General features: G+C 28.7%; 1 long non-coding RNA gene across 1 annotated transcript; it reads left to right on the top strand.

Annotated features, from left to right (window-relative positions):
* The first annotated feature begins 11,629 nt into the window (after nucleotides 1-11,629).
* LOC129959123 (uncharacterized) lies at nucleotides 11,630-38,266 on the top strand. Its single transcript, XR_008783404.1, has 3 exons — nucleotides 11,630-11,709; nucleotides 16,168-16,205; nucleotides 38,154-38,266. It is a non-coding gene; the product is annotated as an uncharacterized LOC129959123 (long non-coding RNA).
* Nucleotides 38,267-60,948: the final 22,682 nt, after the last annotated feature.

Here is a 60,948-nt window from a genome sequence, read left to right as displayed (position 1 = left end):
AAGTTCACTGGAAACAGAACAGATTAAACATAGATCAAAACCTGCTCATTTGATACTATTAGACAGCAGAAAATTTTAAATTCTGCAAAACATTTGGGTTAAAAAAGTAAAAGAATCTTTGAAGCTTATTTTCCTGCATGTTCGTTTTTATGCTGATGGGCCGGTACTAGTTGGTTGTCAAATACTAAAAGGTTCTGAACTATTGATATAAGTATCCCATTTTGAAACCATAAATTCGCTTTTTATCCCTGAAACTATAGCACTGGTCTTATGTTTTCGCTTCTAAAATCTTCATCTATTATTTTTCCTCTTCACCAATTTTTTTATTTTGGAACCACTGCAGCGCCTTCTATTTAAAATCGCAAACACTGCAATCCGCGAAATCCCAGAACAATTATGCACCCCTTACAACTTTAAAGCCAACTCGGATCGAATTCCAAGGAAGATCCCTCCACATCTTTCAGAAAAACATATATTCTGAAGCCCTGGCTGGCACACATGTGAATCCTCCCCACTTACCACCATATGAGCCCAAATAAAAATATCTGCAGCCCCAATCCCGACTCGCTGGGGGAAACAGGCCAATAGAAAACAAAGAAGAAGCACTTTTGGAGATGAAATTTTATCTGTGACATATGTTGCGATGGCTGGGTAATGGTATCGAGACCCTAGACGGCTGTCCCCCTATGTGATGATTCTGTCACAAGACAAAGGGGATGCTTAAGATAAAAATATTTCATGCCGCAGGGATCATTACTCTACATGACAAAAGAATGTCATGCTCGCAGACGATTACTAGCAGCCATTTAATGCGAAATGATATTGGGGAGATCAGGCGATTCTTTTTCTATGTCTTCTCTTCGGGCTCTGTGGGACGATTGAAAACATATTTCAGGGAATAGAATAGCGCAAAGTGAAATGCCCCCTTCTGTCCAATTGAATGATACGACAAGGTTGCGACCTTTAAATGCGGAACCTTATCAGGAATTGGGAGATTTATTGGATTGAAAAGACGAAGGGATATTATTGAGATGTCTGGAAAAATTTACTTTGGGTATCTTTCTGTCATTTATCTCGGACGTGATTTTCCATTTTTATTATGGCTGGATCACGATGCATACAGTAATTGACAGCGATAACATTATCTGGGATTAAAATGTATAACATAGAGTTTTGCACGATTTTTTTTTAATAAAAGGAAAATATGTCATTTCTTTGCTATCCTTTAGTTATAAGAGACAAGGTATGTTAGTGTCACATCAATCAAAATGAGTTAATAATTTTTTTTAAAAAAACAGATCATTTAAGAAAATTTATGTAATGTTTGAGTGGCTTTATTCACTTGCTTTTGCTTTTTCCCTTTCAGATCTATTGCATTCAATTTAGTATATGAGCGCATTTCATTAATCAATTGTCTAAAGAATCGAACTAAAAAATAAAAAAATAAAACATTTTCTATCAAAAGTTATTTACATAAATTATTTGCATATTTTCAGAAGACTACTTTATCATTCATGCTCATCTTATTTCAATCATATTTTAGTTATTTCTGAATGATTATGTTAACCATATAATTATTATCTACAAAACTAATCAAATCAATATCTACAAATTATTTATCTAAAAACTAATCAAATCAAAACTTTACTGCAGTGATCTAATGTAACTAAGTTTTGATTGTATACGATTTGGATCAACCGCAGAACGATCTGTCATCCATTTTTGTAGAGCAAAAACAAAATTAAAGCTGAAAAGCGTATTTTTAAAAAATTTATCATTTTCTTCCGTCTTAAAATTACATACTTTTGTGAATAAAAATCATTAAAATCCTCAAATGGTGAATATATTGTTGAAACCTCAGAATTGAAGTAGAAAGTATCATAGAAATATTCTCCCAAAATAAAAATTATTTCCCCTTTTATATTTTAACATTTCAAACGAAGAGTTTTGATGTATAAAATATTTAAAAAGAAAACAATAAGACATTTAATTGAGACAATTTTTTTAACAATTCAAAGCATACAGTAGAGAGTTAAGACGCATTCGAAGCTGATGAAATAAAATATTTTAACAGATTATTTAGCCTCAATCACAAACATAGAAACACTTTGAATTCTGAGTAAAAAAGAAAAATAAAACTAGTGTTAAGAATTTTTTTTATAAGAAAAAGTAACAAACATAATTTTTCAGAATTCCCATTTCTCTTATTAACCCCTTCGCGAAACTAGTCTGACTTGCACAACGAATTACTGAATTTTTAATTTTAAATGTTCAATAAAGTGAAAGTATTAAGTAATTTGAAATACAAAAATGAATTAAGAAAACTTAAATATCTCAAATACCCTTATATTTTTCTAGAAATTAAAATTACATTAAATACCCAAACAGGATGCATCATCAAATTAGGAAGTCAAATAAATTCGTAAGTCAAGAGGTTAAAAAGATAAAAGCGTCAAGTTCACACAGTAATTTTATAAAAGAATGAAATAGTTCTAGTGATAAATTTCCTGAATATAATAAAAATAGCTGTGTGATGCTTTTTTGATGCCATAGTTTTGAAAAAAATAAAACTAATGTGCATAATTTTTGCAAATGATTCCAAGCATGTTTTTCTTTCTAAAAATTTTCCCACTAAATAACGAGGATCAAATTTACGTAAAAAAATTTGACAAAAATATCTTTGGTAATACAATAACCTAACAGACATTCGCTTCGTAAAAATTAAAATATACCTCTTAAATGCAAATCAGTGAGTCATGATTCCTTTCATGCAAGGAAATCTAACTCAAAATATTAGTCACTTAACGTTTTGAAAACCATATATGGATATATTATTTGTTCCAAGAACGTTTCTTTTTCAGCAGTTGTTTTATGATTCTTTATCACTTGCGTCTTTCAAGGATATACGAGTCCTACAAATTGCACCGAAACACACAAAGAACCAGAAAATACATCACTTCTTCCAAGAAAACCATTCAAGAAAAGAAAAAAAAATTCTTGGAAAAATGTTGTGTTGTTATCCTCCCTCAGCACAGACCATAAGTACCGAAATACTTAAATTATTATCACAATACATTTACTTACCGAACACCTGCTTATATTTCTTTTTTGACACCTGGAATTTTCATTGTTTTTTTCTCCTGCTTTTTTATCGTAATGTATATCCTTTGTTGTTGTTTTTTTAAGGCATTATGTATGCTGCTCATAAATGAACATAAAATTTCATCCTGTGCATAAAAAACATGACAAAGAAAGCGGAGGTGGCATTTTCGAAGTATTTTTTAAAGTAATTAAAATGAGAAATTTGGAAGAAAAAATTCAAAAATGGTACTTGTACAAGCGTGACTACAACCAAAACGCCGGCACGTTTAGATCCTTTCTACATCATATAAGTCTATGAAGATTCTCTCTGCATTTATCCTGTTGAGGAGTTTTGCTGAACGCCCCCGCTTGATAGAATCTTCAATGATAAGTCGAAGAATTTATGACATGACTTTTTTTTCAGACTTTGTTGCTTATCATGACTCCTAGACAGTTCAAAAATGGGTGGGGGGATGTTTGAATTTTAACAATAAAGTTTCGAAAAAAGTTTTCGAGACATCCAGCTGCTTTCGGTTGTATATAACATAACATTTTCATAAACGAATATTCTCTGCCGAAACGCTTCAAAAAATTTTCATTTGCCCCTTTTTGGATTGAATAACGCTCCGTAAATCCATTTTTGGCTCGGAAATATTTCAAAACATCAAATATGAGCTTATACAATATAATTAAATATACAAATAATGTATAATTTAATAATTATTTGAAAAATTCCTTAAAAATCTTTTATAATTAATTAAATAAAATTAAATATAATTAAATATACAAATAATGTATAATTTAATAATTAATTGAAAAATTCCTTAAAATCTTTTATAAAATGTCTACATTAATCCGAGGAAGTAACGGAGAGGTAATGGCTTTGAGATAATTTTTGTTTCGAAATTGGAAGACACCAGGTTCCAAGTTTGATAATATCTAGGCTATTCATTTACAGACCCTTGACATCCCGAAGTCCTCTCACTTGTATGCCATGGACGTTTGAGGAGAAGGATGCTGGCTCAGATGCCCTCCTTGCCATCTGATTAGATTCTGTATCAAGTCTGTTCCAAAATAGCTTTCATGATGCTTTTAAAAGAAATGCAAACTTAATTTAACAGAGAAAAACTATGGCAATATGTTTCGCTTAATTATTTTTAGTTATTAATAATTCATAATCACACATGCTGTCAAAGTTTTCGAAACAATATTATTATAATATAAATTCCTATTTATGATTATTATCTAAAAAAACACTGACTTTGAAAGAAAGTTAAAACAACGAAGAATTAAATTTTTATCTTTTAAAAAGGTAACATTATGATCTGACAAAGAAACTCAATTATGATTAAAATAGAAGAGAAAAGAATTTCTCAGAAACTTAACATTTTGATGAAAAATAACTTAAGAGTAAGCTCTATGTATAATAATAAACTGTAGATTTTGAAGAGTTTTAAATATACATACAAAAACACATCAAAAGTTTTCACTCAGATTTTCATTGTAGTTACATTTTATTATTCATAGTTTTGTTTCTTATTAATAGAATTCCTTTACACAGAAACTCGAAATGGTTAAGGATTAATCCATAATCCGATTTTATTTGTGACAATAATAATTTGGAGAAATAAAATTAATTTCCTCACTATTAAATTGAAGAAAAAAAAATGTTCTAGGAATATGAATTCAATCACAAATAATAAAATAAATAGATCTAGAAAGAAATCTAACCACGAATAGCAGGAGGAAAATTTCACTTTTTCAGGAAAATCTGAATGAGCGAAAAATTAATTGAAATTTTAACAATCTATGTTGTTTGTTTAGTAACGTTACCTTTTCACTTTTTCACAATTAAACCATAAATATTTTTCATTCGAGAGATTTGTAAAGAATAGAAGAGAGAGATTATTCTTTACAAAAAGGAAATCTATTTTGTAAAGAATAGAAGCATGTGATTAAAATGAGGGAGAAAAATGTATGTGGAAATTACAGTTTTTGTTGGAAGGCGATAAAAAGTCCTAACCATAAATGATAACAATTTTTAAAAACATATGAATGCGTAGATGAATAAAAATTCCTTTCGTTGCAAAGTTAAATGCTTGAAACATTGGTTTCAAATAGCTAAGTTTTTTCTATTTTTTCGGAAAAAGCTGTAATCGTTTTGGTTGATAATTTGCTTTCGGATTAAAATCTTTGTTAAATAATTATAAATATGCTTAATCCTTAATTAAATATTTTAAATAATTTTTATGCTTAGTGAAACATAAAAATGGAACATACTTTTGAGTGAATTGGTTTGAAACGCTGCCCAATAAATAAGGAAAATATCAATTTATTATCGTAGATATTTATTTATTTATTTTTTATGAACAAAAACTTATCATCTACTTTTTTGTATGTCTATTTGAATTATGTCTTTGTAATAATTCTGTTTATTCTAAAAAAGTCTATTCTCATAAGTTATAACTCACCCATTCTTTATAAGCAGAAATCCATCTGCTTATTCTTTGCGATCGATTATTATTATGGATTTTAAACATTTTTCAGTAGAAATTCTGTTTATACTTTTAAAGTCTATTTATTCTTATCAATTTTAACTATTTTTAGCATAAATTCTTCTTTTAATATTAAAGACTATTTAATTTCATAGGCAATGACTTAATCATTCCTCATAAACAGAAATTTATTTGTTTATTGTTCTCATATCGATTTTAAATATTACTTTGTAGAAAGTTGATAGTTTTAACCTTTTAAAGCTACAAGTAGATGTTCTTCAGATTGTTCACAAAATTATCTGTACTTTAAAAGGAGAAAAAAAAAGATGTGAGCAGAATTCAATTATCTCTATTCTGGCTACAACAAAGCCATGGAGTTCATCATTTTTATTCAGTCTTTAAGCGATCGATTTAATAGTAAAAATTCCTTTCCTACTATTAAAGTCTATTTAATCTCATAGGCGATAATTTACTCTTTCTCATTGACAAATCATCTGTTTATTGTTCTCATATCGATTTTAAATATTACTCTGAAGAAATTTGTTATTGTTTTAATCTTTTAAAGCTACAAGTAGATATCCTTCAGATTGTTGACAAAATTATCTGTGCTCTAAAAATGAGAAAAAAAGAAGATGTGAGCAAAATTCAATTAGTTCTATTCTAGCTGCAACAAAACTATGGAGTTTATCATTTTCATTCAGTCTTTAAGCGATAGATTTATAGCTTTATAATTTTTTTCAATATATACGCTGCTGCAATCATGAAGGTTTTTTTATAATTAAAACTATTATTATTAAAAATAATTGAAAATTTTAAGTTACTTTATTGAAAGTATTACTAAGCTTCATTCTAGAGCTATTTAATCGTTTGGAATCAAGCATAGAACAGAGAGCAGCTGTTGATCTATTGCACAGATAAGCAGGTGATTTTTCCAACAAGCTTCCTACAGAAGCATTGCTTTTGTGAACACAAACAGTCGTCATTTATTAATTGCGTAAAATGTCAAAATATTTTTCTTTGTTTTCAACGTTTCTATAATAATTATTATACATGTATTTGTTTGCAATTAAAAACTAATGAATGCAGATAAACTTCCTGAAAACTTAAGAACTAAAAAAGCTATTCGAATTTGTTTTTCAAGACAAGAATAACTACATGTAGATATCCTTCAGACTGCTTACAAAATTATATGTACTCTAAAAAGGGAAAAAAAGAAAATGTGAACAAAATTCAATTAGCTCTATTCTAGCTGTAACAAAGCCATTGAGTTTATCATTTTCATTCAGCCTTTAAGCGATCGATTTAAAGCTTTATGATTGTTTTCAATATATATGCTGCTGCATTTATGATGGATTTCGATGAAGAATTGGGTCTTTTGTCACTTTCGTGAAAAGCGTTTTGAAAAGAATTCGTAATTGATTTTAGATTTTTACCTCCACGTTTACAAAGAAAAAGTATAATATCATTAATAATTTCAACCAATTTTTGATGAATCTCCTCATTTTAAATCTCCTAGGCTCGGAAAAACAATTTCTTAGAATGGATTCTGTGTGTTTTTCAGTGCAGCAACTTAATATAACCAGCTAAATAAATAAAATGTGATAAAGTCTTGAAGGTCTTAGCACTTATTATTTAAATGTGTATCAAATGCCGGATCAATTCAACCGTAGGTAAGAAATCGAAAACACATATTATGTTTTCATCAGTAAACTACGAAACTAAGAACTAAAGGTGTTTTTATCGTGTTACTGAGGAAGTTAAAAATAATCTACTCCTGCTGCCTTGTTTTTCATAAAAGATTCAGAAATGAGAGTTTTTATTCGGGTCATTATATTATAAAACAAAAATAACAAGCGGAGGCATGAGTTGAAAAATCTATTTCGGGATGAGACATGGTGTATTAGTAGTAAACATTCAGGATGTTTACTCATTAAAATATTAAAGTGCAATAGCACTGAAAAAATAACCTTCTAACATCGAAATTATTCTTACACTAGTAAGTTATCCTAATTCACAAGGAAATGATTGTAACATGGATGATAGCTTAGCAACCTGCCAACCAGGAGACAAGATTGGATCTTGCATATTTTGCATTCGATCTTGTTTATTTTTTTAATTAATTATCTCAAATTAAATTAAATGCTTATTAACATTTTTATTAAAACATTAATCAGTTATATTCCTAATATAATCGTTCATTGACATAATGAATGAATTATTGTTAATATTTAATTTTTAAATGATTAAATGAATATAAAAAGAACTTTAATGATGATAAATAATAATTATTAGTAGTAAAAATGATTAAACATTTTAAATTACTGTATTGAAAGAGTTACAAAATTTCATTCTAACTCTATTTAATTGTTTGGAATCACACATGGAACAGAGAGCAGCCGTTGATCTATTGCACGTATAAGCAGGTGATTTTTTCCAACGAATTTGTTACAGAAGTGAAGTGGGAACACGAACACACGCCTTATATTAATTGCTCGAAACGTCAAAATATTTTTTTTTCCAATATTTTTTATGATAATTGTAATAAATGCTCCAGTTTGCAATTAAAAACTAATACATGCAGAAAAAAAATTCTAAAAATTTAAGAATTAAAAAATTATTCGAATTTGTTTTCCATGATGAGACTAATTATAGGTATCATCTATGCCATTATAGTTGTATTTAAAATTATTATCTTAGTTAAAAACTAAATTTTAACGATGTTTCATATATTACATTAATGAGAGGCCATTTTATAGTTAAGAATAAGTAATATCTTAGTAAAAAAAAAGTTTGTAAATTGTTAGCTAAATTTGAAACCATCAATAAGAAAATTGCATGCAAGATTGAACTCTAACAACCAAATTACCAGCTTGTTACACCATCGAACATACTACTAACCTCTGACGAACGGAGACATTAAAATAAAAGCTATGCCGAAAGTGCGAAGATTATTTTCTCAGAATATAACAGTTGTTTCGATTAACATTTTGAATAAACAATGAATGAACATCCTAATTATATATTTCTTGCATACTAAATCTCATCCAGAACTGAATATCTCGGTTTCTCTTTTGTAAGAACAATGCAAGATCAATCGTGTAGGCGTGAAAAGGGACTATTTCTTTTGTGAATAAAAGATACTCAAGTGACAAAATGAAAATTAATTTTAATGCTTCATCCAGCAATTCGTAGATGGAATGCAAAATCAAAAAGCTTCGAACTTAAATAAAATTTCTACAATGAGTACGCCATACAAAAAAAGGTGATTCTAAATTAAAGCAACAAATGAGAATAAAGCTATTCTAAATTATATTTATTATAAAATTTCAGCTTAAAGAGAAATCTCATCAAACATCATCTTAACACTACAAAAGAGAAATATATTCAATTAATTCATCTTATTCCCCTTAAGAATTTCACAATAAATTAAATTCGTTCAATAGAATTTTGTATATAAAATTATAAGAGCTATTAAAAAACAAAAATTCAAACTTATATTTTTCTCTTTATGGATTTCAACACATATTTTACGCTTCAAAAACGTCTGTAACCCATCTTTATTCAGTTTATATAAATGAATAAATTTTGGTCAAAATTTTAACATTTTTATAAATATTGAAACACATCAATTGTAAAATATTCTTGAAATATTATGAACCTTGAATCGTATCAGAGGCAATTAGTATTTCCTATTGTGAAGAATTTTAATAACTTTCTTTTTATCATCCACATCACTTATTGAAGTGTCTTCATTGTATTTCGCTACAATTTTTTATATGTCATGCTTCTAGCATAGTCAACATTCTTCATGAATATGAAGAAAATTAGACAGCTCGTAAGTTCTTCAGCTATACCCATGTCATTCGCTGCCATTTTTCAAAGCAGCCAACTCTGCTAATTTCATTGAAATTTCAACAAACGAGAAGTTATGAAACTTTTCAAAAAAATAATTAGTCAGGGAAATTTCATAACAAATAAATTATCTTTCATAATCCAGAATGAAAATAACTCATAAATTCATCTCAAATTATACACTCTGCAGTTAATTTCGTTAAAAAAAGTTTTGTTGCATGAAGATTCTAATTTATTAATATTTTTAGTTAAAATATATATGTTTAAATCATGCATTTGCTTAAATGTTTATCTAGCAACTGATTTGAAGCCTTAAAAAGTAGTTAGAAAATCGGAAATTGGATCGGTTTCTTCTACTTCCAGCTTAAACAACTTTATTTAAAAATACCTCAATTGAAGGACATTCGATTTCCGTTAGATACCCACGTCCGTTATTTGGAAGGCTTCCCTAGACAGTCGCCAAACTGCACTTTCTAATTCACTTCAAGGAAACTTTTATTTTTTTATATCCTTTCTCTTAGTAAATGTCTTGTTCTAATTTTAAAAATCTAAGAGAAGGCTTCATAATACTAGACATTAGCTAACATCTGTCACGAACGCATTATCTGAAAGAAGAAAAAACTGAGGCTTGATTGTCTCCATTTTTATCAGAAAAATATTAGAAGAATCTAGCTAAATATAAATGTCATTTATCTTCTGGCAAATCAGGATCTGAAAAGGAAGTGTTGAAACATTTTTCGGTAAAAAAGCTAAAATTCATAGGTTTTCTACATATATTTATTTTTGCAGATTTAAATGAAAAAGGGGGTAAACAAAGCATAATTCTTATTACATAGAATATGATAAAGCCAAATTGCATAACAAAAGACATTTTTGTGGATTTCAAACTATTAGATTTATTGCTAGAAGGAATTGTTTCCAATAATATCCAACCTGTTTTCTTTTCCTCATTAAAAAAACGGGATAAAACTTTTTCAAATTTGCTTTCTTCTTAAAACTTTTCATTATGGCTTTATTTGATTTACCTTTTTTATGAAATTTTTCACTAGGCAGCAACAAACCCGTTCATTCCGTGGAAACAGAAGAATATTCTGAAGCCCTGAGCAGAGTTTTTCTTAAGTAACTATAAATGGACCACCTCTGTCCTAAGTTTACGCCTGTGTTTATAGAACGATAGGGTCGTAACGAATAACGAGTATGGATACTGTGTCAGTTACGAAATGGTTATCAGCACCCTATTCACCTACACCCTGAAGGATGTACATCTCATCATCAGACACAAGCATATCACTATTGTTATGCATTCCAAATAAACGAGAACTCGCTGATATATCAATGAACTTCCCATCCCCTTATTTGAGGTGGCTACAGGAGGAATTTCCTAAAGTATCATTTAAGCTGTTTAAGCATTTAATACTTTGGATTTTCGAGCTCTTGAAATGATTACAAGAGCTCGAAAATTACAATATGAACAGGGACAGAACATTAAACCAACCAGAAATTCTGGAACTCTTTCAACCGTGTACTTACGTTTCTTTTGAAGCAAACATTTATTTGATTTTTATAAAAAAATTAGCAAATTCTGAGTAAGCAAATGCAACAGAAACTGCTAAGGTAAAAAGCTCCTCGTACTTAAGCTGCATTTGCACCTTTTTCTACAATTTGGTGAAATTTCCATTTATAATGTGAAACGACAGCACTACATAAAAAAAATCAGTTACACTATCTTACAGTATACTCTCTCTCTCTCTTCAGTTATACTGTCGAATTCATCTATTCACTTTTTTTAATTCAAAGAATTTTGCTCTGTTATTTAATACATAACATCCTGGCTAAAAATAATATAAGGAGTAAAGTTATTTATAGTAATAACAATTTAACATGATTTTGGAATAACTAACCACGGAAAACACAAAAACAAATAATATTCACAAACTTTTAATACATTTTTTTCTGTTTTTTAACAGACAGACTTTATTTTATTCCAGCCATTTCCGAATTTAATTGCAAGATTGAAACATTATATCAATATGCGTTTGTCAATCATAGTCAAAACGCTAGCTGATCATAATAAGTATCAAACCAACTAATATAAATTTAGACGCAATCAAGTGGTAAAACTGAGTATTTGTACAGATTTATTTGAAGAACTTTTCTAATGTAAAGTGAAATATTAAATCAATTATTTTTCTTTTTACAGTGGTGCAAAAAGGAGTCACAGTGGTACAGTTATCCCGGGACCAAGTGAAGTGACGCAAAGTAAAGTGCAAGTAAAATAAAAGTAACTTGGAGTTTATTTTACATTTTTAAGATTGACATTGAAAATGGGAGACAAAAGGGGGAGAAAATATATACTATACCCTTGGTAACATTTAATTTCATTACGACACTGCTTTTCAGTTCTGTTTTGTCTGAAATTTGATATTCTGATATCAATTGTAAGACCATAATAATAATATCTCGTCACTACTAGTTCAAATGGAACTAAATACACTTTTGAATATTTCCTTTAAAAAATTGTTTTGATATAAAAATTGTTTAGTTTGGAAAAAAATCATGTTTTTAGGTGAAAGATATTTTATTAAATCGAAGTTTGTCTTCTAATGTTAATTCACTGAACTTTCATTCGAAAAAATGATATTGTTCCTTGTATAAGAAAAACGGACAACAAATGTCTTGCAGTCAAATCAAATTCAAAGAAAAACGCTTTTTGAAAATTTACAAAAGAAAATGTTCTGACAATTTTTTCTTATATCAATGTAAATATTTCGATGTTAAATCAGAAAAGTGTTACCATTTTCCCTAATTAATATTACCATAATTACTGCATAAATCGGCGAAAGTTTTTTTTTTTTCATTTTGGTTTTCATTTTAAAATAACGAAGTAAAGATAAAGAGCCAAGTTCAAAAAGAATTAGGTATTTAAAAATTAGAAAAAAATCTTAAAGTGATGCACTTAACAACGCACTTCAAATGGTTTTATTTTTCGGAAAGAATTATTGTTTTTATAATAGAAATTCATTTTTCCTACAGAACTGCTGTTTTTAAATTTTGTTTTGATAAAGTTAATCTCAAAATGGCACGTTTAGAAAGCCTTTCAGTTTATAAAAAACAGCTTTGTTATGTTTTTAAGAAGAAAATAAGACGTCATATTTTAGCTTTCCATCCAATTTTTTTAATACAAAATGTATTAAGATTTTTTATTTATCTAAAGGTTCTTCTTAAATATATATAAATGATTGCTTCAAACTTGTGGAACATAACTCTGCGCTTATCTAATTATAAAATTATTAGCATACGACGCAACAGTATTTTTAGCAATCAATGAAAATATAAAGATAATACAATTTGCATTTTGTAAAGAACAAGCTAATAGATACGTAATAACTAGATATTTTCAACGTAGATTTCTTTCGTTCAGTGTATGTTATGTCATTTATGGTTTTGTAAAAAATCTCAACCACATCTCATCATCTCAATGCATTCTTCTCGTAGAACACATTTTTGGCACTATATCTGTTTGTCTGTTTGGCAGTGAACATGATAACTCAATATCTCTTTGAGCTAGGTGGATGAAATTTGGTATATGGATTTACGACCAAATTTGAAGACTTCTATCATATTTTGAACGAACTTCTTCATAGGAAATGTAGATGGCTGGCTTTTGGATTACAAATAAACTCGATAACTCCAAAACGCAAGGAGCTAGATAGATAAGATTTGATATACAAATTTAGCATTTGAAATATAGATTCTTATCAAATTTTGAACGAATTCTGTCAACGGGTTGTTCATGTGTCAGTCTGTACTTTCGCATATATGTAAGCGCAATAACTCATAAACAGGATTACAGGATAAACAGGATTTTTAAACTTCACATGACTGTTCGAAAGGGCAACAATGAGTGTTTGTAATCCTTTTTAAACACTTTTTGATAAACTTTAGTAGAATAGTGGTACTGAAATTAAATTTAAATTGGGAACATGAACAAAATATTAAGACGAATGTTCTATGAATAGTTCTACTATTAGAAATACTATCAATTTTCTTGATTTTAAAAAAATATAATGTTAAAAAGGAACTTTTATTTTTATTGCAGCAGTGTTATGATGTGATTTGTGTCACTGGGATATTATTTAATTCATAAGGCAGCTATTTTGCACATTTAATTTTTTTTTTTTAATTTCACGAAAAGAATAATTTAGAATTTTGTTAATAATTTTCCTAAATTACATGCAGCCATTCAAAATACATATATTTTTTGTAAAAAAAATTAAAATTCATGCATTCTACAGTTAGATTAATGAAATTCAGTATGTTATATTGTGATTAAAAGTGCAGTTTTGTGCCAAATTTTAGTTTCATTTGATCGGCAAAATGGCGTTTTCAATATGCATTCGCACTATAGATATGGTACAAATGCTGCTGTATTAAATCTATATGTCGTAATTATTGTTCGTTAACACCATACAAGGCATTTCCCAAGGTCTATAATTTTATGCTAGGAGGATGAGCGGAAATAGGCCTTCGATTGGAGAATATATGAGAAAATTTAGGCATACCACTCCCGCTGATTTACTTTTTTTTTTTGGTGTTTGCGTAGGCTTTAGGGAATATTTTTCGATTTCATTATTATTGCTTTGTAATATTGATAAATATCAAAATAGTGTTTGTATATTTCTGATATCAAATTTATTTTGGATGAAGTTGCTCAATTGTGTTGATTAAATGTGTGGATATGCTTTTACGTCGACATAATTTGACGCAACGACAAATCAATTAAACAGACAAAAGAAATTATTATTAACAGTTCATTTTTTCCTTTAAAATGAATAAATAATCTTGCTAGATAAATAAAAATCACTAATACCAGCTTGGTAATATTTGAAATTTTTCATAATCGAATTTTTGGGTCCAAAAAAATACTTTCGAACTTTACTATTTATTCAATGACAAAAGAGCGTGTGTTCTTATTGCTCCACAAATTCAAAAGTGCACTTCATCACTCAAATGAAAATTCAATCAGAAAATCATGCTATTTATAAGTATGATGAAAATAATATACAGGATTATACTTCGTTTTGTTATTTTATTCCTTGTGAATGTATAAATTCATTGTAAGTAGTAAAATATTTTTGTATCATTTCTTTAAAAATGATAACATAATATCTTATACTTGAACATTATATAGGAACATAATATCTTATACTTGAACTGATTTTAATATATTCCTCTGATTTACATTTGATTATGTCAGAAATTTTTATTGCATATTTCAGAGTCTAAGCAATACAATTTATTGCACAGCTCCGAATATCGGAACATAGTATCTTGCAGCGGATTGATTTTAACATATTCCTCTGACTTAAATTTGATTATGTCAGAATTTTTTATTCATACTTCAGAGCATAATATCTTGAAGCGAATTGATTTTAATATATTCATCTGATTTAGGTTTGATTATGCTTGATATTTCTATATTTTGTCCCCAGTTTCTAACGCTTTACAACTTTTAAAAATCAGATGTTGGAATTAAAAAATTTTAAAAACAACTATAACACGAAGTGAAGCATTAAATCACAATTTTTTTATTATATTCTTTTGGTGGTAAGCAGAAAATATCGAAACGCTTTTTTTAAAATTCGAATATTATTGGACTCTATTTATGTTTGTTTAATAGATTTAAATCTTAATTCTTTTCCAAATAAAAAAAAACTATGAAATTAACAGAATTTTGAAAAGCTCCCATTCATGTGATATTCAAGATTTCAAAGTAGTTACCTCGACAAGGCATCTTGGAAGAATTGCATGGCTTGACCCTAACGACAAGAAATCGGACTCTGAGATGAACGCAAAATAACCCTCATTACGATGAAGCTCATAGGTCTACATTTACGTAGGGGTACGACTCGATATCGGCATGAAAGCCACTCAACCTCGCACCGTTGTTCGACCCATCAGGCAGACGATAAGCTGCTTAGATAAAAGAGAGCTTCTCATCCCCATATTCGAGGTGTCCCCCATTGGGACTGTGATACCAAAAAAACGTGCAAAATTTAAAATTAGTCCTAGTATTTTAATCCTAAAATACATATTTGCATTCCATATATTAAGTCAATACTTCACATGCAATTACTTGTTAATTAATTAACTTGTTAACTTAATTATTTTTGATAAGCGTATTCCTTTTCATAGAAAGTAGTGAATCTTGGCATTTTAATATGTTTTTATTTCTCAGACATCTTGGATTTGGAAATTTAATAAAGCATTAGTCTTAGTTCTATCGATAAATGTATTTAAGACAAGACATTTTTTATTTATGTATTAAGAATGTCTTATGTTTTATTTTATGTTTAAGTTTATATTTTAATTTAAAAAGCTAAAACTTTTTAATCTGAAATATATCATTTATCGTTATAAGCTTTCTAAAATCTTGTAACCAGTTTTTCCGAAATTCACTACCAGATGACGCCTCTTGTATGGAGATAAAATTTAATTGAAGCTATTCCATAAACAAATAATTAAGATCTAAAAACAATATAATAATGTATTGCCATAGAAATCAGGCGGATGTCCATGATTTCAAAATTTTATTACATCTGGAAGCCAATGAAAAATCCATCACAAAATTCTAACATGAAATAAGTTAAATAGAATAAAAGTGTATAACTATTTTAAATCTAATTTTTGTGAAAATCTTTTCCAATAATTCATACTTTATTTCCTTTTGTATTTTCAGAAACTTATTGTGTCTTTCCAGAACACGTTTGGCCAAAGGTAAGTGTTATAACGAAAAAATAAACAAATCAATAACGAAGCCTATTATACTACTAACTCACACTAAAAGACCCACAATAAAAAAATAAAAATGTTGGATGCATCGACTGGAATTACGTTCTCCAATGAGAAATTCTATCGTCTGGCTAAGATCAATCAATATAACACTACTCTAGATCAACTGGATGAACCAACAAAGCAAGGCGAAGATAACGGTGGTAGAAAAATAACTTTTTTCCAATAACAAACACAATGCAGAAAAATACTTCTTTGCATGGATCAGTCAATAATGTTTGCACGTAATATAGCAATTTATCATATATTACTCACTATAAAAGCCTATTGCAATAATAGGAAATTCGGTTTTTACCTTTTACTTGAATTACTTGGTAAGAAGCTTCTGTAATTATACCAGCTGTAGCTAAGAATCTGTGCCCAAACATTTATCATTCCTTTTATCACAGCCGATTTCAAATACTTTTGCTTGATTTGTTCTGACATTAAGCAAAGAGTTTGTTTCCGAGTCCAGTAGCTTTTGTTCTTCATTTGTACTATAAGAAAAGTTTTGTTTTTATAGAACATGGTGACGCTATGTTTTTATATAACATATAGACACTATGTTTTTATAGAATATAGTGACGCTATGTTTTTATATAACATATAGATACTATGTTTTTATAGAACGTATAGACACTATGTTTTTATAGAATATGGTGACGCTATGTTTTTATAGAATATGGTGACGCTATGTTTTTATAGAATATGGTGACGCTATGTTTTTATAGAATATGGTGACGCTATGTTTTTATATAACATATAGACACTATGTTTTTATAGAACATATAGACACTATGTTTTTATAGAACATATAGACACTATGTTTTTATAGAACATATAGACACTATGTTTTTATAGATCATATAGACACTATGTTTTTATAGAACATATAGACACTATGTTTTTATAGAACATGTCCTTTTTCAAGCTACTACAGAGTTATTGTGGACAACGTTGGTAATTTAAAACTGCAGTCGAACGTTGAGGGTGAGACCTGAGCCGATTACCAGTTTTTCGATCCTCTTTGTCACATCAACAAACGGGCTTTTGACACTTGACCCAAGATGTACCACTAGGTAAAAATACATAGAAATTCTTAGATAAAATAGTATTTCGAAGCCACTATTTTGCCGCAAGGCCACCGTCAGTGATATATCTTGTTATGGTGGGCTTATTTAAGGTAGCTTTCTTAGCTGAACTTTTATTTAGCGAAGATTATTATTAGTAAATAATTCAAATAGGGTAGATTAACACCCCCCTCCAAATTTATTTGAGTTTCAGCACTGAAAGATATTTTTGGTGAATATTCTCAATAAAATTCTTGGGACTAAAGGCAACTAATCATACACTGGATTTTGCTTTAATGATTAAAAAAATTGATTAAGGTACCTTAAAAAAAGATAACATACGAAAAAGGACATGAATTTCGCCACTTTGGAATATGTTTAATATGAGATAGTTTTGAAAAAATCTTAGTAAAAAAATAATAAAATTCAAAATAATGAAGCATTTTGGGGAAATTTTAGGATTTTCTTATATTATTTGTTCAAATGGCAAATTGATATATTATTAGTTGAGGATAGGTATTTGGTTTCATCTCCTTGTTATCATTAAGTAGAATAAATCAAAAATTTATTGCTACTTCAAGCAGAAAGAATTTCGTAATATTTATTTTTGGCAATTTCTGATGTAAGATATTTAGATATGATGAGTCTCTGGCCAATCAATTCTTCTAAAGGTTCACTATAAATAATAACTATCGATACCGGGTACTTTAAAAGTATCTGACAAAATTGGAAGTTATGTTCGAAAGAATTTTACTGAGCTTAACTTTACGACATTTACTGATATATTTTCGGTATTTTGGTTTCGAAACTATTTTAGTATTTGCCAACATTTTTGTGGAAAACACCGAAGTATAAGTAATTATATAGAAAAATTCCACTGGAGAAGCGTTTAATCCAAATAGATTTTAGTATCTTATGCTTGTTTTCGTCCTTTTAAAAATTTCAAATATATATATATGTTATGATATCTCTTAATCTAAATTAAATCCTAATTAATTTCCTATTTTTTTATCTTAATTTAGCCCATATTAACTTCATTCTAAAATGCTCTCTTATTTCCTGATCCAATTCCACTTTTTTATTTAATTAATTATACACGCTCTCTATAAAACTACAAACTTTAGTATTTTCTCACGCTCCGCTTGAAGGGATAAAAAACCTTAATGATTTCAACATTCTTTTAAAGATACCTACATTTTCCTGTCCTAAATCTACACGTGTCAAAGAAATCCCTTTAAAAATCTCATTATAAAATCCCTGTGGGAGGAGGTATTTCGGTCTATATCACTCTTTTTTACTCTTCTGTTCTTATGTCGCGATGTAGACTGACGTATTTCTGATCACTTATTCTTTGTACATAATATGCCTCCCAGGATGGAATAAATTGAAGTTCAAAAATTTCTTCTATTCGATAACTGCTAATGTTTACATATATATGCATTTTATTAAATATATGTATTCTATTATGCATGTTATTTTAACTTAATACTTAACTTAAAAAGCCTTCGTAGTTTTTGAGAATATTTCATGAAATACATTCGTATAGATAACAAATTATCGCAAATAAAATTGATTTTTCTTTATTACTAGAAAATAATTACTTAATTCATGTTAGTTTTATTATTATTTCATTATTCTTACTATTATTGAAAAGTTTTTGACGAAATGGATACGGATAAGACCCTAAGGTTACATGAAAGTGCAATATCTTGACATGAAAGGTCTTGTTTTACTTAAGTTATTCATCAAAAATGGAGGCGGCTCTTATTTAATTAGTAAAGAATATAACACCATCAGCCATCTTTCCATGCTGTAATCCGAAAGAAAGTCTCATTTGCACCAGCAAAGGTTCTGAAACAAATTAGATAAAACCTACATGGAACTGTTCATTTCATGGTTAAATTGCCCTTTAAAGTTCTGCCTTGGAGTCTTTAGAATACGCTCCTATTCTTCTCTTTAGCAGCGAAACTCCCTTACTATGCAAAAATAAACAGAAGATCAGAAAAGCTTGAGGCGAAAATCTTGACTCAGCTGTTCCCAAGCGGCTTCCCGTTTTAATTTCCATGTATTTCCTTCCTTTTTCTTTCCGAGAGCACTACACTAATCGTTAATGATGATGAGTAATTTTATACTCCAATTTGTTTCTCTCGATATTTAAAATTCAAAAATATTAATTTTACTATATTTCCATTTTAACAATTATATTTTAATCATATTTTCGCCGTGAGATCCCGAAACAAAATCAGCTCTAAGTAATTTAATTCCACATCACGACTCCTTGCCACTGCTTTTGGTTTTCTCTAATCGGTACTGTGAAGCATTATACAACTGAGACTCGATTTCAAACAATTTAAATTTAAATTTGAAAGTTTTCTATAATTTTGTAAAATAAAGAACACTTATTACTTTTGGACTGAAATTATTCCAGTTTTAAAGAAATTCAATCAACTTTTCATCTTACGAAAAGTTGATTGAATCCATTACAATTTTTAAAAATTATTTATTAATAAGCAAAAATGGTTACAGCAAATGGATCCATTACAGCTTATTAAAATTATTTGTTAATAAAGCAATAGATAAACAAAAACAGTTACAGCAAATGAATCCATTAGAGTGTATTAAAATTATTAGTTAATAAAAATAGATAAACAAAAACGCTTGTCATATTAATAATTAAATGAATAATTAATATTAACTATTTATTACCGAATTTCAACACTTTCAGGGAAAAAGAATGAAAAATAAAAATGCACTAAACATTTTTATTTCTTATAATCTATACCCAATAAAAAAGGTAATTTTTTTATTCTTTTATAAAAAATGTGTCATAAATAAAGAGCTTTATATGTGAAATAATAATAACAGTTTATAAAGAGTTCGGTTTCCGTATTTGAAAAAGTAATTTTTGTTGTTCAATTTTTTTCTCAATTAAACAGCAAGTCAGAAATTATTGTGGAATAATAACTGAAAAAAATTCTATTGTCTTATTCTATTGCACATTTTAATAGGAATAACGATGGAAAATATTCAGAAGTTTATTATAGTCGACAGTTCATAATAATTCTGGAAAATATGAATAAACAAAGTTCTCTTTATTAGAATTGCATAAATAAAAGAAATCCTTTGCATTTACTGTGAAAACATGTTATTAAAGTATAAATTTTAAACTAAGGCTTCAATTTCATATAATTTGTATCAGAAGTGTTTCATTAAAAATGAAATTGGGAAGTTTGTAATTCATTGCAAATATAATACTTAGCACTAGACATAAATATGTAATAAGAAAACAACTCCTAAGCAACAGTCTGAAAACCATTAAAAAAATGAGTTTTCGCTATGCAAATGAAAAAAAAAATTCTAAAGCTGCATTTGTCTAAAACTGATTATTATTTTTTATTGTCTGCTGCAAAATGAATTGCAATTTGTTTGATTTTGGAAAGCAAACATACACATTTAAGAATTATTTTTCATTATGAATTCGAGCCCATTAAATAATAGTTTGTTCCTAATGTTATAGTTTCTGATATTATCCTAGGGATGCCATTTATTAGATCAAATATATATAAAGCAAAAATGCATTGTCAAATTTCATCTTTTATAGTGAAATAACGTTAAAACAATCGATAATTTAGATCAGAGTGAACATAATACGAATCGCTTTTTATAGGACATTTTTAAGTCTTCATATTCAAAAATAATGACATTATTTTTCAGTTTGAAAGATTAAGATCTCGTTTTGATGCTACGCATTGTCTATTTTGGAACGAAACTTTTCCTTTTTAATAAAAGAGATGACGGGAAAGACACACGGGCCATCAGCCCATTCTCAGAATTTCCACACCATTCTAATTTTTATCGGCTGGCTTAATATGCACTGAATTTGCGATTAAATCAGGTCTCGAATCAACGATTACCTCTTGAAAATTTACCACCGATCTAGATTGACACTGTTAAATAATTCTTGAAAAGAAACTACTGAATAATTATAATTTAACTATTTATTACTTGCATAAATAATTTTTATTTCGTAATATACCGCATTATGATAATGAATAACTTCTATAGGTCACATATTCAGCACATTTCAGTATGACTACCTTATCTGTTCATAATTCTCCAGTTTTATATAGATCGCAATTCTCTCTCCAACAGGCTGGATGTAATATCAGATTCTGCAGTTGTAATTCAGTTTTATAATGCTCAGTAATATGAATCTTTACAAAATACACTATACATTTTAAAAAATATCTTGATGCGCTAAGATATAGAATCTAGTTTCGTTGTCAAACAGTATATACTGCATTAAAGCCGGATTTTCCATAATTTCTAGTAAATCATAAAATAAAACTTTGCCAATCTGAATAGTCCTCAATTTTCAAATAATGATAATCTGGATGTAATAAACTGCTTTTTAGATCTTTGAGCTTCTGAGACTGTGTATTATGGAAATTATCATCCGTGTCGGAGCGTATGAGCCGTGAATAATTACTTCCTGTTTTTTTTTTGTTTTTTTTTTTTGCACAATCTCTTGCATTACAGATTATCTCCCAAAACATTCATCGTCTTAGACGCTATCAGTATGCTTGAAGTTGCTCGCCTGTTTCTTGGTAATTAATCTAATAGCGCTTGATTTTCTGAATTTGCAGATGAAATCTTCTGTGGTTTCTAATTCTATCCAAAAGATTAAAAATATCAGTTCGTCTGCCTATTACTTTCTTTTTTTCCAATGTTATATACAAAGAAGTCAGTAATTACCCTCGCTAAAATGTATAAAGTATTATATACTTTACTTTATACGTTTTGGTATTGAAAAAAAATCAAAATGTATAAAGACTTCATAATCACCTTGCAATTTATTGATAAATTTGTAATTTAATGATTGACTTTAATTACCTTGACCTTGACTTAATGACCTTGTCATTTAATGATGCTAAATAGTAATTGGTAGGCCCAAATACATTTTATTAGGCTTTAAAATTCTTAAATTATGATCAGAGACTGCAATATTTAGGCAGCTGGTATATGCTGACGTATTTCCGTCAGTCATTTCACAGCAATCATTTCAATTTATAAAATAATTAATATTCCTAACATTATATTTTTATTTCAATGCATTGATTTCATCCAGAAAAACCACAAATCCTATTTTCATCCTTTTATCGCAATGTTTGAATCCATAAATATTAAGTAAATGCTAACGCATCTTAGGCAAATTTCGCGAAATTTATTTACATCACTTAAAGACTTTTTCCATTAGAGCCAATATCCATTATTATTTGACAAAAAAATTATGTTTGAACTTTAAACACAGTCTTATATCTGATACCGCTTTTCTAATGGCAAAATTAATTTTAAACAATCTTTTTCAGTCGAAATAGATTTGAAGTAAGTGGCTGGAAAAGCAAAATAGTGAAGTAAAATATCGAATATAAGTTGAGGCACTCCAGTTTCAAAACCTTTTGAATAGATAACATCTCAATTGAAAAATAATCACTAAAGGAATAAATCGCAATTTATAGCTTATCACGGGAGCACTCCAGTTTAATGAAATGGTCAAAAAGAAAGCGGAAATAAAGTGAAGGGAGGCTAAGAGGGAGCTTTCTTTTTCCTTTTATAACTCCAGACTCTCCCGCTTCGAGCAGGAAAAATGATCGCCAAACAAAAATAAATCTAACGCTTACCAAATAACAATAAAGAACTTTAAAAGAATGGAGGCGAAACGAAATTGATTATATTTCCAAATTCCGAAAATTAAAATAATTCAAGCTGAAGTAATCAAAAGCGTTAAATAAATAAGGACTGTGAAAAGAGTGGGGAAAAAATTAATGAAAATGTGTTATTGCAAAGTTAGTGGAGCGAATTTTACGTGATTCCATTAATTTTCACGTTCCTTGTCCCTACGTGAAAGGAAGGGAAGCTGCTCACGCGCAACAAATTCGCTGAAGAAATAAAAACAAAAGGCAACAAACAACGCGGCGTAAATACGAAAGAAAATTTAAGCATTCTTGTTGATGATGTTTTTGTTTTGTGACATGAATTACTTACGATTATTATTCTCTTTTTTTTTTTTTACTTCTATTTAAGACGGCATTCGAGCTGTTACTAGATACTTTGTAAATGATTTAATGATTTTGCTAAGCTGCATGCAAAGCTCTGTTGCTTTATGTGGCAAACACCAACTTGCTGAGTGTATTTTTATCCTCTGCACGTTGATTAAATTAATGTCATTTTCAGTCTTATGGTAGTCAACAAATAATATGGATTTTTCTAATCTGTATAGGAAATGCTGTGCATGTTTTAGAATCGATCCAAAATTCTGCTGTAAACATCCAATCAAAAATATTGTCCTCCTTTGTTGTTGTTTTTCTTCAAAAATCCTAACATGGCTCATATTCTTATTTACAAAAGCCTATTAGTAATTACTTTTAAAGTATAGTGCAAGATTGTTTATATGACTAAATCTGATTTTTAAGGGAAATATTTACTTTTTCTTCAACGGCATGCGCAAGAATCAATTTTCATTCTATTTCACAATAACAATCAACGAAATAGCGTAAGAAGATGCAGGAAATTTAATATTTTTAGCGAAATCTATGTATAGGCAATGTATCATGATTCCTGCATCAATAAACTTCTGAAGATTAGGCAAGATTTTGTATTTGAATATTTTTATTAAGGTTTTAGACTTCATTTTGAATTTTGAAAATAATAAACCGAAATTTGAGATTTGGATAATTCATATGCTGTTAACTGCGTTTCTCTGAATCGAAGATTTTCGATAGAATTTTTCATTTAGAGATTATTATTTTTCAATAATTCCTCTAAATAATACGCAATCAAACTCTAAAATTGGTAGTTTGAACTTATTTTATTCAGATTTTTTCGAGCTGAAAAAAATATTTTTTTCTTATCGAACTCTTTATATCAATCATGTTAGAAATCCTTTTTACTTGATTCAACTAACTAAACTGCAAATATTGATTTTTTTTTTCAAACAATTTATGAATTTTTGACTTTAAAAACAAATCTCGCTAGACAATAATGTGCTGTGTGTTCGAAAGACATTGACATTATTTGTGGATATATATATCACTGATAAACTCAATTTTACTTATGCCCAAAATGTTTTAGCATTTTAATTTGTAATTTGTCCCTCAACACCATTCATTAAACACGTCTCTGGGACTTTTTTGACGCAATGTTGAAACTTCACGTGCCATCTAATTAATGTATGGGGAACACATTACTTTCAGAATGTTTTTTGTACGCAGGGGCCATATAGGAACTTAATTTTTTTTTACATATCAGTCGACATATTTTAATTGATTTCATACAATTATGTCCTGTTTTTTATGAAACTGCAAAATGAAACATTTATATCTTGGATAAATATTTAAAAAATTAAATCTAAAGTCAATGTTATTTGGAAAAGTTGTATAATAAAGTAGACAGAGGACAGATTATGTAATTTTATAATTTTCTGTAATTGTTCAAATATTTAACTTAACTGAATTTTTTTTTCTTTTTCTTGACATATTATGAAACCTTTCAGATGCTTTCCGGAATATTTTCTTTTATTTTGAAAAAGGATTATATAAATCAATTACCGTTCTAAACTTTCAGGAACTCAAGCGCTTTTCGTAAAAAATATCGAAAAAGATAATGATTAATTAAATCCTTTTTTATTGATGATTTCAAAAAAAAATGTTTTTGAATACTGAAATTTCTGAATTTTTTTATAGCTCATGAAAATTTAATTATCATTTTTTTATTGTTTTAAATTTAATTATTTAATTAACTACGAAACAGTTTGAAGTATAAACCAAATCTTTTCCGAGTTGGAGAGCGTATACTTCGAAGATTAAACATTAAACCAGCCGAAATGATCTCCATTTAACTTTCTAATATAACTGGATATGTTTTTTTTTTATTTTTTGGATTCGAAGAGAAAAAATTGTGCACATATTTTGAAGCGTTTCTTTTTGACATATTCACTGAAAAAATTTGAAGTAGATGTACAGTTTTGGCGTCAATCCCACCTGCAAAATTTCAATTAATGTAACTCATTGGACTCTTCATTTTCTTTTCCACATGCATTCGGGCAGAAAAGCAGATGCGCTTTCTCTATCTCTTAATGTATTTTATCAACTGATTGGCACTTTTAATGTAAAAATCATATATTGAAATTACATTTATGTTACGTCTTTATTGCAGTCACTTACACATATATAAACACCGAAAAAGAATTAGTCGTTTGATAGTTTCAGTTGAAAATCTGATACGAATCTATTAATTTTTAGATAAAACAATACGCCAAATTTTACGCAGTTAATTTTTGGCTTTTTTAATCCGCCATGTTTACATTCACAGAAGCTGACAGACTAGACAGATTTGGACCAAAATTTCATACATATCTGTAACTCTAGCAATAAGACCATGTGTATAATTTAATAATATATCTCATTACACTTTTCTATTATCTTGTTCATATTCACACAAATAAAGAAATAGATTTCTCTAAATTGGATTTCTTTCAAAATTTAACGATATACAATATTAGTGTAAAGAACGCCCAAATTTCGTCTATCAATCTTGCTTCGTTTTTCAATTAACATGCTCAAAATCAGATAGATCAATGTCATTTCAATAAGAATTTTTTCGAAAGTCTAAAGCAGAAAGACTCATCAAAGTCTCAAGGTTGAGTTTTTTGATTATTGCAATATTTTTTTCATATTTTATCCCCGAGAAAGTAAAAGATAAAAACTATTCTTAGATAAAATTCGCTTTATTTCAAATCATAATGTAAAAAACGGCTTAAGGCTGCTCGAGTAACGAAACATCTTTCAGATCCTGGACAGAAACGCCTCTTCACCTATGCATTTCTGTAAAAATATATGACCAACACTCACGTAAGAGGATGTTTTTAAAAAATGATGGAATATATTATACTATAGTTCCTTCACATAAATTCTGAGATAAGAAGAATTCACTTATTATTTTCTGACTATTGCCACAGCAGGCTTAACTCAAGGGTGTTTATCATAAAAATTTCGGTTGAATCCCACATTGGCAGGGATCTTTCAAAACAGGGACAATATTAATAAATTTATAGGGATGAAATATTAATAAATTATGATCTTTTAATCTCCTGATAAGTAGTAATTAAAAATTATTCTTTTATTTTAATCAACAAGAATCAAAGGTTTGAATTTTGCATTATCTGAAGCATTAATTTATGAATCCCTTTAGAATTCTCTTTACGTGAATAATTGTTTATAACACAAAAAATATATTATTCTATGCCTTATTTGTTTTATCTTAACCAATTATTAACAAAATAACTACATTTTATATCGCAGAAAAATGAAATTAATTCTAAAAGGGCTTCGAAATCTCTTCAGTAAAAAAATTACTATTTTTCGCAAGTTTTTATCATATATATCATTCTTAAATTTTCATTTAATCTACAGCTTATCACTTAATTCCTAAAAACTTTATTTATAGAGAAATTTAAAACATTATGAATTTTACAGTGAAAAAATAGTCTTAGATGCATTTATTTTCCTTTTTAAAATAAAGTATTCCTTTTGAAATTTAGATAACATTATTATTATTTTTATTTTTTAATAAATTCAATAAAGGATTAAGTAAATCCTTTTGGAGTAAAGTGGGCAAAAAAATTGCTTTAATGATCTAGACATAAGAAATGGTAATTTAGTACAATCATTGTAATAATTTAATAAAGTGCTTATTTTATCTAGTAACTGCCCAGGGAATAAAATTAATATTTTTTAATGCAATCTATACTAAAGGTGCTTAAAACTTTGATTTATATTGCAAAAATAATCCTTTCTATTAACAAAAAATGTTTGAATAAGTTAGTATTTTAGCTTTTAATAAAATATATTTTTTATATTTTTCAAAAGTATTAAAAGTTTGATATAGTTTCAATTTTATATCCTAAAACATTTTTTATATTCTGATCATAAGGCAGAATCATTTCTATTCCTAAATTTTGAAATATATCTACAATAAAATAACTTTAATCTCGTTTTTTATTAAAACTTCTGCAAATAAATTTTTATTTTTGCGATTGTTAGTTATTTTAATGACCGTTTATCTTTATTTAAAGAATTAAGAACTTGCAATTGTTTTATTCAGTTAATGAAGCGACTCCTTTTCATAAATTCGAATCAAAGAAAATCTTATTCGAATTAAAATCCTGAAAATAATACTTTTATTTATTTATTCTTTGAAGAAGATTAAAACTTGTGCTTGTTTTTACTCATATCCCTAAGCATATCTTTAATCGTTTTTACATTAAAACAATTTTACTAAGCCCTCATCTTAAACCCTTCTCATTTTTGGATCGAAACGTTTAAATCCATTTTTTTTTTTAAATAATATTCTTTTGTTTTTATTCGGAACCTGAATCTCTCTAACTCTATCTTCTAATCTTTAAGCAGATTGCAGTTTGAAACAAAGAATAAAACCAAAACACCTATTAATCAATCAGAATTTGCTTTCTAAGAAGAAAAATGCCTTTCTCCATCCTTACAGTAAACAAAGCGATTTCCCTGGCGAATTTTCAGTTATATTTATTTGAATTCTGGGTAGATTTTTTTTACATCTTAAACCTTTAGACTATGATTTTCGAATCAAAATCTTGCATTCAATGTATCTCCAAAAGCGTTAAAACCTACCGTATATTAGCAAAATCCTAAAACAATTTATGCCGATGAAGTAATGCAATTTATCGCTGATTTAAAAAATATATGTTTGAATCGAAGTCAAAAAGTCAAAGTTTCTGTCAGTATCTATTATTTTCCTCAGTTCGTTTATTTTACAACCTTTTTTTGAATCTAAACTTTTCCAAAAGTATACAGTTTAGCAACAACTTAAAACGGACACATGCTTCCATCGGAACTGAGAAGTAAGTAGGGGAAACATGGCTGGTTGTAACAATTTTTGAAAAAGAAAAATGTTTATATTTTTTATATATTTGCGATTTATTGATTATAACTACTTTCTTATAGCTTAAGTATTAATTCATAATATGCATCAAAAAAGCCTTCCACAGTTTTGGGATTTTAATAACAAAAATATTTTTTGCAAAGCGTTTTAGCTGATACAATTTGCCCCAAGTATAGGAAAAGTTACAACAGAGGTAGGGAAAGTTGTAAGAATAAAAACAACAATATTTAAATTTATCTTTTCTTTACCATTATTTAATTAATTTATATGCTCTAGACATTCGATAATTATTATTACTTACCATAATAACAATAATTGTCATTAAGTGATTTACAGCAAAATATAGAAAAAAATTATTTAACGAAACAACATAAAAGTCTGGCGGAGTCAGAACTACAGTTAACACAAAAAAAATGAAGACTACTTCCTATCTCACACATTTTGTATCCGAATTTTCCAAATCAAGCATTGAACCTGTTTTCCTTCCTAAGAATCATGGGCCAGGTAGTCTGTTTTTAATGTCGTCTTGACATCAGGTACGGCTGAATGTATCTGGTTCGAGACCCGATTTCATAGAAGAGCCGCCATGGAAGCTAGTCTAGTGTGCGCTAAATCTGTCGGAGTCAAATACATTTCCGCTGGAAGGGTACGAAAATTTAAAATTGGGGTGCCTGCTCAGGCGCTATGCTTATCAACTGAGCGTTGTTCAGAATGCCGTGGTTTGTCCTCAAATAACCTTAAAGTTGCTTCAAAACGGGATGTCAGTGTAATATACTATATTATAATGTCGATACTATATACTATATTCGAAGTCGCCGCTCGCCTCTCTGCAAGATAGGATAGAACCGTTTCTCTGTTTCAAAATCAAATCTTCAAGAATCAATCACTTCAAGTTGTATGTTACTTCAAAATAACCATATTCACTTCTTTCATTCCTTTGTTTTCTCTTTTGTATTTTTTTTCTCCTTAAATCATTAATTTTCCGTTATCCTTTATTTTGTCATGTTTTTCTTCCCTTTTAATTATGTCGTCAGGTTGTTTACCCATTGCTTTTTATTCAGATAAGTCAGTTTCAAAGGGATATTTTTTTAAGTAATTTTGTTATACCCCTTCTCAAATGAATCCTTAGGCGGGGAGATCCGATCTTTGAGAGTGCATGCTAAAATGTAAAGCAAAAAGTCAAATTTCGTCAAATTTCACAAACAAATAAAAAAAAGTCTCGCAATTTGTAATGTGTTATAGCTTGCCCCGAGATTTTGTTACAACTTGCTCCATCCCTTAGTTTCGAATATTTTTGTTAATTTATAAAAAAAGATGTGATTAGCAAATTTTTAGAGCTATATATGTAGGCACAATAAATATTTTTTTTAAAATCAAATAACTTATTTTAAATGAAATGTGACAAAATATTTTTTTCCATTAATTAACTAAAACAGAGCACATGTTCACAACCTCTCACTGCACGTTTCAAATGGGCACTAACTATGCTGAGGTAATAGGCCTGTCATAAGAATCATATTAGTAAAAATTTTTAAAGACCTCTGCATGAAGTGCATATTACACGTTGCCCTGGATCCCCTATCTGTCACCATCGATAATACTCCTCAATTGTTTAATTTACAACCTTTATTTTTAAGCAGCAATGTTTGAACTGAAACCAATATATTCCCTAAAGCATTAAAACCTACAACATATTATTCGAATCCTAAAACGATGTAAGTTAGCGAAACGATACAATTTATCAACAACTTAAAATAGACTTTTGTTTACAGCAAAACCGGAAAGTCAAAATCCCTGTCACCATCTATTATATTCCGTGGGGATCAAAAAGAAGCCTTCATCGTTACAGTGACCGAAACGATTTTCCTCGCGATAGCGTTCGACACTTAATGGATAAGTCTTTTTTCGGTGCCAGCGAGGGGAGGGATGGAACATGGCTGTCTCCTTGTCCAAACATTCGTGCCAGGCGCCCTCGTCCCCAGCACGCATGCCGAACACGACAGCTAATACGAATGGCTCCTTATCATGGAGCATGCAACAGTTAGCTGCAACGCTCTGTTACTTCAGCTCGATGTTTTGAGAATCAATATTTCTCCCTAACGTCAACTTTGAACACAAGTTGCTTAAGAAGGAGCTGTGACTGACTTAATGAAGCGGCTGCAGTGCCTCACGATATTTGATTAAAACTGGAATCGCGACTTAATGAACAAGGCAGTTGCCGACTGCTGCTTTTGCATTGAATGCTTTTTGTCCTCGCTCAAGACACGGCGCCTAATTAAACATTCAAAGCTCTCCTGTGGGGATGGAAGGCAGCCTTTTCTGCAAATGAGCAAATATATGCGTCAGGGAACACTGCGAAATCTCAGCGCTTTCATTTCACAACTCAGCCCTCCCCTTCCCTTTCAGAAAGGAATGGTATGAGCTCGTTTTAATCGAATCCGCCTAATGCCACCGACCGACCCCCCCAAAAAAATATAAAGAAAAGAGGCCAGTGTGAAAAATTCTTGTCTTTTAAATTCATGGAGCGAAAAAGGCTGTCCTTTTGTCCTTCTATAATCTTAATTGTCGCAGGTACGCACCAAATGTTCCATACATTTCGAGGAAGATATTAAAAATCGGAGTACAAAAGGGACCGTAACTACATTTTGGGATTATTTGGGATTTTCATAATTGAAAGGTGCTCCGGTGAAAACCAGCAATGGAGACTGCGAGGAGAAATGGAGATTTAGAGATTATAATCAGTTAGGAAAAGAAATAGTCTGGAATTGTTTAGAAGAGGTATATATCAGTTTGCGGATTAAATTTCATTGTTAAAAAGTGGGAAATTGTCAATCTCTTTTTAAGAATAGAGGAATTTTAGGCATTTAATTAAAAAAGTAACATCTGTAACTAATTGTTAAGGTTTAGTTCAGTGTCAGATGTCTATATATTACAAAATGAAGATTCTTCAAGAATTAAAAAAAAACTAAAAAGGGAGATTGCGCGATTGAAAACATAAAATACTGGGAATGTCTTAAGCTTTTATAATTTAAAAAAAGGAAGGTTAATATTATATTTTTAAAAGAAATATTGTATAATTAATAAAAGAAATACAGTACAATAGTAATAAAACAGATAAAAAAAGACGAAATAGAAAGACAAATTAATTTAAATATTTAAAAGGATATTTAAGCATTGATTAAGAAATAATTATTTGTTACTTGAGTCTGATTTTGGTACTAGGTATTAATATATTGTAATTTAAAAAATTCCTCGTGGTTAAAATGTTTTAAAAAAATCTTTCCTTTATAATTAGATGCATCATTGATAAAAAAATTAACCACAAAGACGGCCAATGGTGAAAACCGAATATATATATATATAATGATTTACAGTTATGAAACAATATATGAAAATCGAATTCAAAGGAGTATTCAGTAATTTATTAGAAAATACAATTTATAATTTTTATAGTAATTTGTAATTTTTTGGGATATATTAAAGTTTCTTTTTATTGATAGGTATTAGCATTTAATTATTTGTGTCACTCCTCTCAAGTGAAACGATATCAAGTATGTTAAATCTGTTGTTTTGTTATTCTCTGAAAAATTTGAAAAGGTGAATTCTACATTAGCAATCACAGTTTCTAAACATTTTTGCTTCTTGAATTAATATTATCACTAATTGATTCAAATACTTCTAAAATACGACTATTTTATTATTAAAAGCAGAAGTATAAGATCTTAAATAAACTTTTCAATTTCAAGGGATTTTCCTAATTGGAAAGTCATTTTGAAAAATTACCCATGAAAACTGCTTACTTAAAAACTTAATTTATTGAATTTTAATCATGGAAAAAGTGTCTTCAGTAACTCATTAAAAAAAAATATTTATAAAAGAGATATTACCATTTTTTTTAAGTTCAGTGCTAAGATGTTTACATTTTGCAAAACAAGAAAAATGCAAAACAAGAGGGAAAATTTTATTGAACTTCCTAAAATAAGTTTTTTTAACTTAAAATCTACTAATATAAGATTTTTTTATTAAATTCAATTTTATCACTATCTTCTTGCGTATTTTACAGAATTTCAGCTTAATAAATATTCGTAATGCCTGAGCAAAACACGATCGGAAAATATTTGTTTTTCAAATTAGTTTCCTTTTTTCCTTTTACTCTGAAACTGTATAGCATTTAATTTTTCAAAACCTCTGTTCGAACCAAAAAGATCTCTTAAAACAAAATTTAAAAATTAATAGGAAAATTGTGTATTTGAATTTCATAAATGACAGTATACTTTTTTCATTCAAACATAGCAAATTTACATTTTCTGGAACTGGTCGTTTTCTTTTTATTCAAAATACAAAATTCTACATAAATGTATTTTCATTCGCTATTTTCACGGATAAATTTCTTTCTAATAGTTCTAGTTTCTTTAAAGCATTTCATTTATGAGCAATCGGCTTGGCATTCTATTAAAAAAATGTCCGATTATCACTTATCGATTATCCGAATATTTTGATATGTTATAATCTGATTAGATAAGAAAAAAATTAATATTATTAGAAATCTCATTTGATTAAAATTCATTAAAAATTTAATAGTTTCTATAAAATTATTTTCAAACAGTTATATTCATTATCCCTGGCATGTTTACCTTTCACTGGAAAAAAACTCTAAATAGAATTGTCAATTCAAATATTTTACACGTGTTTAGCATCTTGATTTTTAAAAAAAGTTATTAAAGTTTACTGCATACCTCATTTGTTATAATCATATTGCCAACGAGCAATTAATAAAATGGAAGAAAGCATTAGTTAAAGGTAGATAACGTTAGTTGTTTTTAATGCAATAAATAAGAATACGCTGTTAATTGTTACAAAAAAAACAATTGATGTGCTCTTTTATATTTTAAACTCTCTATGTTGGCAAGAACTATTGTAACTTGCACACAAGATAAAAGAAACGAGAAATATTTAAATCATATCTCAATTAGCTTCTTCACTTGTAACAAAGCATTTTATATGTTACAATATTTTTTTTCATTGTATTGTAATCGTGCTACGCATGAAATGCGAAAAATACTTTGCCACAAATCATTTTGTATTGTTACAAATCTGTTAAGAAAAAGACAAAAGGTTAATTTTTAATTAGCATTTATGTTATTTCCTGTCGCATGATTCAATTACTAAACTTGCTTTAATCTAACAAACAACACGTAGTTTAAAAAAGGCAAGATAAAATGCATCAAAAGATATTTCATTAACTGCCTTATCTGAATGCCAAAAAAAAAAGAAGAAGAAGAAGAAATATGAATAAATACATAATACATGAGCAATACTTGCCTTTGTACTAACCTTATATAGAAAGTAGATGGTAGAAAGAAGAAATGAAAGAAGATACGTTGTATAATTCATACGAGCAAGTGAGATAATCTCAAATATTGAATGTAAAAATCTACCCATTAAGACAATGCTTTCTCACTAATTTTTGAGGGCACCCTTTCATTGCATAATAAATGCAATTTTTCTTAATATTTGCAATATTAAAGTGGAAACGCTCTTAAGCAATAAACAATTAAAATAAAGGTGAAATTAATGCAATTAGTAAGAAGGATACAATTGGGTTCAATAATTGTCAGTCAAAGCCGAAGCGACCTTAGTGGCCAGGTTGTAAAGTATCGGTTTCGGAGCTAGAGAATCAAAGGTTCGAATCCCAATTTCACCGAAGTTCTGCTATGTAAGGTCTGGTGCAATATACGTCTTAAGAAAACGCTTCCTGCAATTGTAGGGGACATTCCCTATCGAGGGGAAATTAGCTCAAGTATTGTCCTCGCCATCTGGCCGCAACTCAAAATTGCGAGGTCCTTTTCAAATAACTCTAGCACATCTTCAGGTTGGGATCGTGTGTTCCAGATTCTCTTTAACCAAATATCAAATGAATGTGTTAGTACATTTCGTTAAATCTAACGACAGGGATGGAACGTCTTTGCATAGATGTGCTGTAGAAATTCGGAGAGTGTCGATCGCTTTAATTTCTTTCTAGTCATGAAATCAAAATTACGAGATATGTCTTAAATAGGAGGTTCTGACGAATTAAAATTTTCTAAAAATAGCTACTTAATCTCACAACTTATTTTATTTGCGAAATTTATATTCTCTTCACATTCCAGGTGTATTATACTTGTTTGTGATTATAACACATAGAGAATTCGTCTCAAAATGCTGCATTTATCAATACATGTGTAACTTCTAAACGAGGCGTGAATCAAAATTATCAAACCAAAATTAACGAGATATGTCCTAAATAAACGCTTGTGGCAAATAAAAAAAAAATTCTCAAACTAAGCATTTCGCTTGTGGCAACGTATTTTATTTAAAAAATTTATACTTTCTCTAGGCGTATTATACTTGTTTGTGATTAAAACTTATAGAGAATTCCTCTCAAAATGCAGCATCTATCAGTTCTTGTGTAACTTCTAAACAAGAAGTGAATCAAAAGTTAAATAATCCATATTCCATGATATATACAACCATTAATTATAGCAGTGAAAATAAAGAAGTTTTTTTAATGCAAGATTTCATCACTCAGAGTATGGTATTCTAGCGTGTAAATAAAATATTTTTAAATATATCGCAACATTAAATTGATGAGGATCAGCATTATATTACCAGATCCAAAAATACAGCTTGCAACATCCCTCCTATTATCATTTTAAGCTGTTTTGCTAATTTCTAATTCTAGCCTCTTAATATGAAAACATAAAATCAACTTTGTTTTCGATCTACCCTTTTCGCAAAACAACTAAAAAATCTCTGAAGCTGTTTTCGTTATAATTATTGCCGCTTGTGAAGCAATAACACCAGCCTCAATTTTCAAAATATCTTAAACGAAAGAGAAAACTAAATATTTCGTAACGAATATTTCAGTTTTTTTTTTTAATGTGGTCTCATATTCATAGCCGATATTGAACAACATAAGAATTATTCATTGACGGTAGAGAAAAATTCAGCGTTTAATTTCTCTTGTAAAATTTTGAAAATTGAGATAGGTTGGGCGGCTTATTAAGCAACGATACGCATTAAAATAACGAGCTAAGTAATTACTCTATTCATCTGATGCGATGAGATAATCTTCATAAAAAGCGTCAAAACATCATCCGAGTGGGTTAAAATAAAATAAATAGAAGTCGTTGCGTCAATGCATGTAAGCTTCATATCTCCTTCAAAACAAATGGATCGAATTTGTGTAAATTAAAATTTATCTATACTTGTTATTTAAGAGAAGAGGAGGAATGTTTTCCACTTTTCAAAAAGCAAAAGTTAATTAAATTTTCAATTAATTAGAAACTAACCGAAAGTTTGCCATTTTCATCAACAATTTCGGAGTAAATACTGCCACTAGAAATATTTTTAGACGTCTTTACCCTTTGTTTAGACTATGACCGTACCATACAGGATTTCCAACCAGTCACTCTTATGGACTACGTCTGAAAGATTCATTTAATTCAAAAAAGAAAAGAACTAGTTGAGGCAATAACACATAAATAATGAATTAATAATAATTAAACAATGATAAATATATAAATAATCAATAAATAATAATTAAGTAATAATAAATATGCAAATAATAAATTAATAATAATTAAGCAATAATAAACATGAAAATAATATATTAATAATAATTAAACAATAATAAATATATAAGGAATAAATCAATATAATAAATTAAGAACTTGAATGCAATGTTATTATTATTTTTTTCCTGATATTAAAATAACATAGGTGAACAACATCGAACATGGCGAGTACTTGGATGAGTAACCTCCCGGGTTCGAGTCCCGGTTCAGGCATGGTTGCTGTTCATCTTCTGTGCTCTATCTGTAAGGTGTGTGAATGTGTCTCCCTGTAAAAAGGGGTTCTGCATGATTTTTTCCACTCTTTTCTTGTGAAATAAATCAGGGGATAAAATTCATGCTCAAGATTAAAGGAAAAATATTTTTAAAGATCCTAGTATAATATAAAATAATTAAAATATAGTATGATGGAAATATCCATCATCATGCAAATTTACATGTTAAGCTCAGTACAAAATCTTCAATGTCCTAAATTTCTCCACTCATTATCGCTTTTATTAGCAAAAAAATCTCAGATTAGTTATAAAAAAATATTCAAGAAGTCGCACGGAATGACAAGTTCACACCCGCTGTATGATTGTGACATTTGATTTTTTTTTTTTTTTTTTTTTTTTTTTGACAGCTATGTTCCTTATTATGCAAAGCCGTGAAAAAAGTTGTCTGCAACAACCAATTTACAGTACACCTGTTTTGAGTACAATTTTTTTTTTTTTTTTTTTTTTTTTTGCAAAGGAGGGTTAAAAACCAAAATTTTACTTTTTACTACCAGTTTCGTTCCCTTAAAAATTTTCTTCAATTTTCATTGATTTTTCAAAATTTAATTCATAACTGAATAGAATCACACGATTGTGAAATAAATAAATTTGTGGATATAACTTTGTTAGAAAAAATGAGACTTTAAACCGCTTTACCTTTATTATCTGACATGTATATTTTCTTTTTAACAACTATTTGCTATTGATTTAAAAAACGTTTTGTACCTCATTTGTAGCAAATTTTTTGTTGATGAGGGAAAAGAATACAAACAAAGAGCTATTTCCAGAACACATTAGTAGAATTCTGGGAAAATTAGAAGTGAAGTTTAAAAGGAGTAATTAACAATTTATATCAAGATAATTACTAATTTGATTTATAGATATGGAGGAAATTAGTTTTCGGCGGTTTTTATCGATAATCAGATCCAATCGATAATATGATTTTCATTGAAAAACATTTCAGATAATAAAACGCTTTCCTGTAGTGTAATATTCTATACGTCTGTAGTTTTTTCATTAAAAATATTAGATATGAAATCATTTCGATCCTGAACAATGCCAGATTCACCATCTAGTATTAATTACAGAATGATAAAAAAATCGCAAATAATTTGGAATAATAAAATACATTACAGAGGATTTTAGCATGGTAATTCCATTACACATCATCTGAGTATAATAAAATGCATCAGAGGTTCGAACAATACAAAATGCATGATTTCAATATGATGATTAATGTATTATATTGAGATATAAAGATACATAATGCATTATTTTCGTAAGACAAAATTTACCAAATAGTATTCCAGTATGATAAAATACAACATATATGTATGAAACATAAGATGAATAAAATACTAATATTTTTTGATGAATAAATCATTTAGTCTGATGAGATAACTCGCACATTATTTGAATACGATAAAATAGCCAACACGAGCAAATACAACTCTCAGTCATCCCAACGATATATCATTCCCGGAAGACTCCTCCCTTCTCATGCTACTTGACACCTCTTCTAATGACTCTTCAATCTTCAGATATTGTCTTTTTTGAAAAAGATTCCGTATTCACACATTTAAAATCAATGATTTACGATTACAATGTCTCCCTTTTGCTGGCAACCTGATGACGACATATCATAACGTAAGCTGGATTATAAAATGTTGTACGTCCTACAAGATGAATCATGAATCATTATTTAAAATGAAAAAGGTTGTATGTTTTGCGTTAATTATATGGGATCTTTTACAGTTTGAATGACGTATTTCAAATGAATTGAATTAGTATGGATTAACATTTTAACAGTTGAATTAAATAGCCATAATTACGATGTAGAAAACCTATCAGTGATAACAAGTAACATAAATCAATTAGCAGATGATACAATAAAATAAAAAATTATTTTAATTTAATCTAATATATTAAGTTTGAAATAAAAAAAAATAATGCTCTTAATAAACTTTTTTTATATTCTTTCAGAATGAATAGACCCTTCACATTTACAGAGAAAAAAGGATGTGGATTGAAAAGAAGAAAGAATTTCCAAGAAAGAGAGACGTTGCGAAATGAGCCAGTAGTTGACATTTTTCGAAATAGAAAAACCAAAATTTGACAAGAATACTTCAGACATTGGCGCCAATAAAAATTTGACGAAAAATTATTTATCTTTACGTTGTTATGAGGCCAAGGTTTTATACTCTTCTTAATCAAAATTTTTCCCTGTAAATCTATTATATATATATATATATATATATATATATATATATATATATATCCTGGTAAAACTCCACATTTTTCTCTCCTGTAAATCCAAAGAACTATTTCAATTTTTTTTCTTTGTATTTCGGCGTTACAACTAAAAGTAATTTCATATCTTTGCTGTACGTAGCAGTTAACATTTAGTTTCTCCTCGGAATATGTAAGGTATCCTCTCTAATCATTGTTCTATAACAATTTCTGAATTATTAGCGACAGATATATATACGATTAGTTGCGAAAAATGCTCTAAATAACATACATTTTATGTTATTTGAGCAAATAAATTTGCTTCTAAAAATTCTATTAAAAATTATGAAGAACTGTATAAAAAATTATTAAATTTTTATTTATTGGTTTTATTAATCATATTAAGAAAAGTACTTTGACTCGAAACAGGGAAGTTCTTAAAGTTCCTTTTAAAGAGCTTTCAAAAACTCTGAATGCGATCAGGAACAAGCATATCAGCTAAACTGGTTCCTACGCTCAGCAAACTTTTCCTCCATACCAACGTTTAGGAATTCGACCAAATTAAATTAAACCGAAGCCTATTTGCACAGACAATAATCAAAGCAATGAGAATTCTATCTATGCACTACTATACCCAAAACCGAAATTGATATTAAATCTCAAAGGGATCCTAATATTCAGAATATTAATAAAAGTTAAAAAACGTGTTTTTTAATTAAGATGAATTAGCAACACATAAAATAAATAATATCCTATTAACCAAACACGCATGCACAGGGATAATCGGTGCAATGAGAGTTCGAATCTATGTTAAACACGCAACCTGATTAACATTTATTCTCGAATATTCTGATACCTATATTGTTAATAAACGTTAAAAAAACATATTTAATAATGACGAATTAGCAACACACAAAATAAATGATATTCTATCAACCAGGTCCACATGCACAGGGTATAATTGGTGCAACAAGAATTCAAACTTGTGCACCGCTAACATGAAACCGAGATTGATATTAAGTCTCAAAGATCCCGTTACTCCGAATGCTAATAAACGTTAAAAAGCATGCTACTTAATAATGGCGAATTATCAGCACGTAAAATTAATAATATCCTATTCAGTCCTGTTATGAATACAGAAACAGTTAAAATCTATTCTCTTCGAAAATCTACTTCTTGGAGAATAAAACTCTTTAGCACAATATCCAATTACCAAAAACTCTTCAAATCACACAAAAACCTTTAGAAACACCTTAATTTGATTCTACTAAGTTTAGCTTTCTTCAAGCCAATATCTCTCTTTCATTAACTCAATTATTTACCTTAGAATAATGCTACAATTGTACAGACACACACTTGAAAGAAACCTTATACAGACTCTTGAAGTCAAGATCGCTCACCTTCAGACACATGTAACATTAATAAATAACAGTTAATTATTTCCAGTGCATTTTGCCATAAGAAAAGGGAAATCTTCCCATTGAGCTGCAACTCGTTACACGTTCTGAGAGTAATTATCTATGCCACTTTCGCCACTTGATTACTCCTGTACTAATATTCTTAATTACTCGTGTCCTAATTTTATTAGGAGTAAGGTATTTTCGAACAAAGAATCTTCACGACACCTTTATACGCTATAAGCTATTATTATGTGACATGTAATTAACTTGATTTTTTTTTCCTTCGCATTCTCTTTCTTATTTCTGATAACATCTGTGTTCTTTGCGCTTCTTTATAGCCTGTAGAATGAAAAGGAGGGTCTTATTTTTCTCTCTTGTGAAAATTTTCTAAATTGTGTTCTGTCTGATTTTCACAGGAAATTAAAGAAATCAGGAATGGAGAGATTCGTATCATGATTCTGCATAAAAGATTTTTGGGTAATCTACGATGTTCAATTCCATATGGAGTTATTTGGGTAGTAGAATAAGGGAAAATTAAATTGAAATTAGCAGTTGTAATGTAATTATTTCACTATTTTATGTAAAAAAAGTCCTGAAGGATCCAGAAATGCACAAGCGATGGAAATAATCGTGTCTTGTGGTTTTAGGGACTATATAAGAGTTTTCGAAAGAAATTGTAATACGACAATAATCTTAGCGGTATTAATATATTTGCATGCGTCATTGACATAACGGATTAAAGCTGATCTGTTAATAGCATTAATATGCCAATGCCCTTTGACAGCAAATATTCAATCTTCATTATATTAATTAGATATCTTTTTTTTTCCTAATAAAACATATTATTGTGTGTTATTATTATATTCACAAAATAAGTAATTTTCTATTTTATTTATTTGTCTTTTAGTTTAATTTTTATAAAGTTCACATTCATTCCCAACAAACTGAAAAGGAGCACATGAGCTTTAAAGATGGAAGTATGGTGCTGCGTTGTTGTTAGTTTAGTTTAGTAAAACTAACGGCCCGTTTTTTAAAGCAACACTAAGGCTATTTTTGGGACGGATCTCGTCATTTCGTACCGCTTTCTGCTAACAAGGACGACATCTGAGGCGGCATCCCTCTCTCCAAACTTCCACACTACCGTGAGGACGTTTGGCCGCTAATGTTTACAGATGTTGAGCCAAAAAAAAAATGAGAACGTAAAATCTGATGATTATCAAAGACAAGGATTAGATTAAGACATGATGAATAGTAAATTCCACGTGGTTTGTTATACCACGTGGAATAACAAACCACGTGGTATATACAGGAACACCGTTCATCAAATATGTTTATGGTTGAAGGAATCCTTAAGGTATCTGTGTTAAGGCACAGATTATCGATAAAAATGATCCACGTCAGATGAATAGGGATAGATAGGACAATTTGTAAGGGCAAATATGGGCTAATTGATGTACACATGCTTCTTCTTAGTGAGAAAAAACAATTTTTGTCCATTTATATATGTTTTTTTAAAAACAAAAAGAAGGTGAAGACTTTTACTAACCATATTTTTAACATTCAGGCAAATGCCTATAGAGAAAGCGGTTATGACTTTCGACTTGTTTATCATTAAGGATAACTTTTTGCCTCTGACCCATATCACAACCAATTCACTATATTAATATTAATTTAGTGAAATCGAATAAAATTTCAGCTGTGTTCTTATCTTGTAATTCTCGTCTGCGAAATTGCATTGTATTAATATTAGTTGAGTCCAGTTAAATAAGATTTCCTTTGTGTATTCTTGTTAAAAGGCAGATTTGGATTATTTTCAAAATTTCGATTTAAGTTATAATTAAGTTAATTAGCTACTAAACACAGAATCAAAAATCAACTATAAAAGGCAAGATTTCATTTTAAAGTTCGATATTTATTTCAACCGCTCTAAATTAATCTCCTCAGACCATGGTGCATTGATGCCAAAGGCTCTTCTAATCCTCGAAACAAACTTTAATTTCGTTTTCGAAAACCCTCTACAAGGCATTCAGAAAATTTTCTTTCAGGGCATACGGAATGGTAAATCTGATACGACATTTTTAACCCAAAAAATAAAAAGTCCTCATTTCCATACCAGGCGATTACGTATCTTGCTGAGTTGGATTTTATGAATGCCTTAACTCAATTTTATATAGATAAGAGCATTGTAAAAAAAACGCATTAATATAATGAAAGATCGATGAATCATCTAAAAACGCAATTTAAGTTACTTCTTGTGAATTGGTTCAGGAAAAGCCACAAAATACTCAACAAAATTTTCTGCCAGCAATTTAATCAATTGATAAAAATTGAAAATGTTCGACACTGCATTTATCTAAGAAAACAAATCAACATTAGTTTGGTTATCGACCGATATTGACGGCATTTTTCAGACTTGATTCACATTTAATCACCTTTCTTTTCGTTTTTGAGGCGATTTTTTTTCTTATCAAAATCATAAGTGCATTCTTCAAAAATGCTAAAAATTTGTTTCAAGAAGGATTTTCAACATATCAAATATTTTTACATCAAAAATTGTTTGAAATAACATTTAAAGCATGCTTTTTTCTTGATCAAAAGCATAAAATCTTCTCTCACGGCAAATATGTTTGTATGCAAACGATAAAAAATGATTAAATGAAAGATTCAATGTATCGTTATTAAATATTAATTAAATTTATAAAAGCATCTAAAAGTAATTGCAAAAACTGTTTCTTTCCAGCAAATAATTCCAAATTTTTTAATCTCAATTTTTAACAGTTCACATGGATTAAAAAATAATATTTTCATGCAACGAATACTAACGATCATTTAATTAAAAACAGAAAGTCTATTAATTGACTTATATAATGATTAGAGACAAGTGAAAGCATACGACATAAAAGTTAATAATTAAAATTTTATATTTATTGTTGGTTTTGACAAAAAAAAATATTCGTGTTGAGATACATTTATTTGAGAGTTAATTTGTAAGAGGAAATTTAGATTTAATCTCTCAGAAATTCATATTCATACAATTTCATAATTTAAAATTCACAGTTTTAATTTACTTACCCAAAACAAACAAAAAGTAACCTTCCTATAGCAACATCTGTTTTTAAATGATTTAATTCTCCGCCAAAGAAGTCCAAAAAATACATTTTTATAATTTTCGGCATAAATGTAAGAGCCCAAAATGTTTGGAAAACAACGAAAGCAACACATATCTACATCTCCAAATTCCAAAATGGTTTTGATGTCTTTTGAATTGCTAATTTCTCACAAATTAGCATGAATTATCCATTGTACAAGTATTCGAACTATAAAAGTCTTTAAAGTTGGAATCAAACAAAGAAAACTGCGGAAGTAAGAAATTTTAATATCAGATATGATTTTCGTTTAAGATTTGCTTTGTCCCGTTTCTCAACTGGGAAATTATTTTAATTTATTCTAACAATTATTATGCAAAAATACATAAAGATGAAGCAACATTTAAATAATAATAAACGTATCATATTACCACATATATAATAAATTTGGTTAATTCATTCCCACATAATATGTTAAATATAGAAAGAAGGTGGCATTTGAATATAAATAAATGCATTATAACTACCATATACAATACATATAATTATCAGAATTAATTTACTCTCAAAATATGTACAGCGGCATGAACTAATTGAAATTATTAGTCCATCATTAAAATAAAAATAGATTCAAATTCATTCTATATCTTTTGAGAAGAGAAACTATTAGAATCAAAGCATAATCAAAGACAACATGAAATTAGATGACAAAACTGAGTTCATTAACACTACTATTTTTCCCTTCGAAGTACTCAGTATTGATATGTACAATACACATAAACAACAAAAAGGCTTACTGGCAAGCAATGTATTTGCATTACCTGACATTCTGTTTACGAAATGTGATAAATGAAATAATTAATTTATGAAAGCTCCTTGAAAATGAATTTAAACTCACAAATTTCGCGAAAATAAAACATGCTCCGAATAATAATTTTTCTCTGAAGTAAAATGCAATTCAAGATGAGCATAAAGGACCATACAATAAGGTGACTGGGTAATATAAAGACCCATAAATGTTTAGAGAAGTCTTAGAATTTTAAACTCATTATTATCTCTAATTATAAAATTACTCAATTTTTTTCAATCTTCTTGAGCATTCCTTATATTAATTTTAGATAATTTTACAGAATCTTATAATTTACAATGAGTAAGTAATAAAAATATTCAAGATTTCAATGTTAATTTGCTTTTTTAAATTTTTTTTATTAATTAATTTATTTTGTAAATATGCAGTTAACTTTAAGATGTTCACTTCTGGTTATCATTTGAATAATAGTATCAATTATTTCTTCTAAATTTAACACTACGACCAAATGATATTCTGTTTACAGTATTGCTAAATTGCGCAACGTCTCGGCTGTAGTGGCCTGGTGGCAAAATCTTGACTTCGGGACACCAGAAGTTGCGGTTCGAGACCCAATTCCACAGAAGAACAGCCATGTAAGCGGGTCTGAAGCACGCCTAAATCCATCGGGGTCAAACGTCCTCCCGTTGGTGTGGTGCAGAAGTTTGAAGAGGGGGTAACAGCTCATGTGTCGTCCTCGTCATCTGGCGGTGGTTCAAAATTACGAGTTTGGTCCCAAAATACCCCTAGTTCGGTTTTAAAACAGGATGTTAATATAGCTAAACTAAACTGAGCAATCTCTAAATTTTCCAAAAAAGTTTTGGTCCTCATAATCAAATGAAGCAAAAGTAAAAAGTTCATTCCAATTTTATTTTATTAATAGCTCTATTTATTTCTATTCCCTGAAGCATAATATAGTAGCTACTTATGTATGATTTATAGTATCTATATTAACATCCTGTATGTAATTCTAAATTTGTGTCTATGCAATTATAACTCTCTCAGTCCAAGAGAATGGATTATCTTAAAACACCTTGAGAAGAGGCTTTCCTAAAACTGATCCCCTACTATTTTATCAGTTTATACCACTTGGGCGCCAGTTCATTTATCATTATGTTTAGTTAAAAAGACTTTTTTTCCTAGTTAAAATGTCCTGATGATCGGTCTACCTTTTAAAAGTGGGAATGTTTAATTTCAATCGAAATTAAGCACTCCCACTTAGTTGTATCTGTATATGCCGTAATTTAATCAAAATAGCATGAAATGTGGAAAACAGACATTTCAGATTTCCTTTTAAAAAGATATAAAAATAGCTGATAATAGGAGCTGTTGTTGCACTAGTGAATACAAATGTTCTGTAATAGAAAGATACTAGGTAAATAAAATGTTTAAAGAACGCTAAACAGGTGTTACAGCGTCATATATCGACAAATTTGAGTCTTTTTTTATTTTTTTAAATAATGATGTTGTCCAAATATCTTGTCGTTAATTATCTGCATGACGTCTTAAAATTATCTTATTTAAAGAAATTTAATTTTGACGTCCCCATAGTGTACGTATTTGAACAAAATTTTGTTTTTAACATAAATAATCAGTATGCTGGGTAGTAAAACTCCACATTTAAAACGAAAAATATCTGTTGTTGTGAAGCTTTTCCTACAGTCCTCAGACGATTAGTAATAATCATCTACCGGCAATTTAGTAACTCGTTACTGTCCACATTTTATGAACTTTAATTATCATTGGCTACATAAAAATTGCTTTAAAATTTTTCTCATGCAAGGCTTTCGTTACACTTTCCTAAAACTGTTGTAGTTTAGAGACTAAATCTATAAAACCTGTAAATTCTATTCTTTCAAAGACCCAAACAATTTATTTTTATCATGATAATGGTGTCTAAGCTTGAATAAATTCATAAGAAACGTTAGAAAGCATGCTATCATCTGTTGCTTTTATTAGATACTAAAAATGTGTTTTTAAAAAAAATCATCAAAAAACTACTGCCTGGCAAAGAAAAAAAATCTTTTAAAGGTGATTTCCATTGGAAACCATCGTCTTTGAAAAGATTAGTAAGACCTTGTTTTAGTGACTTGAAGAAGGTAACTGTTACCAAACAACTACTTATACGTGTCGAAAATACTATAGAAACATATATATAAAATATGTCGCACTGAATTATAAAGTACCAGATAGTTTTATATCTTTGATTATTTCAGAGTTTTTACCCGATTTCAGAAAAATGTGTGCTTGACCTGAAAAAATTTCACAAAATTATTTTTTAACCGTTTTGGGTTTCAAAATAAATTAATTTCGGAATAGCTAGTGTAGTAAAAAATTTTATTAATATTTAAATTTTAATTAATTTAGATGCTTTCAAAAATATTAGAAAATAAATATCATTTTGTTCATGAATGTCAGACATAAGCATCAAACCATAAACCCACGAGGTTACCCAGTAATTATCTCAGCTCATACACTAGTAAATACTTCTTATTTTTGGCAACATAAGTGATTTACTTTCTCGCAAAATCTGGAAATACTAACACGTACCTATGGTCATTTATGAAACTAATCTTAGCTAAAGCTCGTAACAGAAATGATGGTAAGAAGAGGAAAAATACCAATTATGAGATAAAAATAATTCCTGCATTGTAACTCTTGTTTTTTCCACCATTCTTCTGGAATTAAATCTACCGCATTTGTCAAACTTCAGATTTAGTTATTGTTGTTTGGTTTTCGGCCCACACAAACTTTCATCTTGTTTATTTGGCCCATGCGATTCTTAGATTTTGACATATCTGATGTAAGCTAAATTTGTCATACTCTGTTAAAAAATTCTAGGAATGCTGCATCGTATCGCTATTTCCGTCATACGGTTGAAATACAAAACCAACAAACCCTTTACTTTAAGAGCTTTAATCTGAAGCTTTAATTGAGCATAACAATTGTGAAATTTGATCGAAGTAGATTGCTGGATTTTAACAAGCCGAAAATCTATTTCTAAGAAGGTAACTCACATTTTGAAAAATAGTATATATGTTTATTGAAGCAGTTTTGAAATTTTAAGTCAGTACTTGTCTTCAAATATGTCTTTTTCTTTTCAGATAACTCTCTTTTTTTGATGAAAATATCCAGTATTACACTAAAGACCTCCTGCGAAGAACTTGAATTATGAATATGGTAATTAACAAATAATATAATTATGAATATGGTAATTAACTAATAATTATGAATTATGAATATGGTAATTAACAAATAATATAATTATGAATATGGTAATCAACTAATAATTATGAATTATAAATATGGTAATTAACTAATAATCATGAATTATGAATATAGTAATTAACTAATAATATAATTATGGATATGTTAATTAGCTAATAATTATGAATATTGTAATTAGCAAAAGAGATCAATTCAAATGATTTCTAAAATATTAAATTATTATTAAATTGTCAAACTATAGTAAAAAGAATGTAAATATTTTGCGGGAACATTCCTTTAAAAAAATACTGTTTCTATTGTTTGATAAATCCATGTAATAAAACTTCTTTATAATTTTGATAAAGTCACTTCTTTTAAAATCCTAGTTCATTCCCTTAATAATAAATCTTCATTCTAAACTATTAACAAAATCAGCATTTCACTTCAACAAATTAGTTTAGCAAAAAGCAACAAAAAATCGATTTCTTTTCTCTGACTCTTTTTACGGCTTTTGCTATTTTTTTAGCTTATTCTTACATTTTTAAACGCTTATTTTTCAAATAAATGGTAACAGAAAAAAGTGTAAGGAATAATTACTAATTCATTTTTAGTTTACAGCACTACTTGACAAAAATCATTTTTTTTTTTTTTTTGCAATGTTTACATTTAATTTTTTGTGACAATTTCAACTAGGAAAATTATCTGGTTTTTCTTCCATTAAGTCTCAAATTCGACTTTTTTCCCCTTCTAATAAAAGTTTTAATTATGGCATTATTGGGTTCCTTTTTGTTTTCCGGAAGAACTTAATTATGGCATTCCGTTTGTTTTCTGCTGTTAAAGCAGCAATCACCATTTTTGCTGGGTCAGAAAATAGTTAGCATAATCAATTAGCGAATGGTATTTAGCCGCTATTGCCAAGTGAAAGTTTCAGGTGTTGTGTTTAGACTTTTAAAATAGTCTGAAGTAAATTTTGTTAATGATTATTTAGTCTTTAATTTTTTATAATTCATCTTAATTTTTTAGCCTTTAATTTTTTAAACTTTTTTAACTAATAGTATTTCCCGTTAAATAAATGAATTGCTTATTGTTCAAAATGTTCGTAATTGATTTCATTTGGATAATTGTTCCATCATATCCTAGGTGTTTTTAACAATTTTTAATTGCCTTAACTTGAAAATTCTTAATCTTCTGAATCATTTATTTTAAATAAAATAAAATCATTTCCATGGAAAAACTTTATTATGCAATTCAGAAAAACTCAAATATAACTCTAAAAAAATAATAAGTAGTTTTATAAAAACTGATGTAGCGATTTCAGTGAAATAATTCAGTAACTGACGCATCTAAAAAAGACGCTTACTTCCGATATAATTTAAAATAATCTTTAACCACTCACTGCATCTGGAAATATCTGTTATTTTCGAAATTTTACATTGCATTTTTTAGTAAAGCATATTCGCTTTTTGTCCTCTAACGAGCATTACAGACGTTGTATCAATAAATCATTAGCATTTTATTCCTCTAGATGAACTAATTGTTTCCTCATAATTTGGGAATAACTCTTATTTCCCTGTCTTACAATAAATTAATTTCGATGAAATTTTTTATATTTTATATCGAAAATATTGAAGAGTAATTCCTAAGAAATATTTAATTCTATGAAAATAAATTAAGTAATTTCTATAAAGTATAAATTCATCCTTTATTAGTTTAATACTTCTCGAAATATCTATTATTCATATAATTTTAACAATAACCTTGATTTGAGCAATGATGGACATCTGCCTCAGTCAAATTTTGTCCTTTAAGCAGTGGTACAGACACCACAAGTAAATCATTAGCATTAGAATTAGCCATTTGGATAAGCATTGGGATTTCACTTTGCCGGCGAAATGAGTCTGTTTGGCCTCTAATAACACGCGAATTAGTTTCATAACCCAGTCTTTTTGCATCGCGTGGAGTGTTATGGCTAGGTTTAACGGTAATGAGAGACAATAAGCGCACATAACACGACAGGAGATTGGAAGATAACACAGATCTTCTAACATTTCTTATCATAGATTATCTAAACAAGAGTAAAGCCCTTTCCAGTTTTTTGCCCAAAAGTGTTATTTCTTTTATGCTTTTATTTAACTTCATTTTTTTCATTTTTATAAAGATTGAATTTCATAATCGATTTTTCATTCACTTCTTGATGAGCTTCAGTTTTGATATTTTGAACACTTGCGTTTTTGATAACAATATACTTTATAATTTTTCAGCATTTAAATCATTCTTTATAAGAGAAATTTATATAAATGTTCATTCCACACGGCTTTTCTTGTATGAATCGAAGTTGTAAGATAATTATTTATATTGAGAATGATGCGAACATTCTTGTTAAAGCCTCGAATTATATTATGTTATTGAATGGCACGAAAATGTAGCAGCTGTTGGCTTTTAAGTTGGAATTATTTAACATAACTCAATGAATGCAAAAACCTATCTCTGTTTCTATCGCTGTAAAAATGTTATGCAAGATACAAAAAATTTACAACATACTTTTTCTCCTTTTTTTATTGAACCATCTTCGCAATATTATTTCTAGAGTATATCCAAAGAGTCCTGTATCTTTAGCGACACTCTCTTTTAATGAAAATTGTTGACCATTTTTTCTCATACATGAAAGATTTCTAAAATATTTTTTATGATCATGAAATGGTTATTTTGAATTATATTACAAATTATTTTTTTCTCTTTTACATCTCTAAAATATTATTACAATATCTACAAGATATTGTACGGCATTCAAACTATCGATCAACATGTTGGAGGAATCATACAATTTTTTATGCTATGAGGGTAATCATTGTTATTTGAAGAAATACTATGCTCCCATATTAACGCGGTATATTAGAAAAAGCTTACCTTAGTAATTATAAAATGATGTTGATTTACTTTAAGTTACCATTTTAATTCTCGACAACATAATAAAAGCACCCAGAGTAACACATGATTATTATATTTTACATTATAGTGAATGTTGAATAATATTATGCAATATGTTTTTACATTATAGTGAATGTTGAATAACATTATGCAATATGTTTTCACATTATAGTGAATGTTGAATAATATTATGCAATATGTTTTTACATTATAGTGAATGTTGAATAACACTATGCAATATGTTTTTACATTATAGTGAATGTTGAATAACACTATGAAATATGTTTTTACATTATAGTGAATTTTGAATAATATTATACAATATGTTTTTTTAACTGATAAATGCGGCCAAAGAAATAAGCATCCTAAAGTATTATTCTTTCATTTCATCGCTCTCGTCATATCTCGTTTTAAAAGCACAATAGGGCTTAATCTTCGCAGTACCTCCCCCTCCCTCCCCTCAAAAAAAGACTCAGGGGTATCTAAAACTCCCCCTTCTGCCTTCATTCGTTATGCCAATGGTGTTATAAGGTAAAATGAATAATTTATACTTATAAATGTTCGGATAATTTTTACTTCTTAAGAGTGTTATCGGAGGAGAATACATATAATACTAGAAAAGAAAAGAAATAAAGCTATCCGCAATAAAATGTCGTGTAATTGCAATAAAATCAGCTCTTCTGCTCTTTAAAAAAGAGAGAGAGAGAAGTAATAAACAAAACATCATTATTATAAGCAACTCGGGCTAATTCTAAAATAAAGTCAAAAGAAAAAAGAAAAATGAGAAAAATTCCAAATAATATATATATATATATATAAAAGAATAAAAAAGGGTGAATAATTTTTAAATCACAGACGCTGTGAATTAAACGTTAACGCTTAATGCGTTTTGACTGCAATGTTCTTCTTACACTATGCTATGTTATTTTATATTATATTAGATTATATATATCACAGTTTTGTTCTTTTTCTTCATTATTAAGCCAAATGTTCATCTTTTAACCCTCTCACTACCGGCCCGGCTCGCTCAACTCAGCCTGGCAAGTTTTATACTAGCAAGCCGGTTTTGGAACGGTTTCTGCTTCAAAGTGAGAATGTAGGCTGTAAAGCGAGTGAAAACCAAGTATATCCTCACCTTACATTCTACAACTCTCGTTTAAAACAGAGCCGCCCACCAGTATAAAAGTATATATCCTATTAGTGCAAGATATTGTATGATAACTCCGCGATTTTACTTGATCTTTTGTATGCCGGACAATATCATGAAGATATCGTAATAATGTTGTAGGACATTTTGAGCTAATAGGGTAGCGAGAGGGTTAAAGGATATTTTTAATTTTTCCATCCATCTATGACAGGAATATAAGCAGAAACATACTGGTGAAAGAACTTTTCTCAAAAAAATAAATTTGCCCACATTTCTTTTAGGTGCGTGATTTTTACATGATACCTCAGCTCATTATAAAACAGTCAAAATTACAAAATTCAGACCTTGAAAAATTGCCAAAACCCCGAGCAACTCAGATTTTCTTTAAAAAATTAGTTTTTAAAGTTGAATTTAAGTGGTTAGAAATATAATCAGTTTAAAAATAATTCAGCCCTGCCGATGATCAAATTACAAATATAGAATATACATAGTTTACAGGCTTCATTAGCAAGTGAAAAGTATATTGATTGTTTCTAAAAAGTCTTATAAAAATAGAGCGAAAAAAATTATTTGGATGTATTGATGAATTTAGATTTACACACTTTCAATATTTCATTTTAATTTGTTTCTGAATCATATAAAGAAGAAAAGTAAAGGCGCAAGGGTAAAGTTTTCCTTTAGAAGTTATCAAAATCTCCTTTCTTTTCGAGATAGCTATGCTGAAAAATGCAGTTTCAAGCGGAACGGCCGCAGTCTGCGTAGCGCCATCTAATGATCGATGTAGGAAATAAAAATATCGCAGTTTCTTTACCTAGCAGTTATAAAAAAACTGTAAAAACAGTAAATGGAAATATTCAAAAATCTCTTACATAGATCCGGAATCTCTTACTTGGAGAAAGTATAAAGGAAGGATCTAGTATAAAGTTGACTTGTGTGGCTCTGAAACAATTTCATGCAACAAAATAAAAGATTCATTGCATTTTAATATTTGTTACATTGCAGATTATTAAGTATCTAAGAATGCACAAAATTGGTAAATAATTAAATTACTTTTATCAAGTTGACATTTCATCACACAAATAATCTTTAATAATTTTAATAACAAAATAATTACTGTAATAACATATAATTAATAACGATAATAATAATAAATAATTAATAACAATAAAAATATCAAAAATTATTAATAAGTTATTTTAAGTAACAATGTAAAACTGATTTAGTATAATTTAGTATGCGAATTTCTTGACTAAGGTTGCAATATATAGTTTTCGTTTCATTCTTTTACACATATGCATACATAGCAAATTCGATGATACCTTTTTCATGATTTAGTTGTTTAGCTAGTTCAGATCTGGTAGCCAAAATGAGAAAGAAGATAAGTTGCGTTTGACGATTGACAGATCTCAAACATTTTTTTATTATTATTTTCAATCTCGAGATATATAATTCTGCAGATGCGATGATACAAAAGGTTTTGACTCATTTTTAGAACGATTTCGATAAGGAAGTTTTTTAAACGCATATGTTTTGGAATAAAAAATTTGGAAACGGGTTATTATTTGAAATGAAGTGCATTTAAATTTATTCGCCTTTCAAGATGTCGCATGTAAACGTAATGTGGATGGAAGAATACGTTTTTCGCTTTCCAAAGAGAAATATTCCAACTCTATTATTAAAAAATACTGCGAAATGCGTGCTATTAAAATTTCTTAGTGCAAAATAAGCAACATTATTAATCAGAAAGGGAAAAATCGTCTGTCATTTCTTCTATATGGAAAGACGACTCGAAACGAATACTCGAAGCAGGTATGTAATTTTTCAAATATTTCTAAAGTAAAATTGCCGGGAACGAGAGAAAATAGGCCGACTCAGAAATCAATTGCAAAATCTTTAAGCACATCGGTATCAACAATAAATAAAGTAATAAACACAAGATTTATAGCTTTGAAAAGTTGAAAAACATCTGTTCACTAATTTTGGTGTGGTATGTGATTGAACGCAAAGCAAGCACTATGTGGAATCATCTAAGAAAATTATTTAACATGAGATAAATGGAAATACATTGTGACCCTCAATGAAGTATCGATTTATCTAAATTATTGCAACACAAATATGTATATTTTCTATTGTAAATGAAAATAAAACAGCACGAGCTGTCTCCCCGAAATTTTCTAGCAATAAAAATGTCATCCTGAGAACGGTTTGCATAACATTGGCGTACAACAGTCACGAAATATTAACCTTTGACGTGAATTTAGCATTTTTACTAAATCTATAGTGTCATCATTGGCGACTTTTTTTGGCGATTAATCCCTGGTATTCAGTTGATAGTATCCGAAAGCCGAATTTGTGTTTTAGATGCGTTTTTCTCATCCGATTGAAACAGAAATTTGGCCAAAACTATGCTTGCAGTCACAAAATCCGAAGTAGAATTTGATGTATTTAAATAATTCTGTATTTGAGTTATCACGTTTCCATGTTCCTAAAAGTACATACCGACAGACAATCAACCCCTTGTTGAATTTAGCACAAAATTCGATAGGTGTATAGATTATAGATGTTAATTCTTGGCACCGGAATTTTATTTGTAGTTTCTCTTCGTTTTTCGACTATCTTGTTAACTTATATTCTAACAGCCAGACAGACAGACTTCCTCTGAACGGATTTTGTTCAAAATATGATAGAAATCTACAAAATTCGGCGTAAAGACCATATACCAAATTTCATCCATCTAGCTCAAAGCATTTGTGAGTTATCTTTGTCACAAACAGACAGACAGATAGACGGATGGAGAGACATTTTCCAAAAATGTATTTTTCGAATTCAGGAAAGTCTAAAAAAGGGGAGATGAGTCAAAATCTCGAATTTGATTTTTTTTTTTTTTTTTTTTTTTGACGATTACTATATTTTCTTAATACTACGTATACTAGAAAGTAATCTATACTTATAATAAAGCTCAATGTGTGTGTGTGTGTGTTGGCGTTCTACAGGCCAGGTCATTCGACATACAGCTATCAAATTTGGTACATATATACCTTAGAGGTCGGGAATGTGCACCTGGGGTCCCTTTTTTTGAAATTTTAATTAGAATTTTAATTATTAATTAAAAACTAACTTTCCCGCCAAAAAAATCTTCCATTTTTAACACCGCCAACTTTTCTGCCAAAAAAATCTTCCATTTTCGCCACCGCCAAATGAGTAAGGTTTGTTTGTTTTTTCTCCCAACAGTAATGAGGCTAGGGTTAACATTTTTCGGCGGATTATTTCAAACGATTTTGTTTATTTTCTTAATGTTTGATGCATTTAAAATTAAACATTGTTAATTAATCGATTATTCAGATTCATTCTTAAGTACTTTTGAATTAAAATAAAACAGAATAAAGGAAATTAAAAATTTCTAATCCGCATAACGTTACCCCAACTCGCGTAGAAAAAAAAATCACGTATTTGCGTTACGTAACTGGCGAAAAAAATTCACGCATGCTCATTCTGTTCTGACTGTTGTCATGACAACCATTATCAGCAGATGATTTAAATTATTTTTAGGTTAGTTGCATTCTTTTGTAATTAAAGTGTATTTATGTTAGTTATATATTTTTTGCATATGCTTTTAATTTTAAGTACATCGTTTTTTAAGTAATTTTTTTTAAACCTGTTTTAGACCGATTATTTTAAATGATTCATTTTATTTTCTTAGTGTTTGATGCATTTAAAGTTAAACATTGTTAATGAATCAATCTGCTCATGATGAATCTGAGAAAATTTTGTTGACAAATTCTTGAGATATTACGTAAATTAAAAAAGATATTCTTTAGTGCCCATAAAGTTTAAACGCTGAGTGACTCTATTTTCATTAATCAGTTTATAAAAAAAATGCTTTGTTTCAGGAAAAAATATTATTCTATTAATTGTAGATTAATTCTTTCCACTTTAATTTAAAGCATAAATTCTACGCGTGCTAACAGAAAATGAGAGAGATACATATTACGTTATGAATGAAGGCCTTTATAATATTATGAATGAATTATATGGCAATCAAAATTTGAAGTTTCAAAATATTTTGATGAAGAAGCTATTAAAGTAGAAATTGCATAAAATATTCAAATATAAAAATTTTAACGAACATTAAGATTGGCGAACCGGCTGGTCTACAAATTCTTGAGATATTACATAAATTAAGAAAGCTATTTTTTAGCTTCCATAAGGTTCTCTCTGTTTTCGTTAATCATGTTATTAAAAAAATTAACATTTATTGACGAACACAAACACACTGATATTCACCGTTACTCTGATTAGATATTACAAAATCTGAATAGATAAACATAAACGTGTAAACAGTTGTGCGCCGGTTTCTATGGCAACACAGCTGGAAAGGGAAAAGAAATTTCTAAGACAGAACATCTGCTTTACCCAATTTTATAGAATAACTTTTCCCCTTTTTCGTTTCATTTTTTAAAAAAAATTACTTATTTAGTAAGAACACCTGCTTTACCCAATTTTTTAGAATAATTTTTTCCCTTCTTCGCTTGCTTTAAAAAAACATCTATACTTATATATAAAGTTCAATGTGTGTGTGTGTGTGGTGTGTGTTGGCGCTACACAGAAAAGACCATTTGACCTACAGCTACCAAATTTGGTACATGTATACCTTAGAGGTTGGGAATGTGCACCTGGGGTCCCTTTTTTGAATTTTTAATTAGAATTTTAATTATTAATTAAAAGCTAACTTTCTCGACAAAAAAATATTCATTTTCCCTACCGCCAAATGAGTAAGAGTTCAGTTTTTTTTCCCAACAGTAATGATGCTGGGCTTAAGATTTTTCGGCTGATTATTTCAAACGATTCTGTTTATTTTCGTAATGTTTGATGCATTTAAAATTAAACATTGTTAATTAATCGATCTTTCAGATTCATTCTGAAGTACTTTTGAATTAAAATAAAACAGAATAAAGGAAATAAAAATTTCTAATCTGCATAGCGTTACCCCAACTGGCTTAGAGAAACTCACAAACTTGCGTTACCGTAACTAGCGTTGTAAATTCACGCATGCGAATTGTGTTCTGATTGTTGACATGACAATCAATATCAACGGACTATTTAAATTATTTTTAGATTAGTTGCATGCTTTTGTAATTAAAGTGAATTTATATTGGTTATATATTTTTTGTATATGCTTATAGTTTTAAGACCATCGTCTTTTAAGTAGTTTTTTTTAACCTGTTTTCAACCGATTATTTTAAACGATTCATTTTTTTTTAATGTTTGATGCATTTAAAATTAAACATTGTTAATTAATCGATCTGGTCATGATGAATCTGAGAAAATTTTGTTGACAAATTCTTGAAATATTACATAAATTAAGAAAGATATTCTTTAGTGCCCATAAAGTTTAAACGCTCAGTGACTCTATTATCAGTAATCATATTATTAAAAAAATGCTTTGTTTCAGTAAAAAATATTATTATATTAATTGCAGATTAATCCTTTCCACTTTCATTTAAAGTATACATTCTATGGGAGCCAACTGAAAATTAGAGAGATACGTATTACGTTATGACTGAAGGCGTTTATAATATTATGAGTGAATTATATGCCTATCAAAATTTGAAGTTTTAAAATATTTTGATGAAGAAGCTATTAAAGTAGGAATTGCATAAAATATTTAATTATTAAAATTTTAACGAACAATAAGATTGGCGAACCTGCTGGTCGCCAAAGGCGGCTAGTAATGTATAAACCTGGTTCCTTCAGTGCAACGAAAGTTTCAATAAAATGTTTAGGGTTGTCTCAGAGTTCTCCTGTAATGAGTAATTAGAAGAATAGGGGGGAAATGTTAAATCAATCATCAAGAGAAGTTTTTAAGTCCGATATTGAGAAATGTAATTTCATCTCTCCTAATGACTTTCAAAGAGGGAACTTTCATCAAAAAAACAAAAAATACGGCAAAACATACTTTGAAAAGTGTCATTGAACTCCTAGAAATAATGAAAACTATAGAAAATATTGCATATATACTTTTTCAACAGATTTCCTGAAGAGTCCTCTGGCATTTCACTTATGTACTATTGTGCGTTTGGTCTGTTAAAAACAGCTCTTTCTAAGAGCAAACCTACTACTATTAATGAGCTCTAGAAACTAATGGGAAAGGACTGAAAATCAGTACCCTGGAATTTTTTTATCCTGCAAAATACCCTTTAAATTTTTTACGAAAACTCCTTTTATAGTGAAAGTCACTATACAGACTTACAGTCAAGAAAAAATCTGTCATATCGGGCAGTTAAAGAAATAGTCGCTATTGTCAATAATACATTTTAAAACCAATTAAACGGTCCGAAATTCATTCTAAAAATGCGTAAGCATGCTCTTTATTGGTAAAACCAATGTAATTTTCAGAACAGAAATAAATTAGATACAATTCATAAAAGTTATTCATAAATAATTATTGCAGCGTTTATATTATGGTTAACCTGAATATCAAAACTCGGCGAACAATTTTGATGCTATTAAGTTCTGAAGAGTGGAATTTAAGTATTGCAACTATTGAGAAGTCCTTCATCAGACTGTTTTAAAAAACCATATGCTCCTAAATAACTTTGAATATTTTCTTAAAATAAATTATGGCACTTACTCTTTCGACTAGAACCAGAGGAAGATTTAGGCATTTTACTGTCCTAGGCAATGCTAATAATGAGGCTCTGCTTTCTTATCAATTTAATTTCACGTTTTAAAGCGTTTTTGGCTAAATTAACATATCAATAATTTATTTTAGATTAATTATTCACTTTAGTAATTTCGTAAAACAGCATTTTTTTTTTTTTTTTTTTTTTTTTTTTTTTTTTTTTTTTGTTATGGCCAATAAATGATTAACATAGATAACACCCTATTACAACTAGAACCAGAGGAGGATTTAGGTATTTTATGGTTCTAAGCAATGCTCATTGTGAGGCTCCTCTTTTTGATCAATTTAATTTCACATTTCATAATTAAGTATTTTTAGCTTAATTAACGTATTAATAATTTATTTTAGATTATTTTTTCATTTTAGTAACCTTGTAAAGCAGCATGTGCTTTTTTTTTTAAATTTTTTTATATGACCCATAAATGAGAACCATCCATGTTTGTACACGGTATTATTTATCCATATGCTACTGTGGAATGAAACATATTCCCACCTGATTAATTATATTTGACAAAGTGCTGATACTATTCTTATATTTTATAGTTCAAAGAATTCGTATTTTTAAAGTTTTTTATTTATATTTGTGATTTTATATGTGTATTTTTTTTTTATTTGTAATTTTTTTTTTATTTAACTAGGCCAATTACATTTTTTAAAATAGATCGGTCTGATGTTCTCCATCAGAAAAGCTGTCCAAGATAGTCACCTAATTTTAAATCTGCTATTGACTAGAACTATGCAGTGGAGGTTAGCTACATGCAATTGTACAGAAATTAAAAACACCCAGGTTTAATTGACGTAAAATATAAATAAATCGCGGGATGATATTCAAATTTTGCATATTCAATTTTTTTTTAAATTAGAAAGCAGAAGCATTTTTTTTTCTTCAAATCAATCAATGGCGCGAATCCTTCGGAAACGTGGAGCATTTGAGCGGTCACACCGTTCACAACTCCCTTAGGCTTGTATTGCTCTTGATTCGCAGGAAAATTCAGTATTTAATAAACATTTTAAATAAACTAATTAGAAAGCGATAATTTTTGATATTTATTAAAAAGTATGCATTTTATAGGGTTGTTTCATTGTAGAGTATTTACGTTGAAATCTGCTAAATCCTTAAAGCATGGCGATGTAATCTACATGTATTTTTAAAACCTCATATCGCTTTATGTAGTAACTTTTGTATTTTTAAATTATGCTTTTTTAAATTATATTTTTATCTAAACTATTTTATCGTTTCCGAACGCAACTAGAATCTTTTACAGTTTATTTCTTTATCTGTGACAATTTTCATTTTCGGCACGCTGTCTGAGTACAATTTCCTTTCTGCGGGTGTTACGAATTATGATTATTTATATAAAAAGTAATAAAAACATATAGAAAAAATTGTTTTTGAATAGAAACAAGGTAAGAGTAACAAATGATATTTATATTTTTGCATATACAGATAAATTTATGCCAGAAAAATATAGCTTTTATTGTGATGTAAAAATACATCAATATGCAAAATCTGCTCTACATAAGTTCACTAAACCGAGAGGGTCATCTCACCCTTTGCCGTCTATGAATGTACGAAAAGACGGCGTCAGTCAGGGCCTATACTTTCAAACAGATTGAGGAGTGAAATTCCACTATGTAAAGGTTTCACACCGTGGTCATGTAGCAAATGCAATTTTTCTTTATGATTAAATGCTATGAATAATTGTTTGATGAATTTTCATACTTGATAATATAATGAGAGGTATTTTTTATGTTTGTAATATTGTATTATTGTACGCAATATGTTTGTAAAACTTAAGGAGTGATTGCTTATGGTGATGTAGAAATACATCAATATGATTTTGTTTTTGTTTTTTTGAAAATTAAAAAAAAATTTCTTGAGTGTTTTCCTTTTTATGTGTGTTTCTTGAGTGTTTTCCTTTTGTGTGTGTGTGTGTGTGTGTGTGTGTGTGTGTGTGTGTGTGTGTGTGTGTGTGTGTGTGTGTGTGTGTGTGTGTGTGTGTGTGTGTGTGTGTGTGTGTGTGTTGTATTTTTTCCATTAATTACACACATTTCCAGGTAATTTTTAAATTTCAGTTATTAAAAATAAAAATTCATGCATTTAAAGGTTAAACCTTTTGCAACTAAAATGTTTTACTTTCCTGTTTTTTTCAAGGCTTTATATTTCAATAGCCCGTCACATGACGATACAGAATATAACTCTTATTCTTTTCCAAAGCCGGAGAAAAAAGAACTAAGATATAATTCAATTATTCAATCGCATTTATTAAAAAGTACATTAGATACATCGATAAATATAATTTACTTTTTTTTCTGAAAATAGAAACTAATCAAATTTATCACTAGCAGGAATCATTCGATAAACCTTGGGCTCAATATCTGGAGCACACAAAAATAGATCTTATGTAGAGGATACTAATTCCGATATTACACATCATGGTAGCCGGTCATTCAAGTCAGTACGTATGATTTAAAAAGTGTTGGCAGCTTCAATATCTGAGTATCACTAGAGTAAATTATCTTCAATTTATCGTTTCCAATTTTTTAAAGAAAAAATGTCATTTCATTATTTATTTTATTTATAACTAAGCTTTTGACTCTGGACTGGTTCTATAAAATCTCATCCAACATTCTGCAATTTCAACTAATTTTTTTCTGTATTTCTTTTTAACGAAATAAAATCCTTATGGAGTTTTCGATTTCGACATTAATATTTTTATTTTCCAGAGCGAAAAATATTTTCAGATATATTAATTCCTAATCCTAATTTGATTTCAATTTTCGCACAATATTTCTGTACACTAGAAAGTTTTTAAATTATCTTTGATTTTCATGTAAAACAATTTCCGAAGAAAAATATTCTACATAGAAAGCTGAAAAACAAAAGAAGAGAATATTAGAGTTTTTGATAAATATCAGCTATTTCGAACAACTGAAAAATGAAAACAACCTTTATAAAATCTAAATAATATAGCCTTTATAAAACCTAAAAAATTTTAACTATTTAAACACTCTGGTGAGCATTAAATATTCTAAAAAAATCACTTTGTTTCAGATTTCTTTGAACATTTTTATATCGACAGTTACCTAAAAAAAGCGCAATAAATACACTAATGCTTGCTTTCCAGGCACCATCAAAGACTAACACTGGAGAATTTGTTCGATCTTATAACCCTCTCCCATACTTTATTGCTACACCACTGGTTCAAAAAATGTTAAGCTGCTTTGTTAAACTAATTTACATTACAAGAA

Source organism: Argiope bruennichi, chromosome X1 (assembly GCF_947563725.1).
Source record: "Argiope bruennichi chromosome X1, qqArgBrue1.1, whole genome shotgun sequence".
NCBI lineage: Eukaryota > Metazoa > Arthropoda > Arachnida > Araneae > Araneidae > Argiope > Argiope bruennichi.
The sequence above is the reverse complement of the archived record's forward strand: the minus strand, read 5'-3'. Positions and strand labels throughout refer to the sequence as shown.